Source organism: Cynocephalus volans, chromosome 10 (assembly GCF_027409185.1).
Source record: "Cynocephalus volans isolate mCynVol1 chromosome 10, mCynVol1.pri, whole genome shotgun sequence".
Taxonomy (NCBI): domain Eukaryota; kingdom Metazoa; phylum Chordata; class Mammalia; order Dermoptera; family Cynocephalidae; genus Cynocephalus; species Cynocephalus volans.
This window is the reverse complement of record NC_084469.1, coordinates 54,437,900-54,492,016: the sequence shown is the minus strand read 5'-3', so window position 1 is coordinate 54,492,016 and position 54,117 is coordinate 54,437,900. Positions and strand designations below refer to the sequence as shown.

Genomic DNA, 54,117 nt, shown 5'->3' with positions numbered 1-54,117 from the left:
ACAGTGAGGCTTAAAAACTGTCATTAGTCAAACATCAAAAAAATAGTATAACAGTCTTTATACCCCAGATGTTTGACTGGTGACTGAAATTTGCCATGTTTCATTTCATTGAATTCAGACTTGTTTATGTAAGCTGTTACGGTGCTCTATGAAGTCTGCAGTCTGAAACCACTAAGGAAGGTGTAAGCACCATTGAATGCCTTGTTCAAAAGCCCAGAATTGTGTACTCTGGGAAGTGAAACGAATGCCTTGGACACTGTCAATGATTTCTAAATCTTCAAAGGGGATAGGAATTTCTTGGTGAGTCTTTACTATGGCTTTAGTAGGTGTGACTAAAGGAAAACTGTTTTTCTACTCACAACACTTCTTACACCCAATGTGTGGGTTTTCTACAAGAAGCAATTCAGTTCTCTGCAGACACCAACAGAGTGTCGTACAACTCAATTCAGTTCTTGTAGACTGTTAGAAATCTTGATTCTAATTTGATTTTTAGAATAGGGTTTTTAGGTAAATGCATGTATAGGACAAAAGTCCTCAGGTAGGAGGTGACAGCCTACAGATAGCATGGCAAAAACCCATCTAATCAACTCTAATCACTGTTCAAGTATGGGAATGTATACTTTAATGATTTTAGAGCTAACAGGTGGTTGTCATACCTATCCTGTTAAGAGATTTTAAGAATTGCTAAGGGGAAAGATGTAAAAAATGTTTGCTATGGGCAAGCTGTCTGTTGGTGTAAACTTTAGAGATAATTATACTCACATTTAATCATAAGAATGTAGCCTTACTTAAATCATTTGAGGAGAGGTTATATTTTAGATAATGGTCGCAGTTTGACCAACTTAGCTTTTCACAAATTGTACTTTGGAATGTCATGTTGTTAATTTTACTGATGTTACTAGTTTCCATTGTTTAAGCTGTACTTAGCCATAGATAACTTTTGTCACATTGCCCATGTCTTTGTGTCCTTTTGTAATGATTGAATCAACTGATTTTTCTTGTGAAACTTCCTTGTCTTTACAATAAAAAATAGAAGCTAACTTTGAATCAGGGCTGTACCCAGTTTTCTCCTTCTAACAGAGGAGTTGCTGAGGTGCAGTCCCTTGGATGCTTTGAGTAATCCTTTTTTGCATCTCTGTTACACAGAGAGAAGTGTAACAAATTCTGATACTGTCTTCCTGAAGTTTGCATCAGATGTCACAGGTTAAGGGCTCAGTCCCACAAGACTGCCCCCACTTCAAATGCCAATAGCAAATCCTAGGCCTCTGGTACTTCTGACTGCCTTGTCTACAAATAGGGAGTTCCCACAACCTCCTCCTCATGTTTGATGATTTGCTATAATGGCTCACAGAACTCACATTACTTATATTTACTGCTTATTATAAAGGATTCAAATGAACAGCCAGGTGAAGAGATGTATAGGGTGAGGTCTAGAAGGGTCCTGAGCACAGATTCTGTCCTGTGAAGTTGGGGTACACCATCCTCCCAGCAAGTGGATATATGAACCAACCTGGAAGTGCTCCAAACCCTGAAGTTTAGAGTTTTTATGGAGGCTCCATTACATAGTCATGATAAAGAAATCATTGGCCATTTGTGATTAATTCAATCTCTAGCCCCTCTTTCCTACCTGGAGGTCAAGGGTGGGGCTGAGCATTCCAACCCTCTAATCACAGAGTTGGTTTGTCTGACAATCACTTCCTGTCCTCCAAGAGTCACCTCATTAGCATAAACTCTGGTGTGATTGAAAGCAGGGGGGCTTATTAAGAATGACAAAAGGTACCCCTCTCACTCTTATCACTCAGGAATTGAACTTGATTTATATTTTGGGGATCTGTGATGCAAGAAATTCCCAGAGATTTTTACCCCAAAAGGGGCAAACTTGGATAGGAATTCTTGTTGCTGCCATTGGCTGGGCCAGATAGCAGACCATTGACGATGGCCCCAAAGTCTATAAAAATATGCAGATGGGGCTGATTATTGGCCAGGGCATACAGTGCTAAGTTGACTGCCTGAAGGTTGGCTGATTTTGCTGACACTTGTGTCCTGTCCTTTATCAAGAATGCCCCGGTTAAAAAATGAAAAACAGCAATTCTCCACTACACTTTGCCATATCTCATGGTGACAATACCATCCATAAAATCCGTGAACTCTCATAGGTGTTCACTCAGTTGATCCCAAAGGGCTCCCCAGATAACTAAGGGTTCTTGGAGAGAGATAACCTTCTCTATCTCTGTAACAGCTGGCAAGGGACTGAGGACAGGTAGGGGGACTTCGCCTCCTGTAAGTTGAATGCACCTCACAGCTCAGGTTATGTCCATGCTATAGCAAGGAGGTGTCAGGGGTTGTGTTGAGTTTCTGAGGTTCTGCTTCCATGACCCAGGGGACAATGGGTATCTGGATGTGGAGGGTCACAGGCTCAGGGCCTGTGGAATTGTCTATATCCAATTAATCCCAGTATATGGACAGATGTTGCATCTCTAATGATATATAGCATGGGACCAATAGGGCAGTTTCTTGCATCAGAAGGTGTGGCAACTTATGGCTTTCATGGGTGGTACAGAGACTCTAAGGAAGGAGAAATGGTTGCTAAAACCTCTACATTGAAGGAGTCTCTGGGGGGCACTAACAGGGGTGCCTGTTGTATTACAATTTGAGCATATTCTAGACCCTTTTGTTGGAGGAAGACCCAATAAAGTCAGGATTATTTGCAAGTAACAGCATAAATCGCTTAAGTAAAATTGTTAAATGAGGAATATGCTGCCTCCAGAACCCAAAAAATTCTCAGAGAAGTTGGTATTATTTTAATATTGAGTGTCATGGTTAATAGTGTCAGGAATGGAGCAACCCTCAGTTTATCAAATTCTTTCCAGGAATTTAACTGAAGTTGTGGAGACTTGTACTATACAGGGCAATGTTCCCTTTTTGTGAGCTCCTATGCATTTTTATGTCTTCAGTGAGTGCATAAAATGTCCTCAGAGGGGGATGTAATCAACATAATGCCATACCTCTGCTACTGGAGAAAGCTGGATATAGTTGAGGTCTTGCCTGCAAAGACTGTGAGATAGCAAGTCTATTCATTACCTCACGTGTAGCCAGGAAAAGTTGTATCACCTCCCTTCAGAGGTGAAGGAAAACTTGGCTGAGAGGCTGAATGAAACACTGAATGAAATATGTTAGCCAAATCTATAATAGCAAAATCTATATAGCAAAATTATAATTTTTGGCTATGAGGGCCTTAATGTGTGGGACTCCAGCATTAAGGCTACAGTAATCCACTGTGAGGTACCATCTATTCTCTGCAGGTTCAAAAACAGGCCAAACCGAGCTTTTAAATAGAGAAGCAGTGGAAATAATCACCCCTATTGTAAATAGGTCACATATAATGTGTTTCAATTTATGAAGGCCCTGTTTTAATTTACATTGGGCCATTTTAACTAGAGAGTAAGGCCCATTGGATCCATTCTTTTAAGACAATTTGTAAGTACCAAAGATTTAATTGAATTTGAATTTACTACTCATTAGGTCAGAGTGTCCTTGCCCATTATGGGATATTTTAATGTATTGGGTGCTATGGCCATGGAAAATTTAGGCAAGATAATAATAGCTCCAGTGGTTAAGGTGAGCCATAACGGTGTATCCTCTTTTATGTTCAGTAATTCCCCTAAGTTTTATAGGGGGAACCTTGCTTAAATTTGGCGTGATTCCCAAGTATAACTCTAATTTGAGCCCCAGTATTAAGTCCGTGAAGACTGGCCAGATGATTCATTTCAGCAACAGTTAAAAAGTTAGTTTTCAAAAATGTAGCGAGCACTAGCATTTATAAAGCAAATGTATTTCACAGGGCCTATTTTCCAAAGCCCTGTAGTCTCAGGTTTAGCCTAACTTTTAAAAATTACATGTAGAGGGCCGGCCCCGTGGTGCACTCAAGAGAGTGCGACGCTTGGGAGCGCAGTGGCACTCCCGCCGCGGGTTCAGATCCTATATAGGAATGGCTGGTGCGCTCACTGGCTGAGCGCGGTGCGGACGACACCAAGCCAAGGGTTGCAATCCCCTTACCGGTCACAAAAAGACAAAAAAAAAAAAAAAAATTACATGTAGAAATGTTAAGCTTTCAACAGACAGGAAACTTTCCCCAGGCTAGTCTCTGTTGTAAGATAAAGAATTGTAACACAGCATAATTGCTGGCTCCAAGGACAGATGCCCTTAATGCAATTAAACCTAATGACTGTTGCCATGACAATTATCTTACTGTTCTTTTTGTAACCACCTATGGTCCTTTTCTGTAATTTTCTGGCCTGGAGAATAAATGCAGGGAAAGAACCCCAGTTTGTGGTTAATTTCCCAAGGAAGCAATTAATCTGGGAGATTAACCCCTTTGGGGTCTCTCACTGCTCGAAAGAAATTGGGCTTTGAGTAATCCTTTGCGGCTCCATCACCCAGGGGAAGAGAGGTGATAAATCCATGTGAGGCAAAGCAACACAGAAACTACTATGTAGAGGTGCAAAAGCCAATTAATCGCCTTCTGTCTTTTTGAAGTATAAATTCTTTCAGTAAAGTTTAGATTTCCCATTGGCTTAAATTGTAAACCTGTTTTAGTCTTTTATTTTTTCTTGTGTCTAGGTTTTTTCCTCCTCCCTCCTTCCCTCCCATTCTTCCTTCATTTTTTTTTTTTTTTTCTTTTTTGTAGCTATGGATACATTTCAGGAAGGTCCTCTCTAGTCAGCTCATAATTGTTAGTATAAATACTAATAAAGAGCCTCAAATTAGTATTATCAGGCTAGAGGCCTCCCCCAGGACAATTGTTGAATGAACCCCTTGACTGTGCCACAAGGTTGTGATGGGTGTTTTTGACTATGACCCTGAAGATCAACATCTTTTTTGGCAACAGAGGCATAGGCAGCACCAAAGGCATTTTGTAGGGTCCTTGTGAGCCATCTTCTTTTATGAGTGTGACTTCAGCATGACACATAATTGTTCTTTTTCCACACAAGTGACCACCCAGTGGGCTAAAATATTGCAGAGAGTATCAGTTTTCCCTGAGGACTCATAAAATGGGAGCCAGTGCCTAGTTAAGAAACACAAACAACAATCACAGGCTAAGAATCGTTCCCCTGATCCTAACATCGGTCATGGCTTTTGCTGCAGTGGAGACAGGTAATTCACAGAGACACAAAGATAAGCTATGTTGAGACACGCCACCCACGGCCTCTTTAAAGATGACCTAAATCCCATACTCTTGTTCCTAAATGTCAATTATGCAAACTTCCAACTTGGGTTTGCTAAACCTATAACAGAGGCTCAGTTTAACTCAGTAAATGCATCACAAATCAGCATAGATTAAAGAACATGCTAGCCAGCAAGCAGCAGTTCAAAGTGCATGATGGGTGACTCTGTATATGACTATTTTTGAAAAATTTTGAAAACTGACAAATACATAATAGCATTGGTTGATTACTCCTAAAGTTGCTGGATAAAGTGGTGGAAGAAAAAGATGAGCTCACAGATTCAAATTCCCACCTCAGCTCCCATATAAATGTCCTGAAGCCTCCTATGTGTGCTCTGAGAGAATCTCTTATGTCCTGTAGCCACAAGACTGAGATTGCTGAAAATCAAATGCAGAATCTCGTTCTGTGACTAGCTGAATTACAACACAAGTTGAATTCCCAGTCTTAAAGGTGCCTACTATTAAATAACGTATCCCTGGAGGGTTTGCAGAAATTAATGCCACCACCATGAACTTGAAGGATGCAGGGGTAATGATTTTCAACACATCCCCACTTAACTTGCCTACTCGGCCTATGCAGAAGACAAATAGATCTTGGAGAATGACAGTGGATTATCATAAACTTAACTAGGTGGTAACTACCCTTGCAGCTGCTCTACCAGATGTGGTTTTATTTACTGAGCACATCAATACATTCCCTGGTACCCAGTATGCAACTATAGATCTGGCAAATGCCTTTTTTTCCATCCCAGTCAACAAGGCCCCCCAGAAGAAGTTTGCTTCAGCTGGTGAGACCAGAAATACAACTCACTGTCCTACCTCAGGAGTATATCAACCCTCCAGCCCTATGTCAGAATTTAGTTCATGGAGATCTTGATCACCTTTCCCGTCTACAGATATCATGCTGGTCCATTATATTGATGACATGTTGATTGGACCTAGTGAGCAAGAAGTAGCAACTTCTCTAGACATATTGGTAAGATATTTACAAGCCAGAGGGTGGGAAATAAATTTGACAAAAAGTCAGGGGCTTTCTACCTTGGTGAAATTTCTAGGGGTCCAGCATTGTGGGGCATATCAAGATGTCCCCTGTAAAGTGAAGGATAATTTGCATCTGGCCCCTCCTACAACTAAATGAGAGGCACAATGCCTAGTGGGCCTCTCTGGATTTTGGAGACAACATATATATCATTTAGATGTGTTATTCTGGCCCATTTCCTAAGTGACTCAAAAAGCTGCTAGTTTTGAGAGGTGCCAAGAACAAGAGAAGGCTCTGCAACAGTTCCAGACTGCTGTGCAAGCTGCTCTCCCAATGGTAAATAGGGATGCTTTTGGAGTCTTTGGTAGGTCCCTATCAATGAATTGAAGTGCAGGTCCTTAGGATTTTGGAGCAAAGCCCTGCCATCCTCTGTAGATAACTATTTCCCTTTTTAGGAATAGCTCTTGGCCTGCTACTGGGTCTTAGTAGAGACTGAACACTTAACCATGGGCCACCAAGTTACCATGCAACCTGAGCTGCCCATTATGAACTGGGTATCATCTGACCCACCATGCCATAAAGTTGGGCATGCACAGCAGCACTCCACCATCAAATGGAAGTGGTATATATATGATCAGGTCTGAGTAGGCCTTAAAGGCACAGTAAATTTCACGAACAAGTGGCCCAAATGCTGATGTTTCCACTATTGCCTTCTCTGTCCCTAGCCTGTACCTGTGGCTTCATAGGGAGTTCCCTATGATCAGTTGACAGAGAAAGACTCAGGCCTGGTTTTCAGATGGTTCTGCCTGATAACCATGAAAAAGTGGACAGCTGCAGCACCACAGCCCCTTTTGGGGACATCGCTGAAGAACAGCAGTGAAATGAAATCCTCTCGGTGGACAGAACTTTGAACAATGCACCTGGTTGTTCACCTTGCTTAGATGGAGAAATGACCAGATGTGCAATAATATACTGATTTACAGCCTGTGGCCAGTGGTTTGGCTAGATAGCCAGAGACTTGGAAGGAACATGATTACAAAATTAGTGACAAGGAAATTTGGAGAAGAGGCGTATGGAGAGACGTCTCTGGGCAAAAAATGTGAATATATTTGTGTTCCATATTAATGTTCCACCAAAGCCAGACCTCGGCAGAGGAGTATTTTAATAATCAAATGGATAGGATGACCCATTCTGTGGATACTAAATGGCCTCTTCCCTAGTCACTTGTCATAACAATGGGCTTGTGAACAAAGTGGCCACCATGGCAGGGATGGAGGTTGTGTGTGGGCTCAGAAATACGACCTTCCACTCACCAAGGCTGACCTGGCTACAGCTACTGCTAAGTGCTCAATTTGCCAGCAGCAGAAACCAACTCTGAGTCCCTGATATGGCACCATTCCTCAAGGTGATTGGCCAGCTATCTGGTGGCAAGTTGATTACATCGGACCGCTTCCATCACAGAAGGGGCAGCATTTTGTTCCTACTGGAATAGACACTTATTCTGGATGTGGATTTGCCTTCCCTGCATGCAATGCTTATTCCCAAACTGCCATCCATGGATTTACAGAGTGTCTTGTCCACCATCATCATGTTCCACACAGCATTGCTTCCTTTTTTTTTTTTTTTTTTAATTTTTACTGAGTCAAAATTGATTATGCATATTTTGGGGGGTCCGTCGTTGAGATATGTTGATCAAGTCAATATTACTAGCATATATATTGTTACAAATCATATTTATTCTTTATGCCCCTTGTCCAATCTCACCCCATACCTCTAACCCTCCCCCCACCCCCCCAATTACCCTAGATTTCTTTTCTCCTTTGTTGTCTACCAGTACCCCAAGGGGAGACAGTGGGAAATGAAGAAAGACATGATTTATTTTATGGGATCAGGAGGACATTGTAGGCTGCTGACCTGCAAGGTATCCTAGTTTATTTTAAGTTCCTTTTTATAAGCCAGTGAAATTAACAAATCGTACTAATTAAATCAGTTATGTCTGGTACCAAACTATTTATAGAACAGAACATTTTCAGCTGCCATGGCGCTTAAAGGTTCCTGGCTAACTACTTATCAACAAAACAAGAGCATAAGTTCCTCATTTACAGAGCAAGAGCATAAGTTCCTTATTTACAAAACTCTCAGGGTCCTAGGTTCAACCAAAGGTCAGACCTCAAAGAAAGGCAGAAGGGGGAAGTAGGCAAAAGGGATGCCAGCCTTGCTGGCTCCCCAAGAATGGTAAGGATTCTTTCACCTTGCCACTCAGTACCCCACACTCCTTCTGAAAGAACAGTGGTTACTCTGTTGATTTCTTGCCTAGATGATCTGTCCAATGCTGAGACGTGTGATTAGGTCCCCCAATATTATCATAGAGCAGATGCTTCTTCTGTCACTCTGGAATGGGCTTGTGGAGAGAGACATACTCTTCTTTTCTTTATCTCTGCTGGTGACTCTCCTTGAGTCAATGTACTCCAGTGGCTTGCAGACCATCTGCGTGGTGGTTATGGCATCTAGCCACTTTCGCAGCAGCCATGGTTATTGTGGTGGCTGTGGTGGGCCACCCACATGGAGGTGATGTTTTTGGCATGCTCCTTGGTGCTGGCGGTGTGCTTGGTTTTGTGGGGGGGATCCAGTCCTCAGTTCCATCACAGAGGTCCCGGGCAGGCCCTGAGGCCCTGGCACAGTGTGCCTTGTTGTGGGGGGGGGGGGTCCTGTCCCCAGCTCCATGCATCAGTCCCCAAGGTGCTGGTGCAGTGTGCCTGGTAGAGGGGAGAGGGGTCCGGTCCCCAAACTTCATTCCTTAGGACCCTTATATATACCTTTTTATATATATACTCATATATCCACCCTATTAGCTCTATTTCTTATGAGAATTCTGATTAATACAGCTCTTATATGTAGGTCATTGATCCATTTTGAATTAATTTTTGGGTATCTACTGAGGTAAGGATCCGATTTCATTCTTTTGCACATGATTATCCAATTGTCCCAGCATCATTTGTGGAAGAGACTGGTCTTTCCCCACTAAATGGTCTTGGTACACTTGTCAAAACTTAATTAGCCCTGGACGTTTGGGATTGTTAAACTCTCAATTCTATTTATTGCCCTATATGTTTATTCTTATGCCAGTACCACAGTCTTTTGATTACTGTACCTTTGTTGTATGTTTTGACATTGGGAAGTGTGAGTCCTCCAACTTTTTCTTTTTCAATGTTGTTTTGTCCACTTGAGACCACTTGAAATTCCACATGAATATGAGAACAAGCTTTTTCATTTCAGCCAAAAAATCTATTAAAATTTTGATAGGGATTGCAGTGAATCTATGGATTACTTTGAGTACTACTGATATCTTAACAATACTGTCTTTCAATTCATGAACATGGGATGTCTTTACATTAAAGTATTAAATTTCTTTTAGCACTGTTTTGTAGTTTTCATTGTCCAAGGCTTTCACCTCCTTGGTTAAATTTATTCTTAGGTATTTTATTCTTTTTGATGCTATTGTAAATGAAATTTTTTTCTTAATTTTCTTTTCAAATGTTTCAAATAAATTGCAACTGATTTTTCTGTGTTAATCTTGTACTAACTTTACTGAATTTGTTTATTAGATACAGTAGCTTCTCTGTGGATTTATTGGGATTTTCTACATATAGAATCATGTCATCTGCAAATAGAGAAAGTTTTACTTTTTCCTTTCCAATTTGGATGGCTTTTATTTCTCTTTCTTACCTTATTGTTCTGGCTATGGCTTCCAGAACTATGCTGAATAGCAGTGATGAAAGTGGGCATCCTTTTCTTGTTCCTGATCTTAGGGGGAAAGAAAGCTTCATTCTTTCACCATTAAGTATGATGTTAGCTGTGAGTTTTTCATAAATAATCTTTATCATGTTAACAACGTTCTCTTTTATTCCTAGTTTTCTGAGTGCTTTTTATCATGAAAGTCGGTCAAATTTTGTCAAATTATTTTTGTGTCTATTGAAATGATGTGTGATTCCCCCCCCCCTTTGCTCTATTAGTGTGGTATGTTATGTTGATTTTCTTTTGTCACATTCCTGGGATAAAACTCTTGCATTCCTGGGATAAACACCACTTGGTCATGGTATATAATCCTTTTCATGAATTACTGAATTTGGTTTCTTAGTACTGTACTGAGGAATTTTGTATCTACATTCATAGGAATATTTCCCTATGTAATTTTCTGTTATTTTGTTGTGATATCTCTGGTTTTGGTATCAGGGTAATTCTGGCCTCATAGAATGTGTTTGGAAGTATTCACTCTTCTTTTATCTTTATAAAAAGTGTTTTAAAAGGATTGGTGTTAATTCTTTAAATGTTTGATAGAATTTACCAGTGAAGCCATCAGGTCCTAGACTTTTCTTTTCTGGGAGGTTTTAGATATTAATATAGTCTCTTTACTTTGTATAAATCTGTTAATAATTTTTTCTATTTCTTCTTCAGTCAGTTTGGTAATTTGTTTAAGCATTTGTACACTTCATCTAGGTTACCTAATTTGTTGGCCTTCAAATGTTCATAGCACTCTTTTATAATCCTCTTAATTTCTGTAGATTTGGTAGTAATGTTCCCACTTTTCCCCTGCTTTTAGTTAATTGCATCTTTTTATATTACTCATTCTAGCTAAAAGTTTGTCAATTTTGTCAAAGAACCAACTTCTGGTTTCACTGATTTTATCATTTTTTTCTATTCTCTATTTTGCTTATCTCTTATTTAATCTTTATCATTTTCTTCCTTCTGTAGGCTCTGGGTTTGGATTGCTCTTCTTTTTCTAGTAACTCAGCTATACAGTTAGTTTGTTCATTTGAGAGCTTTCTTTTTAGTGTGTGCATTTATAGGTATAAATGTCCCTTGGAGGACTGCTTTAGCTGTAGCTCATATGTTTTAGTATGTTTTGTTTGTTTTCATTTTTCAAAATATTTCTAATTTCACTAGTGATTTCTTTTTCCCATTGGTTGTCTTGGAGTGTGTTATTTCCACATATTTGCAAAGTTTCCAGTTTTCCTTCTGTTATTGATTTCTAGCTTCATTCCATTGTGGTCAGAAAGGATACTCTGTGATTTCAATCTTTTTAAATTTATTGAGAATTGCTTTATGGCCTAACATATGGTCTATCCATGTGTCCTCAAGAAGATATATTCTGCCACACTTGGTCAGAGTGTTCTGTATATGTCTGTTGGGTCTAGTTGGTTTACACTGTTGTTTAAGTCCTCTATTTCCTTGTATAATGTTATTTCCTACTTATATTCTGTCTGGATATTTTATCCATTATTGAAAGTGAGGTATTAAAGTCTCCAACTATTATTGTAGAACTATCCATTTCTCCCTTCAATTCTGTCAATGATTGCTTCATATCTTTTTGGGTTCTATTATTTGGTACACAGATGTTTGTAATTGTTATATCTACTTGATGAATTGACCCTTCTATCAATGTATAATGTTTTTGTCTCTTATAAGAGTTTAACTTAAAATCTATTTTGTCTTATATTAGTATAGCCACCACACCTCTCTTTTGATTATTATTTGCACGGAATATCTTCTCCATCTTTTCACTTTAAAATTATTTGTATCTTGGATCTAAACAGTCTCTTGTAAGCAGCATATAGTTGGATCGTGATTTTTTAACCCATTCTGCCAATTTCTGCCTTTTAATTGCAGAGTTACCCATTTACATCTAAACTGATTACTGATAATGATCTTACTTCCACTATTTGTTTTCTATAAGTCATATCTTTAAAATTTTGATCCCTCAGTTCCTCCAATAATACTTCCTGTGTTCAAATGATATTTTTTCTAGTGTACCATTTTGACTCCCTCTTAATTTTATTTTCTGTATATTTTTTATTTATTTCCTAAGTGGTTACCATGGGAATTACAGCTAACATCCTAAAATTCTAATTATCTAGTTTTTTTTTTTTATAGTTTTTTTAAATTTTTTTATTTTTTTATTTTTATTTATTTATTTATTTATTTTTCGTGACCGGCGCTCAGCCAGGGAGTGCACTGGTCATTCTTATATAGGATCCGAACCCACGGCGGGAGCGTTGCCGCGCTGCTAGCGCAGCACGCTACCGAGTGCGCCACGGGCTCAGCCCCTAATTATCTAGTTTGAATTGATAACAACTTACTTCAATAGCATATATTAACTGTTCCTATCCACATACATCCCACCCTTTATTTTGTTATTGTCACAAATTACAACTTTATATATCATGTTCCCCTTAACATATAATTATAATTATTGCTTTAAGCACCTGTCCTTTAAATAATATAAGAAACAAAAAGAGGCATTAAAAAATATATTACTAGTTTTTATGTTTAACTATGTAGTTACCTTTACCAGTGATATTTCTTTGCATTGCTTTGTTACCATCTAGTGTGCTTTCATTTCAGCCTGATGGCCTCCCTTAAAGCAATTTTTGTAAGGCTGGTCTTGACAAACTCCCCTAGCTTTTGTTTATCTAAGAACATCTTATTTTTTCCTTCATTTTTTGAAAAAATTCTTAGTGGACAGTTTTTTCTGACAGCATTTGAAAAATATCACCTCACTGCCTTTTTGCCTCCATTGTTTCTAATTTAGAAATCAGATAATAATCTTATTAAGAATCATTTGTACATTCTCTCACTGCTTTTAAGATTCTCATTTTGCTTTTGCTTTCAGAAGTTTGATTATAATGGCTTTTGTTGTGGATCTCTGAGTTCATCCTGCTTGGAGTCTTTTGAGCTTCTTGGATTTCTAGCTTTCATCAAATTTCTTTCAACAAATTTGAGAAGATTTTGGTCATTCATTCTTCAAATAATCTTTCTCCATCTTTCTCTTTTCTTCTTCTGGAACTCCCATAATGTGTGTGTTGGTTAGTTGATGGTGTTCCATAGATTCCTTAGGTTCTGTTCATTTTCATTCATTCTTTTTTCTTTCTGCTCCAAAGACTAGGTAAATTCAATTGCCCTATCTTTAAGTTTGCTGATTCTGTGATCTTCCTGTTCATATCTCCTGTTGAATCTCTCTAGCATTTTTCAATTCAGTTATTGTATTTTCAGCTCCAGCTTCTGTTTGGTTCTTTTTAATATAATTTTTATCTTCTTATTGATATCCCCCTACTTGTTCATACATTTTTCTTCTTTAGTTCTTTGTCTATGATTTAACTTTGAGCATTTTTAAGATAGTTAATTTAAAGTCTTTGTCTAGTAAGTCCCATGTCTGGACTCCTCAGGGATGTTTTCTATCAAGTTTTTAAAATCTTCTTTTCGTATGAATTGGTCATATTTTCTTGCTTCTTAGTGGGTTTTGTAATATTTTGTAGAAGATTTGTACTTCCTCCCAGGGATTGCTATTGCTGATTGTTGAGGTATGGAGTAATCCACGCATTTAGTGATTTTTCCAAAATATTTTTTGCAAAGACTATATTTCTTGTCATGTGTGTTCACTGAAGTCTGTGTTCCATTATCTCCAGGGTCAGTTAGTGACCTGACAAAGAGTTCCCTAAATTCCTGGATCCAGTAAGAAAAAAGAAAAAAGTGTCTTACCTCTTTAAATTATTTTGGCAGATGCTACCCAAGAAGCTTGTTCAGCCCAACAGGGTTAAAACAAGGGGTGGCCTATGTGCCAGTCTGTCAGTGAACTGGCAGGTGCATCAAAACCCAACCATGATTATCATAGCACAAGGTACTTATTGCTCAGCCTGGCCCCAGCAAACCACATTAGAATCATAAGCAGCATCCCCATGACTGCCTGCTGTGGGGATGGGCTTGGGGGCTGAAAATTGTTATCCAAATAATGAAATTCAGCAATATATATAAGACTCTTCTTCATTAAGCAATCTCCTAGATGCTACAATTGTTTGAGTAGACTCTAGAGTGCTGGAATAGTTGATTCTTTTATTTATTTATTTGTTTGTTTATTTATTTTTTATGAAAATTCATGAGATACAAAGCTGATTGTCCCCCTTCCTGCCCATGATATGGGGGCCAGATTCATACTTGGGGCATAACCATTACCAGAAATTACTTTTGTACCCTTTGTCCCCTCCCAATTATCCCCCAATCTCCCTCCCCTTCCCCCTCTCCCCTCAACTCCAATTTGTAGCCCTAGGAATGTTCCTTCCCTCTGTTGGATCACGGCACTACTGTGGTCTTTCTTTCCTGCCTTCCTTTCTCTCTTAGCTCCCGCATATGAGTGAGTACATGAGGTATTTATCCCTCTGTGCTTTGCTTGTTTCACTCAACATAAGTTTCTCCAGGTTCATCCATGTTGTTGCAAATGGGAGTATTTCATTCTTTTTTATAGCAGCGTAGTATGAAATAGTTGATTCTGACAGTTCTTGTCAGCTCAATAGTTGTTCTGGATAAAGAAGTGATTCCTGGAGAGTTCTACTCCTGCCATCTTTTGCCAAAAGAATGTCACCCCATTCACTTACTTTTAACCTACCTATATCACTATATTCTAAATTAATTTCTTGGTGACAGTATATAGGGTATAGCATACGGTATGTAGATATAATTTTTATCCACTCTGCCAGTCTTGCCTTTTAATTGGTATATTCGGACCAATTACACTTGATGCAATTTACTGGCAATTTAGAATTTATCTGCCATTTTATTATTTGTGTTTGTTCCCTTTGTATAGTTTTAAGTGGTTGTTCTAAGGCATACAGTATATGAGGGTACTTGAAAAAGTTCGTGGAAAAATAGAATTAAAAGATAATGTGAATCTTTCCACAAACTTTCTGAAGTACCCATGTTCATATGTAACTTATCATGGCCCACTAGTATTAACATTTTGTCAATTCAAATGAAATGGCATTCTGCTTAAAGGAACACTTCATTCACAAAACAAGAATATCAAGATGAAAAGGAAGTCAGAAAAGCAAATACTATCAAAAAAGGCAAGTGCAACAATATCAAGAGCAGGCTAATTAGAAGCACTGAAGGAGACCTGTGGTTGCTGCATGGTTTTAAAAGGAAAAAATTCACCAAGAAAAAATTTCATTAATTTCTATAGATCTAAATAAAATAGCTTCCAATTATATTAAACAAAATTTGATGGAACTATTTGGAGAAATGTTTTCTAATGTGATTATACATTTATTTAGTACACCACCACTTACAGAAATGGAAGTGTTAAGTTTTGAAAAATAATTAAGATTTATTTCTCCTGCTGGGGTGTATACATCAGTGTTGGTTCTATTAATGTTATTTACATCTACCTTTACATCACAGATCTAATTTTATGTGTTAAACATATCAGAAATATACATTAATAAATAAAATGAAACAAATCATTAATGGAAAACAATAGGAGAATAAGGCAACTATACAGAAAAATATAAAAACTAACAACTTTTATATATTAATTTTGCTATAATATTGTTGATATAAATATATACATATTCACACAATAAACACTCGCTTTAAAATACACACGAAAATTTAGAGCTTGACCAGATTCAAAACTAAACTTTATGAATTAGAATGGGAAAAATTACAAAAAACATAACTGACTACAGCACTAAAAAATTAAACGTTAAACACTAGGAGACTGCAGAAATGAATATATACATTTAGCCATTTGTAAGCACTCTTTGCGGTTATTTTTGCCAAAAGAGAAAATTAAAATTACAAGTCAATAGAAATGAACTTTCAGAAGAACAGTAAAAAGAAGATAAATTGAATTATGATTAAATAAGTGTGAAAATGCAATAAAATGAAAATTAGAGTAGATTAATATAAACAGAAAATAATAAAATTTAAAATAAAAAACACACTGAAGAGATATTTAAAAGCATAAAGCTGCTTCTTTGATAAAAAAAATTTTTTTAAGTGGCAAGAACATTAACAAAGAGATGTACAGTAAAAAAGAGACATAGTCACAAGCATAGAGGGTATTAAGTTCTTAATTTACTTCTAGAAATAAATATGCCCCAAGGTTTGTACGTTTTGTCTAGACAGAGCACACATACATAGACAGATATAGGTTTACATCTGTTAGTGAGTCTTAAAAATAATTTTCTTTGCATTTGTTTTATTTATTTATTTGGTAATATTCACCTAAATTTAATTATTAACATAGATGTTAATAGTATGTTAGGTATTATGACACATAACTTTTTTTCTGGTATGTGTATGTGAAGTATTTTTTACTCTGGTATACAGACCATAAACATCTAAAAATAATACACTTAAGGGTGAAAAGTTAGGTGTTACTCACTATCACTAGGGTTTGAATATTTTCCACCAAAATGTAAATCAGTGAGAAGGGTGGCATTATTTTAACTTTTGCAAATCTCTTTTAACATCTAGTTTAATAGAAGACAGATGCTATTTTATATGTGCTTCTACATTCAATCTGTTAAGATAAATGAAGAAAATCTGGCCTCACACAGATATATAGTTAGAATATGGAGGAGTATTGTAATGGCACTTTAAGATAATTGTCTATATTATTCTTTGATAGTACATCAAAAACCAACAATTCTTAAAGGTTATTTGCAATGTGGAATTGGACCTTTATTTCCTAAATTAAAATCCATTTGTCTGTCTTATACTTAAAATGGATCTCTTACCCATGAATGATTTTGCAGTGTCACGTATTAATCATTTGGAAAATGATTCAATGAGTTAGGCAGATCTTCCAAAGTTGATAAATTTCATTTTACAGTATTACAAAATCATATTCACTAATGTCACCACCAATCTCATCACAAAGAACTAAGAATTGGGAAGCTGTCAGGTTTATGGAGGCAGATACTTGTTTCTCAAAATTCAAAATTTTACCTGAAATTCAAATTAGCAAAAAATTACTGTCAGTTTTTAAAAATCATTTCATTTTTGGCTGGCCAGTTAGCTCACCTGGTTAAAACACAGCCTTATAATACCAAAGTCACAGGTTCGGATCCCCATACTGGCCAGCCACAAAAATTAAAAAATAAAAATCACTTCATTTTTGACAAAATGTCTACCAAATATCCAAATGTGAATCACCACAGTTTGTCAGTTATTTTGTCAAATAAAAATGGTGTCAATAAAAAAGTGACCAGTTCATCTCACAACTCAGTCACAGAAGTGTATTTCCTTGAAACATCCTATCTTATTTCAACACACTAAAGGGCTTTATGTGCATTTCCTATTTCATTGCCCAAAATATTTAAAAGATGTGTACATATCTATTTCAATGTTCCTAATTGTGACACTGTAGTATAGTTTTGCAATGTTACCATTGGGGTAAATTCAGCAAACAGTACATGGAATCTTTCATATCATTTTTTTTTTTTTGGACCGGTAAGGGGATCGCAACCCTCGACACGGTGTGGTCAGCACCACGCTCAGCCAGCGAGCGCACCGGCCATCCCTATATAGGATCCGAACCCGCGGCCTCAGCGCTGCCAGCGCCGCACTCTCCCGAGTGAGCCACGGGGCCAGCCCTCCCATATCATTTCTTATAACTGCATGTGAATCTATGATTATCTCAAAATAAAAGTGTAATTAAAAATTTTTGGTGGAAGGACTGAGACAATAAAATCAATTTTTCTTGCTTTATAAAGAACATTCTTAAGTGGAACTGGCTTTTTTCTTTTTTTTTTTACTGAAAGTTTGTGGTGGTGAAGAATACAATAACTACTAGTATAATTTGGTGACACTGCCTTGATTTGTGCTAAGGCCCCAGCAGCTTTACCCACCATTGCTTTTGCACCATCAGTGCAAGTTTCAAAACAATGGAAAAAAACAATACCTTAGCAGTATTAGGAAATTTGTGTTAACCATGCAGATCCCCTGAAAATGTCTCAAGTCACCCAAATATTATCTGAACTCACGTAGATAACCACTGTTACATAATAATGAATTAAAATAAAATGAAATGAAATAGTTATTTTAAAATTTGCTACCACCTCTTTTAAAATGAAACATTTTAATGGTGACCAGAATACACATGGATTTGAGGTGATATCCATTGTTTCATATGGTTTATCATCTTTTCTTCAAAATTTCTCCATGTAATATAGTCTAATACTTACTATGGGAGTGGTAGGATGGACAGTGTTTGCTCTGGGATACTTTTTCTGTTTGTTTTAAATATCTAGAGCTGTCACCTAAGAATATGGAAGATGAGGCACTAGTGAATGGCTCTCCAGTCACAGATTGGAAAAAAATAAAAACAAAAGCCTGAGAAGAATTTACATATCTTATTACTATGTGGTGCTTGCCTCCTAATCAGCTTCCAAGTTTGCATGCAGATTTTGGCAACAGGCCAGGCCTAGGTGAACAACTCGGGTTACCTGCTGCAAAATTTTGAGAGGTTCTGAGCAAAGGGCCTACCAACAGTCCCAGAAGCAGCTGCACCAGCCCCTTCACTGCAGGCCTGCCTAGCAGACCTGCCCACTGTCCAGCTGCTGGATGGGCCCCTTACTGCAGCCCCGCCTAGAAGCCTTGTCCATTTCCTGAGAAGTGGCTCAGCAGCTCCACCCTTGGCAGTACAGCTCCTGAACTGCAGAGGGAAGCATAACCTCACATCGGGCCCCAAGAACTAGCACAACAGAAGGGCCACTGGCAGACACACAATCAGCTAGCTGAGCCAATGTGCTCCTATGCCCCTGACATGGGTTTAAGAATGAGCAGGGGTGGGGGCCTAGGCTAAGTCAAAGGATGGAACTTCTTTCTAACCCTTTCTCATAAAATTTCCAGTTCTCTCTGGTTTCTGCTCCATAGAAACTATTTCCCAGGGTTTGTATCTCTTTAAATCTATTTGAGTCTTCATGTAATATCTCTGCTCTATTTTTTTAAGCATTTTTAACAATTTAATGAAAATCTTTTAGTTTTGTGGATGAATTAAATTATAAACTGCAAGGGGGCTGGCCAGTTGGTTAGAGCATGGTGTTATAACACCAAGGTCAAGGGTTCAGATCCCCATACAGGCCAGCCACCAAAAAAAAGAAGACCTAAAAAGGGGGCGAGAGAGAGGGGCATTGGGGAGAAGTTGGGTGAGGTGCATGGGGAATAATTTGAGGTGGTGGGCATGCTGATAGCATTGATTTGCTCACGACATCTCAGGCACAGGTGCTGATGGTCAGCTCCTGTCCCAGAAATATGTATAATCAATAAAAAAAAAATTTTTTTTTAAATCTACAATATTCTTTCTAAAAGTTAAAATCCAGTGGAAGGTACATGTTTAATTTTGGAATCCTTATTTCTGGGACATGATTTTATGGAAAAGAATAATTAAATTCAAAAGGATTAAAACTCAAAAGGTATTTTTCTATTGAGAAGGAGTAAGAAAGTCAGTCCAGGAATTGCCGTGGGGAAAGGATGAGAAAGGGAGGGTGTGCCAACTACTCCATCTAAGACAATACTTTATAATTTTTTTACCAGGTCTTCTCACCATACTCATACTTACTTAGATGTCGAATAAAAATTAAGACTCTTACATTTCATGCCATTTTGGATAGTGATTTCCTAATTCTAATTCCTTTGAATAATAAGACCTTAGGATCTTCATTTATTTTTTTTTCCCCTGAACTGACAGCCAGTGACGCTAACACTGAATCATAATTGCCATTTTCACACTAATTTGAAGCCCTGCTTGATCACATTCTAAATGCTCATATATAGATGGGTTTGTTTTCTATTTTTTTATATGGTTCTAAACATCTATACTAAATACTGATATCTGGGCAAAGGCATGTTATTACACAATTTCAATATTTTCCTACCCACTCTTGGAAATTTTATTTTCCAAATATAATCAAGAATCATTTAGTTAATTTCCATGAAAAAAATTGGAACCTAACCCAGGATTTTAAGTTAATTTGTGGGACACTTCCATTTTCAAAAAAGAGAATTTCTAACTAGAAAAATGATATATTTTATAATGGCTGGAAAAATTTAAACTCAAGAATTACCTGTGAGATGTTGTATGGTAATTAAATGGAGAATAGAAAGTAATTTCATTTTCTATTTGTGCATATTTTGTTTTCTTCGTAAAAGCACAGTACATTTCTAATCTAAATACATCAGTCAATAAAAATATCTTCACTGTGGATCAAACCTGGAAACCAGAGAAAGTACGAGCAAGCAAGCAAAGGTAGAGTATTTAAAAAAACTAACACTTCCTAAAACCTAGGGCTAGGATGTTTTCAGTCTTTCTCATCTGTCAGCTTGTTATATAATAAAACCCTCTTCTACCCATACACTATTCATGTCCCCATGAATTCACCATTCCCCAAACTCTCCCTGAGGCTGACTCTGCTGGATCATGGTTTGGGGAAACATCAGACACAGTGTTTGCCAAGTTCTTGTTCTCAGTTAGGTCAGACAGACATCAAAAGATAAGCTCTAGTATTACTGTTTATGAAACATCCAGGTTTACTGTGGAAGGAGTGTTCAGGTTACTTGGAAAGTGGCACTGGAATAGTCTCTATTCCCTCATTTCAGCCTATTTAAAAATACTCCCTCCATCCAGTTACCTGACTGACTTTCCACAACTCACTATCCCAGGCAGGGAAGGCCAGAGCTTCTGAAAATGGGCCAGCCATTCTCCTTCAGGCGAACTACAGATGCAACTCTCATGGATACAGTGTCATGCATACTACCATTATTCACGTCTCCACTTTGGTGTCTAACAATGGCTGACTTACCACTAAAGCCACAGCCTTGTGTGTGTCCTGTGGGGTCTGATAAAGTGTGACTTCTGGCTAAAGGCTTCACTACACCCCTTGTACACACAAGATTTCTATCCTGAGTGTGTCCTCTGATGTCTGATGAGGTTTGACTTCCTACTAAAGCCCCTCCCACACTTCCTGCAAATATAAGGTTTCTCTCCTGAATGTGTCCTCTGGTGTCTAATGAGGTGTGACTGCCTGCTAAAGCCTTGCCCACACTCCCTGCACACATGAGGCTTCCCTCCTGAGTGTGTCCTCTGGTGCTTAATGAGAGTTAACTTATCACAAAAGCCTTGCCCACACTCCCTACACACAAAGACACCTGAGTGTGCCCTCTTGTGCCTAAATAGGTTTGGCTTCTGCCTAAACCTTCTACCACACTCCCTACACATAAAAGGCTTTTCCCCTGAATGTGTCCTCTGGTGTGAGATGAGGGTTGACTTATCATTAAAGCCTCGTCCACACTCCCTGCATACAAACGGCTTTTCCCCTGAGTGTGTCCTCTGGTGTGTAATGAGGGTTGATTTCCGGGTAAAGCCTCGTCCACACTCCATGCATACAAATGGCTTCTCCCCTGTGTGTGACCTCTGGTGCTTGTTGAGGTTTGACTTCAGGCTAAAGCACTGCCCACACTCCAGGCACACATAAGGTTTAACCCCTGAGTGTGTTCTCTGGTGTGTCTTGAGGTTTGATTTCCAGCTAAAGTGACGTCCACATTCTGTGCATACGTAAGGCTTCTCTCCTGTGTGTGTCCTTAAGTGTCTGATGAGATGTGATTTCTGACTAAAGCCTTGCTCACACTCCCTGCAAACATAGGGCTTCTCTCCTGAATGTGTCCTCTTATGCCTGATGAGGTGTGAATGCTGGCGAAAGCCACGCCCACATTCCCTGCAAACATAAGGCTTCTCCCCAGTGTGTGCCCTCTGGTGTGTGATTAGGTTTGACTTCAGGCTAAAGCTCTGCCCACATTCCTTACACACATAAGGCTTGATCCCTGAGTGTGTCCGCTGATGTGTGAAGAGGTTTGACTTCCAAGTAAAGCCTCGTCCACAATCATTGCACACATAAGGTTTCTCCCCTGAGTGCGTCCTCTGGTGTGTGATGAGGTTTGACTTCCAGGTAAAGGCTCGCCCACATTCCCTGCACACATAAGGCTTTTCCCTAGAGTGTGTCTTGCAGTTTTTGATGAGGACTGACATACTGCTAAAGCTTTGGTCCCACTCAGTATACATGTAAGGTGTCTCCCCAGTGTGAGACTTCTGGAAGCTAAGTAGATTTGACTCCTTGATACAGCCGGGCCCAAACTCTTCGTATTTGATTGCTCCAAATCCTGAGACTTCTAAGCCATGCAATACTTTGTTTGTTTCCTCAAGGTCTGCCTTCTGCTCTGGGATAGGTCCTATATCCACCACTGTCTTATCTTCCTTGGACTTTACTGGCTGTTGTTCAGGTGGGCTGGGGAATGGCCTTGAAGTGCCACTTTTGCTTACTCTCCCAAACAGGGGCTTGGAATCTTCTCTCTTTTGAATTTCTGCTTTGTCACTCAAGCAGGATTGAACAAAGAGTTGCTCCTGCTGTTGCTCCTTATCTTCTGGATAGTATTTCCCTGGATGGAGATGATTCCCTGCACATAAACTTGAGAATAGCTGAGGGAGGTGACTGAGCCACACATGTTGGCTAATGGCTTGCTGACTGGAGAATATCAGAGGGCAGGAAGGACAAGGAATTTCCGGCTTTGATCCTGCTGAAGAAAGAACAGTTTCAGAGAACTCATAGGTAGGGCTGCCTAGGCCACTTTGCCTTGCTCATTGGTCATTCATAACATATTTACATCACAAGCTATATTCCACCCAGATATCCTTCCCAAGACCTATTTTTCATTTTCACTTTATGCATTACATTTTCTATTGCAGGAGTTGGCAAACTCACCTCACAAGCCAAATCCAGCCTGTGACCTATTTTTGTATGGCCCACTGGCTAAAAATTGATTTTACTTTTTTAAAGGGTTGAATAAAAATAAGGAAGGAATGAGGGAAAGAAGGAAGGAAGGAAAGAAAAAGAAAGAGAAAGAAAGAAAATGTGACAGAGGTTGTATGTGGTTTCAAAAGCTTAAAATATTTACTATGTGGCCCTTTATAGCAAAAATTTCTTGACCCCTATCCTATTGCAGTGTAGAAAACTCATACCAAGGGCTTATTTTCACATTATCTGACAGACTAAAAATGTTCACAAGTTCTTGTAGAGTAGGGCCTGGTTTTCCAGACTTGCAATTTCAAATATTGACCTTACAAAAACCAGGAAATTTTCCCTAGGCTATATAGTCTCTGATGTAAGATAAAGAGTTGTAACACAGCAAGGCTGCTGGTTCATAGACAGACAAGTTACTGATTGATATGTAAAGATCTTGGGAAGCTGTGTCGGGAGAAGGAATGTTTGCTAAGATCAAGCTTTTGTTGGTGGACCACTTAATTGCCTTATGGAATGTCATCTGGCTTGTTTTTACTGAATGTTACCAGCTTCTATTGTTAAAACTATAACCCCACCTATGTCTCTTCCCATAACTTCCTGGGCTGGAAAATAAATGCAGGAAGAGAGCCCCGATACGTGGTTAATTTCCCAAATGGAAGGAATGCCTCTATCTTGAGAGTTCTGGGAGATTAACCCCTTTCTGGGGCTTCTCACTGCTCAGAAGAGATGGGTTTTGAGTAATCTTTGGCAGCTCCGTCACCCAGGGGAAAAGCGGTGACAAATCCATGGGAGGCAAAGCAACAAGTTCTAGAAATCAACCAAAAGCATAAAAATAGATTAACAAGTGTGTGTTCATGAAAAACACTGAAGTTTGAATAAGAACAACAGGAGTCTGTAACATCATTGTTCAAGTTGCTCTTACCTTCTCCCTACTCCTTCCCTAGCTTGACTAGTATGGTAGTTACAGCAGGGAAGACCCTAAAATGATCAGTTTTGCTGCTACTGGAGGGGCTCAGTTGATTTGGAGTGATAGGTGAGAAACCAATGCCCCATGGAGCTGGCAATAAAAGTAATGATCTAGGAAGTAAATGAACAGGGAAGGCCAGCACTGCTATCTGAGAAGCAGTTGGTTGGGAAGAAAAAAACTGATAGGCTTTTCAGAAATTTAGCAAGGAAACCCTGAAAATGAGACAGCCAGAGAGGGGCTTGATAAGTTCTCCACACAAGCCAGGCTGACTGGAAGACTGTAGGCAAAAGCAGAAAGACTGAAGAGGTCCCAAGCTATCGACACATCTTTGCCTGACAAGGAGGCTGCAATCAAGGCAGAGGGAAAATAAGAGGGCTCAGTGGAAAGCAAAAAGCCAGAAAAGACTTGAAAACCACCTGAACTTTGAATGCACTCCTCAGCCCACAAACTTAACCAATATAGGTAAGAAGCCTTCCTAACTCAAAGTCTTTTATAAACTATGGCAAATTCTTATAGACCACTAAGCTCCACTAGATATCAACCTTGTTGATATCTAGGAAGCCAGGATTAAAATAAACACAAGAATAAAATTTTAAAAATCAAGCAGAAGTACTATCTTCACAGAGGAAACATATTCTACAGATTTAGTCTAGAAAAGTTAGTAAACAAACAAAAGGCAGCACCAACAATAGTCTTCAGGCAGGAAATATATTCAGGTACCAGAGGAACTACAATATAATATCTAAAACATCCAGTTTTCAAAAAAACAGGAAAGAGTAATCCATACTCAGGAAAAAAATGCAGTCAATAGAAACTGTCACTGAGTGGGCCCCGATAAGCCATTATTAATCAACCTTTAGCCCCTTCTCCTCCCTGGAGGTTGCAGGGTGGGGCTGAAAGTCCCAATTCTCTAATCCTGCCTTGATCCTTCTGGTGACCAGCCCCCATTCTGAAGCTACCTAGGTGCTGCCAGCCATCAGTCAACTCATTAACATGTGAAAAGACATCATTTTTACCACTTTGGAGATTCTAAGGATTTTAGGAGTTGTATGCCAAGAGATGAGGATGAAGACCACATATATATTTCACAATATTACAATAACAGAAACTATTAAAAAGATACAAAAGGAAATTCTGAAATTAAAACTTAGACACTGAAATTACAAAATTACTAGATATAACAGCATATTTGAGTGAGAAACAGAACCAATGAACCTGAAGATAGAGCAAAGGAAATGAACTAAACTAATAAACAGGGTAGAAAAAAAAAGGCTAAAGAAAAACAAAAAGCCCCAGAAACCTGTGGGATGCTATCACACAGCCAACATATGTGTGATGAAAACTCAGGAAGGAGAGTGATAAAGACCAGAAAAAAAAATCTCAAGAAATAATGGCTGAGAACTTCCCAAATTTAATGAAAATCATTGATCTACAGATCCAAGAAGCTCAACAAACCCAAAGGAAGATAAACACAAAGAGATCCCCAGCTAGACACATCATAGTCAAACTGGTGGGGAAAAAAAAAAGACAAAAACAAAATCTCGAAAGCAGCAAGAAGAAAATAACTCAACACGTACAGGACGAAAATCAAAATGATTAATGTTCCAGCCAAAATGCTAAAGAAAAGAGGAGGGGAGAAGCAGAACAAGGAGGAGAAGAAATAAAAGGCATCTAAATTGAAAAGGAAGGAGGAAAACCATCTTTTGTTCACAGACGATATGATCTTGTATGTACAAAATTCCCAAAAAACAACTCGAAGTAATAATTGTATTTAAGTAAGGTCATACCATACAAGATCAGTATACAAAAATCAATTAGATTTCTTTATACTAGCAATGACTGATACAAAAATAAAATTGAGAAAATAATACCATTCACAATACATAAAAATAATAAAAAGGAATAAATTTGACAAGAGTAGCACAAGACTTATAAATTTAAAATTAAAAAACATTGCTGAAAGAAACTGAAGTCCTAAATAAATAGACAGTTGATGTGGAATATACTAACATTTATAAAGCAAATGTATTTCACAGGGCCTAGTTTCCCAAAGCCCTGTAGTTTCAGGTTTAGCCTAATCTTTTAGAATTACATATAGAAATGTTAACCTTGCGGGAGATGGAAAGCTTTCCCCAGGCTAAAGTCTCTGTTGTGGATATAGAATTGTAGCACAGCAAAGTTGCTGGCTCAAGGACAGACAAGTTACTTGATATGTAAAAACGCTGGGGAAATTGCTGTAGGGAAAAATGGTGTTTGCTAAGATCAAGCTTTTGTTGGTGGATGGACTTAACCTTTTGCAATTTGCATTATGGAATGTCACTTTGTTATTCACTGATGTTACCAGCCTCTACTGTTAAAGTATACTTAGCCATAACTCCATCTATGTTACTTTTCTGTAACTTCCTGGTCTGGAGAATTAATACGGAGAGAGAACCCCAGTTCGTGGTTAATTTCCTAAAGAAGAAATGCCTCTCTCTTGAGGGTTCCAGGAAATTAACCCATTTGGGGTCTCTCACTGCTCAGAAGAAATGGGCTTTGAGTGATACTTTTTGCATCTCCATCGTCCTGTGTGAGGCAAAGCAACAGTCATAGATTAGAAGACTCAATATTAGGATGGCAATTCTCCCCAAAACTGATCTACAGATTCAAAGTTATCCCTACGTCAAAAACACAGCACTTGTTGGTTAGAGTTGGTTAGAGTACAGTAATATTAATACTAAAGTCCAGGGTTCAGATCCCTATACCAACCAGCCAACAGAAAACCAAACAAACAAAAACAAACACAGCAGGCTTTTCGTTTTCCTTTGTAGATAACAATCTGACTCTAAAATTTATATGGAAATTCAAAAGACATAAAATAACCAAAATAATTTTGAAAAATAAAGTTGGAGGACTGATACTATCCAACTTTAAATAAACATATAAAGCTACAGTAATGAAGACAGTGTGCTGTTGTCATAAGGAGGAACACAGAAATCAACAGAACAAAACCGAGAGACTAGAAATGAACCCTCAGATTCATAGTCAATTGATTTTTGATAAAGCTGCCAAAGTAATTCCATGGAGAAAAGGATACTCTTTTCAATAAAGACTGTCGGGACAATTGAATATTCATATGCAAGAAAATGAATTTCAACTTTCACCTCACATAATACACAAAAATGAACTCAAAATGGATTATAACCTTAAATGTAAGAGCTAAAAGTTTAAAACTTCTAGAATAAACCAAAGAAGAAAATCTTCATGACTTTGGGTTAAGCAAAAGGTTCTTAGTTACAACACCAGAAGCAGAACCCATTAAAAAATTGATAAGCTGGACTTCATCAAAATTTAAAACTTTTGCTTTTGAGGAGACACCATTAAGAAAATGAAAAGACAAGCCACCGATAGGGAGAAATATCTGCAGATCCTTTACTGATATAGGACTTGTGTCTAGAATGTATGAAAAATTCTGATAACTCAATAAGAATATAATCCAATTTTGAAATGAGCAGAAGAATTGAATAGCTATTTCACCAAAGAAGGTAGAAAAATGGTTCGTAAACAAAAGATCAGCATCATCAGCCATGCAGGAAATGCATTAAAAGCATAATGAAACATCACTACACACCCACTAGAACGTCTACAATCAAAATTAGAGACAATACCAAGTGTTGATGAGGATGTGGAGAAATTGAAACCCTAATATACTGCTAATAGAGATGTAAAATGGTGCAGGTACTTTGAAAAACATGTTTGCAGTTTTTAAATAGCTTAAACATAAACATACCGTACAACCCAGCAATGCTCCTCCTAGTTATCTACCCAGCACAAGTGAAAACATATGTCCACAACAAGACTAGTATGTGAGCAGCTCTATTCACAATAGCCAAAAAGTGACCACAATCCAAATGTCCATCAACTGGTGAATAAATAAACAAAATGTGGTGTATATCCATACAATGGAATACTATGTAGCAATAAAAAAGAGTGAATCACTGATACATGCTGCAACATGGCTAAACCTTAAAAACATTGTGCTAAATGAAAGAAGGCAGGTACAAAAGACTACATATTTTATGATGTCATTTATATAAAATGTCCAGAAACAGCAAATCTATATATAGTAAGCAGATCGATGGTTTCCTGGGGCTCTGATGGGAGGAGGGATGAATGCAAATGGGCACAAGAGAACTTTTTAGAGTGATGGAAATGTTCTAAAGTTGGATAGAGGTCAAATCATACAACTCTTAGGTTGGCTGGATGTGAGAATTATACAATTTTATAAGTTTACTAAGAATAATTGAACAGTACACTTGCAATAAGTAAATTTTATATGTAAATTATACCTCAAAGAAGCTGTTGAAAAAGGGAGAACTGTGGAACTGTATTCTAAAGTCAGCTTCATAAAAGACAAAGAATATTAAGGAAGCTAAGTATCTGTTGTGTTTTTGTTTTTGTTTTTTGTTTTTGGAGGCGGGCCAGCACAGCGATCAAACCCTGGACCTTGGTGTTATCAGAGCCATGCTCAAACCACTGAGATAACTGGCCAGCCCAAGGGAAGCTACATATACATGACATGTAAATGTACTAACTGATCCTGAACTGGATCATATTCCGGACAGGAAAAAAACCATATAATTGTATCTATTAACAAAATTATAATATGAATGATGGATATTAGGCAAATCAAAACTAAGTTTACTGAGGTTGATAACCATAGTGTGGTTATATGAGAGAATATCACCATTCTTAGAAAATTCACAGAAAAACTTTTAACAAACTGTTACATATAAATATATACATACATATGCACATACCAAGAAAGGGGAAGGAGGGAGGAAGAGCATTCATACAAGAGAGTACATGAGCAAATGATAAAAAAATACGGTAAACTATTAATAAGTGATTTTATTAAGCCATTTATACATTAACATACATGCCATATATATTTACACAGATATATATGTGGTGCATGTGTAAAGGGTATAAAGGTATTCTATCTACTATTTTAATTTGTAATTTTGAAGCAATTTCCCAACATCAAGTCAAAACCAAATACATAAAGTCCACTTTTGAAAATGGCAGCAGACTTAAGTGGTCACAAGAACCCCCTGCAGAAAACAATTATAAGACTGGATAATATACAACAAATAACTATCTAAAGACACTAGAAAACATCCAAAACCATCTAGAAGCTAGGGAAGAGTTTATGTTAAAAAAAAAATTACAAAAGATAGAGGTAATAACTTTATTAGTGGCTTTCCTGCCCAAGAGCACTCCCGACACCCACAGATATGGCAGTAGTGAAATACCATAGCCTTACTGGCTCAAGGTGCCAGAGATCAGTGTTCAGAGCTGGAACAGCAGCTGCAGATATAAGAGGAATTTCTGGCAGCAAGAAAACCACAGAAGGAATGAGATACAAAACCTTAAAATAAACTCTGCCCAAACCACTGGCTGACAACTAGCCTACGCATGTGAAGGAGAGATCAAAGGAGGCATAGCCAAAAATGGAGGCAGAGATGAGAGAAACCTACTCTGGAAACACAGAGATGCATGGGGTAAGATCTGTGAATTTGCCACCTTTTCAGCTGACTGCATTCTACAACTGTGGGCAGCTCAGGAGGAAGGATGTGAAGCTGAAGACTTATGGGCTTAAAATACCTGAAAACCAAAGGCCAGAGGAGTAGCTGGGAATTAGTGAATCCCTAAAAGCAAGGAAACCACTAAAAGGAGGAGCCCTAAAATCTGAATATGATCTCTGCCCAAATCTTCAAATGGTAGGCAAATTACGTAGGCACATTGGAGACTCACAGGAGGCCAGGCTAAAAAGAAGCTAAACAATATGAACAGAGCAGGAGTACAAGCTGCTACATATTGCTGGGGAGACAAGTTTATAGTTTGTGTTCAGACAACAAACAGGAAAGTATGACCACAGTGAGAAAAAAAAGGTAGGCAACTGAATAGGCCCAGTTGTTGAGTTTAGCAGACAAAAATTTCTCTCTCTCTCTTTTTTGATGGCTGGCCAGTACAGGGATCTGAACCCTTGACCTCGATGTTATCAGCACTATGTTCTCCAAAGATGAAGAAGATTTCAAACAGGCAATATCTTCAACTACTTAAAGGAAATTATGTTCAAAGAACTAAAGGAAAACATAGTATCGATGAGATAAAATACGTAGAATCTTAACAGAGAAAGAGACACTTTTTTAAAAAAAGGAAATTCTAGATTTGAAAAAAATGACTGAAATAAATTCACTATCCAGGTTCCGTAGAGGACTAAAAATGGAAGAGAGACTAGTGAACTTGTAGATAAATGAATAGAAATGACCCCCCCACCCACCAAAAAAGAGAAAAAAGATTGAAGAAAAATGAACAGAAGCTTGTGAGATAATATCCATTTTCAGAAATACATGGGACAATATCCAACAGCGCAAAATACAGGTAAATTGGAATCCTAGAATGAGAAAATAAAAGGGACAAAAAAAAAATATTGAAATATCAGCCAAATATTTCCCAAGGTGAGTAGAAAACATATAGACATAGAAGCTTCTTAATGCTTAAGTAGTAAAAACACAAAGAAAACTACTAATACAAAAGACAAAGAGAAAGAGAAAATCTTGAAAACAGCCAGAGAAGATACATTACATACAAAGGAACAACCACATGATAAATTCTCAACAGAAATTATTAATGAAAGCCAGAAAACTATGAAAGCCAGAAAACATTGCAATGCTGAAAGAAAATATGCTAACCAACAATCCTACATTGAGTGAATCTTCACAAACTACAGGAGAAATAATAACATTTTTACATTAGGGTAGAAATTTCAATGCCAGCTGACTGTATTAAATGGTAAAGGAAGACCTTCAGGATGAAGGAAAATGATAGCAGATGGCAATTTATATCTACATGAAGGAGTGAAGGGTACCAGAAATGTGGGTAGATATAAAACACATAGACACACACACACATTTCTATACATGTTTCTCTTAATTTAATACATGACTATATGACTGCTTAAAAATTTTAACACTGTAGTACTGGTTTTAGGATGTATATCCTAATACACATTAAACATATATATTATGTATGCAAAATGTACATGACAACAGAAGCACTAAGGATGAGGGGAATGGAAACATACTCTTGCAAGATTCTTACATTACCTGAAGCAATTAAATAATAACTGAAGTAAATTGGTATGAATTAAAAATACACATTTCAATCCCTGGAAAAGTCACACACACACACACACACACACACCAGATATATAGCTAGAAATATGAGAGGAATTAATATGGAGAACCAAAAAAATATTTGATTAAAACAAAATTAGTCTAAAGAAAGAACAGAGAAAAAACTGATGAGACAGAGAAAACAAAGAAAAATCTGCAGAACTAGAAATAACCATACCAACGATAGCATTGAATGTAAATGCACTAAACACTCCAATAAAAATGTAGAGATTATAAACTATACAAAAAAGGACCAAAATATATACTGTCTACCAGAGACTGATTTTAAATACAAAGACTGAAATAAATAGGCTGAAATGAAAAGAATGGACAAAGGTATGCCATGCAAAGAGTAAACATAAAAAAGCTGGAATGGCTATATTAATATCAGATAACAGACTTCAAGACTAGGAATATTACTAAAAACAAAGAAGGAAATTGCATAATGATAAAAGAGTCAACAAAACAAAAAGATGTAACAATTATTAATGTACATTAATAGCTATCTGTACATAAAATTTCAAAGTATATGAATCATAACTTATGAGATCATTACAGAGATACAGACAAATCTACAATGATAGAAAAATATATTAACACACCTTTGTAGTAATAAAAAATTAGACAAAAGATTCAGTAAGGATATAAATGATCTGAACAATATTATCAACAGGACCTAATTGACATTTACAGAACACTATACCCAACTGCAGACACACATTGTTTTTAAGTGCTCATAGGATGTTCACCAAAATAGACCATATGCTGGGCCATAAAATTAATCTCAACATATTTTGAAAGACTGAAAATATACAGAGTAAGTTCTCTCAAGACAATGTAACTAAATTGAAAACCAGTAACAATAAAACATCTACAAAATTCCCCAAATCCAGAAATTAAGCAACTCACTTCTAAACAACCTACAGGTTAAAAAATGAGGGAAATTAGGAAATATTCTGAACTAGGTAATAATAAAAAAAATATACCAAAAGTTGTGAGATTCATCTAAAGCAGGGCTTAAAGAAATGTATACTACATGTGATTGTATTAGAAAAGAAGGTCTATATCAATGACCTAAGCTTTTACCTCAAGAAGTTAGAATAAGAGCAAATTAAGCCAAAAGAAAGTAGAAAGAGGAAGAAAAAAAGATAAAAATGAAAATCACAGAAATGGAAAATACATGAATAATATAGAAAATAAATGAAACCAAAAGTTGGTTCTTTGCAAAATACATAAAATTTATAAACTTCTAGCTAAAATACCAAAAAACAATTTTTTTAAATTAAAAATGTGAGGAATGAAAGAGAAAGCACTGCTAGAGCAATACACAGACAGTAAAAGGATAATTGGAAATAATATGAACAATATTATGCCAATAAATTCAACAACTTAGATTAAGTGTACAAATTTATTGGCTGGCCAATAGCTCACTTGGGAGAGCATGGTGCAGAAAACACCAAGGTCAAGGGTTGGGATCCCCATACTGGACAGCCACCAAAAACCAAACCAAAACAAAACTGATATAAGAAGAATCAAAGAATATTGAACAGTCATATAGCTACTAAGGAAATAGAATTTGAAATTACAAACCTTATTTCAAAGAAAATCTCACTGGCAAATAACTCTTTCAAACATTTAAGAAAGAAATACCAATTCTTAAACAAACAAAAAAAAGAAATACCAATTCTAACCAGTTCTCCCAAAAAATAAAGGAGGGATACTTCCATTTTATGAGGTAACTATAACTCCAATGCCAACACCAGATTAAGACATTACAAGAAAAAAAAACCTACCAACCAAAATCCCTCATGAACACTGATGAAAAATCCTTAACAAAATATTAGCAAATCAAATCCAACAATACAAAGAAGGATTATACAATATGACTAAATAAGGTTTAGTAGAATGTAAGGCTGGTTCAACTTTCAAAAATCACTCAATATAACTCACCATATTAACAGACTAAAAAAGAAAGACCTTGTGATCTAAAGCAAGGGTCTGAAAATTTTTTCTTAAAGGGCCAGATAACATGAATTGCAGGCTTGTGGGCCATATAATTTCTGTTTAAAGTACTCAACTCTGCTGTTGTAGTATGAAAGCAGCCAGAGACAATATATAAACAAATGGGTGTGGCTGTGTTGCAATAAAATTTATTTACACAAACTCCTATTTACAAAGAAAAAAAAATTTACCATCCACAGGTATAATTTTTTATTTCTCATCTATATAGATTCAGAAAAAAACATCTGACATAATTCAACACCCATTCATGGTAAAACAACTTACCAAAATAAGAACAGAAGGAAAATTCCTCAACCTGATAAAACTAACATTGTACTATATGATAAAAATGTGAATGCCTGCCACCCAAGATAAGGAATAAGGGGAAAATGTATACTCTCTTATCTTCTATTCAACATTGTACCAATGCTTCTAGCCATTACAAGAAAGCAAAAAAAAAAAAAAGGAAAGAAAACAAAGGTTTTCAGATTAGAAAGGAAGAAGTAAAACTGTCATAATATAATCATGTGCACAGAAAATTCTAAGAATCTATTAAAAGCTACTATAATTAATAACCAAATTATGCATAGCTGCAGGAAACAAGGGCAATATACAAATAGTACTCTCATATACTAGCAGTGAATATCTGGAGGTCAAAATTAAAAATATAATTCCACTTACAATAGAATCCAAAAACATAACACCATGAACATAAATAGTTAGGGATAAATGCCAAAATATGTGCAAGACCTATATATTGATGTTTTGTATTCTTTTATGAGATGGTCAATCAGGTGCAGCCACAAGAGTACACAGACGAGAGGCTCAGGAAAAAACAAGTTTATTACATTCACAGGGCCCACAGAGTCACTGAACACTGAGAAGGGGATCAAAAAGGGGGAAGCACCAAGGCAGAGGGCTCAACCAAGCAGTTGGGAGGCAAAGAGAAAGGGAGAATATGTGGGCAAGTGCTTTTATTGGGAGTTAACGTTGGTTACACCAGAAAAGGCATGAGGGGATTTTACTGGGATATGTGAATGTCACTAGATCACATTTGGGGGAGGGTGTGAAAGAGAACTTCTGGCAGGGGCCCGCCTTATCACATTGGTACAATTGGTGGCCTGGGTTGGGTATTCATCACCTGTATGTGTGAAGGTTGAAGCAGCAAAAGGATAGGAAGTTTTAAAATTTATAATACAATTGAAAACTATAAAACACTGCTGAAAGAAATTAACGAATGCTTAAATAAATGCAGAGGTATATCATGTTCATTAATTGGAAAACCCAATATTAAGATGTCAATTCTGCCCAAATTGATTTATAGATTCAATGCAATCTAAATCAAAATTTAAGCAAGTTTTTTCACAGAAATTGTCAAACATTTTAAAATCCATATGAAAATAAAAAGTACATAAATCAACCAAGGTCCAGGGTTCAATCCCTGTACTGGCCAGTCACCAAAAAAATAATAAGTAAATAAATAAATAAATGCAAATTCAAAAGAGAGAATAGAGTTGGAGGACTTACGTGACTGATTTCAAGTCTTACTATAAAGCTACAATAATGAAAACTGTGTGGTATTGGCAAGATCATTGGAACAGAATAAAGAATCCAGAAATAATTCCTTATATATGGCCAATTGATTTTTATCTTCTTTTTTATTTTTATTTTTTGTCTTTTTTTATGGTCAATTGATTTTTGACAACAGTACCGAGGCAATGAAATAGAGAAGAGGACCCTTATCTCACACCATGTTTAGAATGGACCACAGTAAAAGTTAGAAATATTTACAACAATAGCAAAAGAACTACATATCAAATTTATGGAATTCCACTTAAAAACAGAAAGAGCCTCTTTCCACCATCTTTGTGTGCCACCATAATGGTATGCACGAATGTCCTAGCTGATGCTCTCAGGAGCATCAACAGTGCTGGAGAGAGGCTATTAGGCCGTGTTCCGAAGTCATGGTCCAGTTTCTAACTGTGCTGGTGAAGCACGATTACATTGGTGAATCTGAAATCACTGATGACCACAGAGCTGAGAAAACTGTCGTGAACCTCACAGGCAGGTTAAACAAGTTTGATCAACCCCAGATTTGATGTACAAGTCAAAGATCTAGAAAAATGGCAGAATAATCTGCTCCCATCCCCTCAGTCTGGTTTCATTGTATTGACAACCTCAGCTGGCATCACAGACCATGAAGAAGCAAGACAAAAGCACACAGGAGGGAAAATCCTGGGATCCTTTTTCTAGGAATGTAATACATATATACAAAAAAATGCCTCAATGGAAAAAAAAAAAAGAAAGAAATTTATAGTCTTAAATACTTATGTTAGAAAGAAAGGAAGTAAAAATGCTAAATAATCATCTCAAAAAGCTAGGAAAATAACAAATAAGCCCAAAGAAAAAGAAGGAAATAAAAAATGTAAGTCAGACATAATACATACAACAGACATGATCGACAAAGCCAAAAGCTGTTTTTTGAAAAGATTAAAAAGACTAACAAACCCTTGAAAGATTGAGCAAGGAAAAAGAGGAAGGGAAAAATAAACAGATAAGGGCCGAGCCCGTGGCGCACTCGGGAGAGTGCGGCGCTGGGAGCGCTGCGACGCTCCCGCCGCGGGTTCGGATCCTATATAGGAATGGCCGGTGCACTCACTGGCTGAGTGCCGGTCACGAAAAAGACCAAAAAATAAATAAATAAATAAATAAAATAAAAATAAACAGATAAAATGTTGTTTACATATGAAACTTTAAAGAATCTACATATGACAAATAACTGAATTCATTAAAACATTCAGTAAGGCTGCTGAATATCAATATGATAAAATGAATTTTATTTATAGATGTCAACAAAAAGCAATAATAAAAATTTAGTTATTAAAAATATAACTTGTAAAAAAAACAAATATGATAAGCTTATGTACAAATTTAAAGATTAGCATTTAGAGAAAATTATAAAACTTAACAAAAGGTAGTAGTAAAGATGTATTTATAAATAAAGGCAGACACCATATTAATAAATAGAAAACTTAATACTGTAAAAGATATCAATTATATCCAAGTTAATTAATATATTAATATGTAATGAATATAAATAACATAAATATTAGTTAATATATAAATCCAATACAATTATAACAAAATCCTAACAAAATATTTTATGAAATCTGACAAACTGATAGTAAAATGTTAATGGAACATCAAAGGACTAAAACTAACAAAGATCATTATATTTGTTAAAATTACCTTACATAAGTCAACCTCAAGTGATTTAATAAATGTGTTTTGAACATTTAAAAAATTAAAAATAAAAATAACAAAGACACTGAAAAATGAGATGGGAGGATTTAACAGAGCAGACATCAAGACTTATTATAAAGCTATAATAAATTAAAAGTGTGATATGGATGCAGGGATAAGCAAATACAACAGAACAGAGAACGTGGAAATTAATCCATACATATACTGAAACTGAAAATACAAGAGAGGTGGCATTGTAAACTGAAGCAAATTATGAATTATTCAATGAATGGTATGAAGTCTGATGGCTATGCATTTAGAAACATATAAAAATAGATCCCTATCTCTCAACATTCACAAAATCAATTCCAGAGGGAATAAAGACTTAAGTGTAAAAAGCAAATATTTTTTGTTCTATAGAAGAAAATCTAAATAATGTCTTTATAATCTTGATAGAGGGAAAGATTTCTTAAATCAGACACATATATACACACACACACAAAATCATACCAAACAAGATTGATAAATCCAACCACGTTTAAAATTTTTATTACTAAAGGCCATTTTAACTGTGAATAAATTTTACAACTCTCTTGAAATGAAAAAATTATAGTGATGGGGAACAGTTAGCTCAGTGGTTGCCAAGGGTTAAGATAAAAGGGAGGGTAGGACAAGGGAGTTTCTTTGTAGCAATGGACACTTCCGTATCCTTATTATGGCGGTGGTTACACAAGTCTATTTATGTGACAAAATATTTCATAACACTCTACAGCAACAACAAAAAGAATACATGTAAAAATTGATGAAATATAAATGTGAATAAAGTATGTAGTTTACTTAATAGTATTGTACCAATGTCAATTTCCTGATTTTGAAATGTACTATGTTATGCAAGATGTTATCATTGGGAAAAGCAGGGTGAAGAAAAAATGGGAACTTTTGGTATTATTTTTACAAATTGAGACAAATTATTTCAGAAACAGATTTTTAAGGTAGGTAGGCCACAGACTGGAAGAAGATATATACCATACATCTAACTGACAAAGAATTCGTTTCCAGGATTTGTGTAAAAAAAATTTCAAATCAACAACAAAGAAAAGCAGGCAAAATATTTGAACAAACAGTTCATAGAAGAAGAAACACTAGTGTCACTCAACATACGAACATATGAAAAGATGCTCAAGCTCAATGCTTACCAATTAAACTACTGTGAGAGTCCATTTCATACCCCAAAATGGTCAAAAACTAAAGTCTGGCCATACCAAATGTTAGCAAAGATATAGGAGAGCTGTAGAATTCTCATACAATGCTATGTGAGTGTAAGCAACTGTTACAGATTAAATTTTGTTCTCCCCCCTGCCAAAAGATACGTTGGGGTCCAAACCTGGAGAAACTCAGCATGTGACCTTATTAGGAAATAGGATTGTTGCAGATGTAATTAGTTAAGATGAGGTCATTAGAGTGGGCCCTAATCCAATATGACTAGTGTCCTTATAAACAAGGGAAATTTGGACACAGAGACACACACACAGGGAGAATGTCATATGAAAATGAAGGCAGAGATCAGGGTAATGCTCTTACCAAGGACTGCCAGCAAACTGCCAGAAGCCAGAGGAGAAGCTGTAGACTCTCCTGTCTACCCTGTGCTCACACTCACCTGGACAGAGGTCCAGCAGATGTTTTCTCTCCTCTCTCCAGGGCTCTTCCCCTCGCTCCAGCTGGGTAATGAGTTTTGGTTTGGAAAGCAGAATTTCTGCTCATAGAGAAGAAAACATGGAGAGTCTCGATTATGGGCTTAAGAGACCATTCTTGAACAGAGCTAAAATGGGTGGGAAAACCCAGAGGGTACAAAGACCTACGAAGAGTGAACTCTTTGAAGGACAAGGGTTGAGTAAGGAAAAGTTACTCCAATCAGAATCCAGTCAGAAAGACAACATATTAAAACTTGGTGGGACCAGCCAGTTAGCTCAGTTGGTCAGAGCATGGTGTTAACAACACCAAGGTCAAGGGTTCAGATCTCCATAATGGCCAGCTGCCAAAAATAAAAAATAAAAAATAAAAAATAAACCTCAGTGGATTGAAAATCTCCTGGGTTTGGAGCAAGATAAAAAAGAGAGCTCCAGCCTTGAGAAAGAGGACTGGAAATGCAGTGTCATACATAACTTGAAAAAATCAATCTACTTGCTTTCAACTCTACTAAATCTAGATTTATCCAGAGGAGAAAGGTAAATTATTGTTTTAAGTCCAACTCTAAGGCAAAGGTGCTCCATGCCTTTCCTCATGACTACTGGAGAATACTCTGTCGGGGCAAATTTTAAGTGCCAAGGGAAGCCATTCTTACCCAGTGAGACCAGGTGGTTATAGTTCTCCAGCATCACTTCCCTGTGCAGGGTCCTCTGAGCAGGGCTCAACAACCTCCACTCCTCCTGGGTGAAGTCCACAGCCACATCCCTGAATGCCACGAATGCCTTTAACACAAAACACACCCCTGCTCATCCAGGAGTCCACTTGGCCCACAGCTTAGAATGAGAGGTCAAAAGGCTTCCCTGAGCGAGGTAGGGAAGATTTCTAGACCCTACTTTGGATTGTGATCTTGGTGTAAAGGGGTCAAAGACCATTATTCTCCTATCTATATCCAGCCAGCATTACTTTTGGACCTAATACTGTCAATAACCTAGGCTAGCTGCTATGGGGGATAAAAGCAAAACAAAACAAAAGCCCCTACCATATAGGGAGCTTTAAAACTAGGCAGGGAGAAGAGAAAGATGTCTCTCTCTGTCTCTCTCACCACACACGTGCACACACGTGCGCACACCCGCACACACACACACAAACAGTAATAATCATCTTGATGAGTTTGAAGAATTTCAGAGACTACTTGATCTAAGCATTTATTTTCTACTTGAAGCAGTGGAGCCTGTGTGGGGTGGTGGTGGTGAATAACCCACCAATATGTATAATCCATATAGCAGGACTTACTCCTTCTTCTACCTCAAACTGCCACTCGCCCTGCTCAGGCCTGAAGACGGGAAGAGAGTGGACTCAAACCACATTGTCTCAATTTGGAACCCACCTCTGTCCCCAACTAGTGAAACCTCAGGCAAATTAGTTAACGCTCAGCACTTCAGTTTCTGCTGTACCTTGAAGAGAACAGTGCTTATCTCACAGGTTGTGGTGAGGATTGCATGAGCTGATAATTGTAAAGCATTCGGACAACTGACTGCCGCACACAGTAAGTGCTCAGGAAAACTTCCCTGTCCATTCTGTGTAAAATTCCATCCCCTCACTTGGGTCTTATTCCCCTCTCCTGTTTCATTGTATTCCCTTTACTCTAAAATAATACATGTGTTACTCATTTTTATTTTCTGAATCCCCACTAGACTCTAAGTTCCATATGCATGGTTCACTGCTATTGCCCCTATACCTAGAACAGAACCTGCAAAGACACACCAGTCAAATATTTTTAAAAGACTGAAAATGATTTATTATTATTATTCCACTAACAAAGTTTCAAATGAACCTCTGCTACCTAGAAAGCTATACTTTGGAGAGTGAGATTATGTAATGGTCGTTGGCATGATTTTGGTGAAGTCTCCAAGCCCAAATGAGCCTAGAAATCTAGTTCTAGGATTCCTCCTAGCCCAACACTTAGTGTTTATCTTTTAAAATAGGGTACAATCTTTTAAAATAGGGCTCATTTAAGACTGTATTTGAGTACTACTTTTAAGTTGATGGCAGAGGAATGTACATGTGGACAGATACATGATAAAGCAATGTAGCAAAATATGTATTGTTGAATCTAGGTGATGGGTATGTGAGTGTTCAATGTATATGGCTTTCTACTTTTTTTCTTATGTGTTTGAAACTGTTCATAATTAAATGTTGGGGAGAAAAAGACTATTTGGGTACCTGCCTAGTCTGAGGTGATTTGATTATACAACCCCTTCTCAGAACATACATACATATACCCCTTGGAAATCTCCAGTGAAGGAGCTACATTAGACAGCAACCTATGTTATTTCAATAAATTTAACACAACTATAACAAATTTAACATTCCTGTAGCCCTGAAACAAATCATGGTTTCTTTGAGAACCACACAGGTAGAAAGTATGGTAAACAATGGATGGGTGGCTCCCATGATTCGCTCTTGCACTGAGTAGCAACACTGCTAATAGCCTCGGGGACTAAAGTTAAGTCAAGGGGAGGCCTGACTGGTATAAAACCAACCCATTTCCTTGCCAGCTAAAAAAGTAGATACATGGCCAATGCTAACTGAAAAGACACAGGAAGCCTGCTGTAGGATTCTAGCAAAAGACTTCCTCATTTTTAAGATGGAGTAATGGGAAGCCAGCACTTTTCCTAAGGCTCATAAACATGGGCACGGACTACCCAAAAGAGGCAGCTTAGTGCTCTGGCTCTATGTGTGGTCCCTGAACCTGCAGCACAGCATCCCCTGGGAACTTGTTAGAAATAAAAATTCTCAGGCTCCATCCTGGACCTACTGAATCAGAAATTGTGGAGGCAGAGTCCAGCAATCTGTTTTAACTAGCCTTACAAGTGATAATGATATACACTAAAGTTTGAGAACTACTTAGTGGCTTAAAGCACAAACTCTGGAGACAAACTGTGTTCGAATGACTGTCCTTGCACTCCTCCGTCCCTCATAACCCTACATCAGTAACTTAACATCTCTGTCTCAATTTCCTACAAAAAGAATATTATAAGACAGTAGTCCCCCCTCCCCCACCATGGTTTTTCTTTCCATGGTTTCAGTTACCTGTGGTCAACCATTGTTCAAAAATAGGTAAATACAGTACAGTAAGATATTTTGAGACAGAGACCACATTTACATAACTTTTATTATAGTACAGTGTTATAATTGTTCTATTTCATTATTAGTTATTGTTGTTAATATCTTACTGTGCCTAATTTACAAATTAAACTTTATCATAGGTATGTATGTATAGGAAAAAAATACTGTAGTACTTACCTTTACAGGATTGTGAGAATTACACAAAGTTGCTATTAGGAAACACCCTATAACTCTGAGAGGAACCAGCCTGGATGAGGCTGATACTGTGGAGAACAGAGTGGAGTGGACAGATGAAAGAACCCCAGTCCTTGGTAAGCTTATGGAGCTACAGGACCCACCCCAAAGTGTGCCCTCTCTCCAGAAGAGGGCACACTTTTATATGAATTAAGTTACTTATCGTTTAGAACAGCCTAAGTGGGGTATCCTGTTGGCTTGCAGCGAAAAGCATCCTATCTGACTGGTAGATTGTTACAGTGATGTCCCCCAGTGAATCATGCCTCCCTGTTTCTAACCTTTATGCATTCTCCTCCTAAACAACTCTGGCCTTGCCCATGTGACTTGCTTTATCCAATGGGACATTAGCAAACATGATGTAAGAAGAGGTTTGAAAGTCATTAGGGGTTGGGTCTGGCCTTCTCTCTTTATGTAGAAGAAACCTGGAGACCACCATGTGAATAACCTGAGCTTACCTGCCGAAGAGGCCACAGGAGGAGAACCAAGAACTCAGGCATCCCAAACAACCAGCCTGTCAGAGACCATCCAGCTCCAGCTGAGCAGCCAGCTGACTACAGCCACATGAGTACACCCAGGTGAATCAGCTCAGTTGTGCCAGGCCTAATTGCTGGCCCACAGAATTGTGAACTAATAAATGATCTTATTTAAACCACTAAGTTATTTAAGTCACTAACGAGGCACACACAGAAGTGATGTGCTGCCAAACAAATACCTAAAACATGTAGCATTAGCTTCGCGAACAAAACATGGGCTGAGGCTTGGAAAGCATCCATGAAAACTATCAGCAAAGGTTATAAAAGTGGTAAACAAACTGTTAGTGGAGGTTGGAAAAGTAGTGAGGAAATTGCTATGGCAGCTAAGAAAGGGCGATTTGTGTTATGCATTAGCAAAACTATTTCCTGCATGAACAATGAAAATAGAAAATATACCTAATGAATTTTTAGATCTGCTAAGGACATCTCCAGAAAGCTTGTTAAAAGTTTCAGTTGGATGTTTTCACATACATATGATAATGTACAGAAATAGGAGAGCTAGAAAAGAAACTCTGCAGTTTGCAAGCATAATTTAGAGGAAATACAGAGAAGTCAGGGCTTGCTGGGTTAGAAAATAAAACTGTTTTACACCTCCAGTCTCTCCAGCCAGCAAAAAAAAATAAAAAATAAGGCTTCTCCTAAAGAGCAAATCAAGAGTTTGGCTGAAAGAACTGAACTTTAAGACCTCTGAAAGTGTTAAGGTGATGCCTAATAGACTCTCCAAGCTAGACAAAAGGGCTTCTGAGATTCTCATGGGCATTGTCCCACAGCACTAATACCCTGCTCAAAGATGAGAAGACTATCTGGAAAAGTATTGTGATTGTAGCTTTTATTTAATAGAGTGGTCCATAATCTGATACATCAGAAATCTATGGAGCTTTCTAAGAAGTTGTATCAGTGTGGAATAAAAGGCCTAGAGACAGTTCAAAATGAAGAGGCCTCCTACAAGCCTGACTCCTCTCCTTTTTGAATGGGAGTGTCTATTGCAGTTTTCTTGTCTATGTATGTCTCTGTATGTTTCCTGTCTCTGTATGTTTCCATCACTATATGTTAGATAGGTAGTTGGGGGTGGAGGAAAACAAATGACTTGTCTTTTTTGCATCTGACTCAAAAGGAGCCCACTGAATAAGGCTTAGCCACATCCAGACTGATAAATATAAGATATTGAACTTTGAGTCTGAGAATAAAACTTTTGGGGATCTTGAGAGGGGAATGAGTTTATCTCACACATGGGAAGAATTTGAATCACTGGGACTACAGAGTAGTTACAGTAATAAACCCCAATGAATCATGTCTCCCTTTATCTATACCCTTGTGTTATCCTCTTCTACAATAATTCTAGACTTGGCCACGTGACTTGTTTTGGCCAAAGGGACATTTGTTGCCTCAGCATCCAAATATAAGTTTAACATTAAATATAAGTTTAACTTTCTCATACCAAAGGTAGGGCTCAGTCACCCTTGGTACAGTTTCCAATACTATGCCCCACCTGGATGGTTTTAGCTGGTGGCCAAAAATAAAGACTTAGAGGCATCTCTCCCACCTAGCAAGCCAGGCTCCCTGCCTTCTGACCACTTCTGTTAAACAGACCATTCACATATTTGCCTGTGAACTTAAAGTGACTACCTCTCAGTCACAGCAAGACCTCCTGGAACTATCTGCTTGCTTTAAACCCACCAAATCAAGCTTCCTGCGGGAAACCTGTTTGGGTAACACTCTGGACCCAATACAAGTGTTTGCCCACTGGTCCCTTCTCTCTCTGCCTCTGCTCCCTGGTCTCCTTATATATGTGACCTCCAGGTGTGCCCTGTACCCTCCAGGGTCTGTAAGTACTAAAAACTCTTAAACTTTTTAATTGTGGTGGTGTCATTGAAGCCATGCTGCAATCTGACCCCTGAAGGCAAGGCTGCCCCAAAGGGACCCATGCAGGTGGATTCCCTACTGCTGCTCTTTTGTCCAGGTCTCTCAGATGCTGGGGACAGTAGTTACCAGCTAAATTGACAGAGTTGCATTAAAAATATAGGTGAAAAGTGCAAAACCTACCTGTGGCCAATCCAAAATGATGACCTACCAAACTGTGTGCTAATAAGTAATTTTGTTATAAGCCATTAATTTTTAGGGTGGTTTATTATGCAGCAAAGGCTAACTGATACACTGATAGAAGAGTCATGTTATATGAAAAATACTTTGTGACTAACATCACCTTTGGCTTGTTGAGATGTTCATGCTGTCAGAAACTCTAAGACAAACTTAGACAGCAACAGATTGAGTCCTCCCATTTCTCACTCACTCCTGGGCATGAACTCATTAAATAGGAAAGAGAACAGATTTACCTAAACTACTTGAATCGTTATTTTTCTCCCAGTTTTCAACTGAGTGCATAAAACGTGAATTTATCTAAGCTAAAAATGTATATGAGATGACTCCACTGTGGTGGCAATAAACACACTTCCAGAATGAATAATCAGAACATGATGTCAGACAACGGGATGAAACACTTGAAATGAGGACTGTCCTAAATATCCAAGACACTGTAGTAAGCCACTGAAGCCTCCTGAACAGAAAAGTGATGTTACTGTAATGTTGGGGGAAATGAGGATTACAGAAACATGTAGTGGGTAGCAAAAGACCATATCGACATTTGGAAACAAAACAGGTCACCACTATGAGCTTTCACACTAGAGAAGAAAAAGATCTGCATTGGCAGGACTACCCTGGGAATGTAAAACTATACTGTGTAACAATTAAAAACAAAAACAAGATGTAAAACTGCACAGTGTAAATCAAAGACACAGTGAAAGAAGAAAGAAGTCTGGAAAAAGGAAGAGATCATTGAAAGGATCAAGTCAGGTTCAAAACTCCAACTAATGTGGGCACCCAGTGCTTCAAAATGGTCATTTCTATTCACCTTGTCATTTTTTGTTTTGAGAATAAATACAAATCTATAAAATAATTTAATGCATAAAGCTGACTGCAGAAGCATTATTTACAACAGTTAAAAACTGGCAACAGATTAAATGTCCAAAAATTGGGAAACAGTGGATGAGTTCATTTATTCAATGGACAATTGTGGAAATCACTTGCAGTGGTATAAATGTTGGCTCTTCATCTTTAAAAATGGGTCTGTAGCTCAGTTGGTTAGAATGCAGCCTTATAACACCAAGGTCACAGGTTCAGATCCCTGTATCAGCCAGCCACCAAAAAAAAGGGGGGGGGGGGGCTGAGTAGATACATTGTTGCTAACTTTAATACATTATGATTTCATCATTAAAGCCTGTCAAAATGTATGTATGTAGCGGTAGAGGGGTGTATGTGTGTGTGTAATTAAATCAACTCCCAATGATAAAGGAATCCCAAAACAAAATGGAAAATTCCTAAACACGCAGACTGTCTTTACGCATTGTTGAACTCAGTCTATTATATGTTCTGTACACAGCAAACATTCAGCAAGTTTGTTGAAAGAAATCAATGAAAAAATACTGACAATATCATAATGTGCCTGCCAACCCATCTCATCTGTTACAAATTTAATACAAATTTTAATTTATCCTCTCAGGCAAAGGTCCTTGGCAGTGATACTTAATGTCCTACTGTACATATGCTTAAATTATTTTGTATAATTCAAATGTCATGCATATTGGAGTACCTAAATATTCTACCCAACCCCCCTAAAATATGTGATTAATTATATGCCCCAAATGATATACCAAAACAAACAAATTCCTTTGTAACTTAGTTCCTTCAGATTAATTTATTTAAGGTTGTGGTTCCTTCACGCACCAAACATTTCATGTGTGCCATGTACTCCTCTAGGCACCGAGTTTTCATCTTAAACAACTCAGCCATTCAAATGTTTGTGCCCTTTGACCAATTTTTCCTAAGTTAATACTTTTAAATTAATTAATTAAATAAAGGAAAGCTATACTGAGGAACTTGTTGGTTATATACAGGATATAATTTAGGGAGAATCTAAGGGTCCTACTGAGAGTGGGAGACATGGCACAGGAAAAGTCAGTTGACACAAACTTTTAGCTCTTCCCAGCAAATCAGAATGTTCCCTATTAACATTATGAGTGGTTAAGAAAGGACACACACAAAAGATTCTGTTACCTGGGGAAATGTGCTAAATTGGATTTCTTATGCATTCTTGTATTAACACTTTCTAATGAAAAAAAAAATTTTATAAATGAGATACACAGAACTCTCAGTGTTACTCTGATGACATCTAAGAACATAAAAAGCCCCACCACCGGAGTCCAGGATTAAGAATAAATTCAAATCTCTTTTTCTGTCTAAATTCACTCTGACTTGTTGATAAGGATAGTAAAGGCAAATTTGAAACAACCAAATTAACTCATAAAAAATGATAGTAAACCAGCCTGGCAACCATATTGGTGCTCAATAAGTAACTGCATTCAGTTAAGTCAAGGTCATCATAGTCACCATTCTCAGGGGTTAAGCAAGCTTCCACGTAAGTCCCCATGTACACCATTGATCACTAATTCCCACATATTATTAATTTCCTTATTTCAAATCCCTTCTCCACATCCTTCAAAACCCAGCTTATTCAAAGACAAAGTCTACACTCCTTAGCCTGGCACTCAGGATTCTGTTTGATCTATTCCCACCAGACTCAGAGGTGGAAAGTGCAAGTCCTTCAGGAGCCAGGTAGGTAAGAAAAATGAGGAAAGCAGGCAAAATGTTAGCTGGTCGATGGTTTCAACCTCAGTATGAAGGAGACAGTGGAAAGTTTAGCAAATAGACCCTGCAGGCCCTGTCCAAATGATGAAGACAATTCAGATTACCTGATACCAAAAAACAATGCAGACTTAGGGCAGATTTATTTTCAGAAAAGCAAGCAATCCAGAATTTTTGGTGAAATCTCCCAATTACCATGCTGAAAATGATCTCAAATGTAAAATTCAGGTCAGACCATATCAAACTCCTCCCTTTTCCATGTGTGGATAACTAGTCTGTATCTTCATCTGTACATATTTAAAAATTAACCTTAAATAAGTACATTGGCCACAATAATACTCCGACACTGCAGCAAGGACAGTGTGTCCAGTGGCCCTCTGAGACTAACCATGCTTCCTGCTCTCTTTCCACTAGTATGTCTCCTAACAACTCTTCAACTTACCCAACCCTTCAAGGACAGCTCAGACAACCCTACTTCTCCTGAGAGTCCTCCCCGACCACTTCAGACCACAGGCATTTCCACTGCTCTTGCCTTCATCCACTTCACTGGACAATTAAGCAGGGATCCTTGTATTTTTACTTAAACTGCTCCATGTGTGTTGCTCACAATTAAATACTGCGTGAATGACTGAATATGGATGGAGCACAAAGGAATGCTGAGGAAAGACTCCATGTAACAAGAGCCATCCTTCCAGGACCAGGAATGAACTTTGCCACTAAAAAGGCAGCCTCTAGGGCAAGAAAAGGTAACCGATACATCCTGTTGACAGCCAAGATGGAATTACAGGTAATTCTCACCTCTTTTTTGGCTCTCAGGAGCCCCGTAGCCATTTTCCTGGTCTCCAGAGTGCTCTCCCTGGAGAAGGGTAAAGTCTCAGAAGACAGATCTGAGGATGTGAAGAGGACTGAGAGAATGCCTCGGTGGAACCCCCCCCCCCATAGTTGAAGAGGAATCTGCTCCAGAGCCGCACAATTGGAGGTGGGAGATGTCACAGAAATCATCAGCGCAGCCCAATTCCCACCCAAAGCCTCGGAAGAGGGGCCCAGGATGACGCAGCACCCTAAAGCTCAGTCCCAGGCTCTGGCCAGGGAGTGCAGCCCTTGTCCCCCAGCAGCGGAGTGCGGGTTTGTCTTTAACCCTGTGGGCTCGAATGAAAGGAAAATGGCCTGTAGGTGCTTACGGGAGAGCGCCCGAGTTCTGAGGCAGCTCCGCATATCCCGGCCTGTGACCCCGTGAGTAAAACGGGGACAAGCAGAGTGACGTGCTGACTGACTACAAGGCACTCACAGAACGCAGGGCGCGCGTTGCGGATCCTGAGGCCGAAGCCCGGGTAACGAAGTGCAGAAATGTGGGAAAGACGCAAAGTGGGAGGCCCACGCGGGTTCCAACAAACCTAACGGGAGGGACCCACCAACCGGAAATGCTCCTTTACGTCAAAGCAACATGCTAAAGGCCGGCAGAAGGGAGACGGATGTGACCGCAGAGGCCTCTGGGAAGTGTAGTTTTGGAGGTAGGCGGAGTGGGGAGTTGACTTAGCCCACGCGGGTTGCACCGCTCATACAACCAAGTTTAGGAGCTCACTGTTAAGATGCCTCGAAGTTCACAAGTTTTTCCTCCGAGGGCCTGTGAAATTTGCTGACCACGAGAGCGTCGCGGGAATGCCCAAGGATTATGGAAACTGTGGCCCTGGCGCTTTGCCGGTGTCTTTCAGCGGCCTGTGGCCAGACCGTGTGCCCTGACCTTCAGCCGCACAGGTGAGCAAAGCTCACCCACGCAAGTCTCGGCCTCGGTGCGCCCTTCCCGGAGCAGAAACCAGGTTCGGGGCCGGAGGGACCTGAGCCAGGCAAAGTGTGGGCGAGGCACTTGGGGATGAGAGAGAGGAGGGTGAGGCTCTGCTGGGACTCCCATTTCGGAGGACACTGTGTCCTGGAGAGTGAGAGGGTGTGCCAGAACTGACGGGGAACTTCAAGGCTATTTTGGGGGCAGCGGGATTAGCTTGGGCCAAACTCCCAGAATAGAGGTGGGGGAGACTCTGGCCGTGCGTCCCCAGGATTTTAGGGGAGGCTGGACTTGGGGCAAGCAGCAAAAGATCCCCTGATAATGGTGGCAGGGGAGGACCTAGGGCTTGATCCAGCAATATCCGAGGCTTTTAGGAGAGGATGGAGGATAGGTGCGGCTTGGAAGAAATGTCCCTTCCAGTGGTGTGGGGTGGGGTTGGGGGGTTGACGAGGAGACATAATTCTGACAGTTTCGTTCAACGTGGATTTTTTTTTTTTTTTTTTGCATTAATTTTTATTTTTAAAGGCATTACGTTAAGGGATTAAGAGGCTGGCCGGTTAGCTCAGTTGATTATAGTGTGTGGTGCTGATAACACCCAGGCCCAGTGTTTATCCCTGTACCAGCCAGCCTCAAAAAAAAAAAAAAAAAAAAGATATTACATTAAAATATTATTTATCCTGATTACTGAGTTTTTTTGGTGCCCCTTAAATTATGTACCCATAGTTCCAACCCTGATAATTAATCTGAATTGATCTGGCCTTTTATATGAACCTGAAGACACATAAAAAGCATTTACAGCTGCATTTATTTAAGTTGAAGGTGATACTTACTGAGTGCTATGTGCCAGGTACAATGATACAGACTGGACCTGAGTTTGCCTCGTAAATCTCAGAGCCACCTGTGATATGTGTGCTTTGAGGAGTCCTATTTCCCACACTCTTATCTGGACTGAGATGTGAAAATTCATCTAAATTAGAAAGAGTGGGGAAAAAAATCTAGTCATGCCTGTCTAGGGAACATGTCTGGCTAAAATTAACTCAACATGCCAGATAAAAATCAGTAAAAAGGAAAAAAATTGAGAAAATATTCTTTGAAATTAAAAGTCATATGATCCATTGATGAGTCAAAGAAGAAACTGACCTGCAAACCATGAAATACACTGGAAGAAACAATAATGAAAATACTTCAGATCTAAACCTGTGGAATGAGGCTGCCTCAGTGCCCAGAGATATCATCTTAAAAAATAGTGCCAAAAAAAGAAAAAGTTATTAACCTCTATACACATCTATAGAATAAATCTCTAGTTTGAATAAACTTGAAGTTTTAAATAAAAATGATCACAAAAAGGGAAGAACAAAACTCCAGAATCTTGGGGGGGGGGGGAATGCAAGTTGGTAAATAAATCAATTTAATTTCCAGTTAATAACCTACAAACCAAGACTTGATAAGTGAGGCCAAAATGGTGGCCAGAGAGAGACTTTTAGCCTAAAAGTAATCTATGACTTAGAAACTAAGGCAGAAAATTAAGGAACTAGCAGTCACCCTTCAGGTTAGAAAACCAATAGAACAGTAGGAAATGAGAGAAGGAAGAAAAAAAGCATGTGGAGTTTTGTGCTTAAAGTCACTCTATAAAGAGACAGTCCTTGGGGAAGTGGGTACACAAGGATCCTGCTACGTGTAGAAGGAAGAAGGTGATGGACACCGCCAGAGGGTATATTCGGGGTTGACAGTGGATTAGAAACATAAGAGAGAAAGTCAACTGTCCTGTGCCCAGATGGAGGGCAGCATGGATGACATCAGGTGATAAGCACAGGTGGATATATGGGGAGTTAATAAACACAGGAAACAGCCCCTTGAGAGCAAGATGAAAATGAGTACAATCCTGCCCTCAGAAAGACATGTGGCAACGCCAGGGCTCAGGGCAAGACGTGGGTCAGTCAAGACACAGCCACCCACACCCCTGCCTGTCACCCACAGCCACAGAGTGGTGCCAACACCCGCTGCTCCAGCCTGAGCTGGCCAGAGAGGACAGTTAGAGCAGAGGAGGTGAGGGAGGATCCAGAAGCTGGGCATCCCAGAAGCCCCCAAAACCTGCTGGTCCCACACTGAAGCCATCGTCTCTCTGTGTGAGAAAATACACAGAGGAAACATAATATCTGTGTATTTTTCTTTTTTTTTTTTTTGTGGCTGGCCAGTAGGGGGATCTGAACCCTTGACCTTGGTGTTACAATGCTATTTATGTATGTATATATGTATGTATGCATGTATGTATGCATGTATGTATGCATGTATGTATGTATGTATGTATTTATTTATATATATATATATATATATATATATATATAAATAAAAAAAAAAAGATGACCCGTGAGGAGATCTCAGCCCTGGACTTGGTATTGTCAGCACCACGCTCTCCTGAGTGAGCCACGGGCCGGCCCTGCTATTTGTGTTTTTTTAAAATACAAGATTTAATATGTGTTCAGGTAGAGACCGGTTCAATGACAAAAAGTAAGGTAGGGAAAAGAGCTAGACACCACAGATATGAAATGATGGACAAATAAATGACATGAATGGGGAATTTGCCCACAAATGCAGACTTTATACATTCACATAAATATTAATATACATGCATCACCCAATAGAGATGTTTGCACAAACTACATTTACATTGTGAAGTCAACAAAATGAAGTAAAAATAAAGCAGTTATGGAGAGAGCCAGTCTCTCTGTTTAGTGGGAAGCACTTCAGAACATAAGCACAACTTCTCCCCTTCCTTCTGAACAACACTGATAGCCTGCAGTAGTAGATGGCAAATTACAGCCGGGGCCACCCCTCCCAGAATCCACAAACATGGACATACATACCGCAGAACTCATCAGATAACAAAGCCAGGTAGTGCAGGGGCTCTGAAAGATGGACTTCAAGTAGGAGTGACTAGAAAACTCCAGGAAGGGGCAATGGAAATTGGGCATTCCAAGAGGATCTTTGCAAGGGCCAAGCAGTGAGCAGACACGTGTCATTTATCAGGTTAGCATGAACTCAAATCTCATCTAATCCAGTGCATCTCAAATTTTGGTGTGTGTCAAACCCATCTGGAGGGCTTGTTAAATACAGATTTCTGGGTCTCACTCCCAGAGTTTCTGATTCAGTAGTCTGGGGTAGGACCTGAATATCTGCATTTCTAACATATTTTCAGGTAATACTGATGCTGCTGGTCCAAGGACCACATGATGATCTAATCTAACTCCAGGTTAGGATGAGGTACTAAAGAGCAAAGAAGCAGCAGAAGAAGGGACTAGAAGCCTGTAGGGACTGTAAACTCCTCAAACATCAAAATCTTCAAGACAGCATCATGTCTACAAGTACAAGGTACCACTCAGGGAGTCTTTCGTCATGTAGAGTGATGGGCCCGAGGAATGTCCCCATGTAAACCTTCTGGAAAACCTGTGACCCTTGTGCTCTGGAACCCCTATTTTCCACCCTCCTTCATTGGAACTCTAACATTCTGTTTCCTCATAATTCTCCATGAAAGCACAGGAAAGAACACCATCACTACACCCATTTTTATGGATCTTTTCTGGATAAAAATAACTATCATTCCCAATAGATATTTGCAAAAATAGATTTTAATTTTTAGTGTAAAAGAACACAAAACCCGATATCAGTTTAATGGAAACTCTAAAATACACAGAAAATAAATAAAAATAATTATTAAAAATCTTCAATGAAACAAAGCAATACTTAGAGTAAGACCTTATATCCTAAAATATATATACCTAAATGTTATTTAAAAAATAAGACAGAAACATAAGGGGCTCTATACACACCTCTAAAAATATGCTTTCTAGTTTAAAATTAATTTGGAAATATAAAGATACATAAAAAAATAGGAAAAGTGTCTAAGTCACTAATGTGTCAAAGAATATAATCATTATTTTATTGCAAATAAATGTCCAACCAAGACAGAAATGCATGTCATATTTTATGGGAAAAGGCTGAAACAGGAGTTAGAGGAAAACTGTCACCCTTAAAGAAATTTAAGACGGAAGAAATCAGGCCAGAATGTTAAGGAATTGGAAATGATTCTCCATGATAAAAAAGGACATGAGACAGAAAGAGAGGAAAGGGAGGCAACAGTCACAGACCGGGGGTGCGGGGATCGATGAGAATAAAGGAGGCAGGAAGAGGAGTGGAATGTGTACCTAAAATGTACTGTCCAGTAAGGTAGCCACTCACCACACGTGGCTACTGAGCACTTGAACTATGGCTAGTCCAAATGGAGAAATGCTGTAAGTGTAAAATATGCTTCAAATTCTGAAGACTCAGATGAAAAAAAGAATGCACACTATCTAATCAATAAGTTTTCTCTGATAAGACGAAGCGATATTTTGGATAATACTAACATTGTGAGTTAAATAAAATATATCATTAAAATTAATTTTACCTGTTTCTTTTTAATTTCTCTAAAGTGTCTACTAGAAAATTTAGAATTACATATGTGGTTCACTTTATATTTCTATTGAAAAGCTCTGCTCTAGAGAGAAATGATCTCTAGGGAGGTAGAAACATGGGAACCACAAATAGAGGTAGATGGAGGGAAGTAACAGACACCCCTGATGGGTACCTTCAGTTGCTGACGCGGGGGACATAGGAGAGATTCAGGTGTGGACTAGCCCCCATCTACAAACAGTGGGAGAGTAGCATGGGTGATACTAGTGGGTAATGGGATGACATATAAAACTATTTAGCTTTATAAAAATGTTAAAAAGATACCACAAAATCACTGACAGCTCACAGAACAAATCGTAATAGAAACAAGAAAACGCTTTGCAAGAAATGATACATACCCAATAGGAAAACTGGCGGGCTTAAGAGCCAGCCCCCTGCCTGCCAATATAAGTCCAAATTATAAGAGAATTGAGGGTCAAATCAGCAAGTTGAGATTGCTGGGATGGATCTTTTTGGAGCAGGAACCTCACTTTCATGCTCGGGTTGAAGGTGCCCTTGACTGTCACCTCAGTGCTTTGTCTTTTTTGATCAGAAATCTCCTCTAATGTTAAGTTAGAAATCAGTAACAGAGAAAATTAAGAGACTAAGGGGAAAAATAACTTGGATGTTTAAGAAAGCAAAGTTCAAAGGGTTTGAATCTCCATATAGGCCAGCCACCAAAAAAAAAAAAAAGAAGAAGAAAAAAAGCAAAAGTTCAAAATTCACTGCTAAAGAGAATGAATCTTGATGGAAAATATAAAATACGTCTTCATGAACATTAAAGAAAATTCTAACAACCAAAACTTTTGGAATTAGGGTGACTGAAATGGGAGTTAAATCCTCCTAAAGGAATTTTAATTTCCCACCAATAGTATTTTAAAGGTAGGAGTGGAAAATTATTTTACAAGCTTTACACAAGGATTGTAGCTAAAAATTCAAAATCAGGTCTTTCTCTAATAGGAACTCTGACAGGGACTGCTCCCAAGAACAGCAGAGACATAGGACTTCGACCGGAAAACTACTCAAGGAATCTGGAATATTCCCTCAGTGAATATCCAAAATCAAAACCTAGCAGTAATTAAAAACAAACAAACAAACAAACAAAAAACAGACAACTCTTGTGATACGGTTGGAGCCTGAGGTCTTCAGATGGGTTATTTTCTATCCTGGCATCTGAACAAGCCAATTATAACCCCATAAAATATGAACAAAATGAAAGAGAAGAAATGGGGAGAGAAACACAGATGAGAGGTTAAAGGGAGTACTTGCTTTTTCCTCTAGTCTTCAGAGCTCCTCACTGCTGGGAG

The 54,117-nt window shown here is 38.2% G+C and overlaps 1 protein-coding gene and 1 pseudogene across 1 annotated transcript; one reads left to right on the top strand and one right to left on the bottom strand.

Annotated features, from left to right (window-relative positions):
* Positions 1-20,170: 20,170 nt before the first annotated feature.
* On the bottom strand, positions 20,171-47,930 carry ZNF875 (zinc finger protein 875). The gene is given in 6 exon segments (XM_063111869.1): positions 20,171-21,104; positions 21,106-22,607; positions 37,920-38,015; positions 38,604-38,730; positions 47,341-47,429; positions 47,831-47,930. Coding segments are annotated over 5 exon segments (2,172 nt in total). The 5' UTR covers positions 47,374-47,429; positions 47,831-47,930; the 3' UTR covers positions 20,171-20,690.
* LOC134388669 (small ribosomal subunit protein uS8-like) lies at positions 34,889-35,272 on the top strand (annotated as a pseudogene).
* Positions 47,931-54,117: the final 6,187 nt, after the last annotated feature.